The sequence below is a fragment of the Centropristis striata genome, chromosome 17, assembly GCF_030273125.1.
Source record: "Centropristis striata isolate RG_2023a ecotype Rhode Island chromosome 17, C.striata_1.0, whole genome shotgun sequence".
NCBI lineage: Eukaryota > Metazoa > Chordata > Actinopteri > Perciformes > Serranidae > Centropristis > Centropristis striata.
This window is the reverse complement of record NC_081533.1, coordinates 35794386-35865648: the sequence shown is the minus strand read 5'-3', so window position 1 is coordinate 35865648 and position 71263 is coordinate 35794386. Positions and strand designations below refer to the sequence as shown.

The window sequence follows — 71263 nt, the reverse complement described above, 5'->3', positions numbered from 1 at the left end:
CTGGAAAGATCATCAGACTCTGTGGTCATATTTTTGTGTATTAGTCTAGACGGATTTCAGAATAAAGGCCTCCTATAAGAAGTGAGGAGCATTTATGGGTACAAGTCAGGAACCGGCCTACCTTACATATCTCAAGGGTGCTGAGTCCAAAAAAAATGGTTCCCAAGCAAAATTTTGAGTTTTTGACCTTCTAATTTGTATCAAATGGCCAATTGCCCATCTTGCTCAGTCATTGGACCATTTCCCCTTAGTTTTTTTGTAAGTAGGCAATCAAAGATGAGGAAATTAAGTTTCTGGATCTATAGTCTAGAGTCAGAGCAAGAATATAGTGGAGGCTCAGTGTCTTTTTATATATATATATATATATATATATATATATATATATATATATATATATATATATATATGCAAAATACCAACTGGAACATTTAAAAGTGATATTGATCGGCCTTAAAAAATGACACAAATAATGCTTAATTTCACCTTAAAACGTTGATATTTTGCACATATATATATATATATATATATAAAAAGACACTGAGCCTCCACTATATCCTTGCTCTGACTCTAGACTATAGATCCAGGAACTTAATTTCTTCATCTTTGATTTCCTACTTACAAAACAACTAGGGGAAAATGGTCCAACGACTGAGCAAGATGGGCAATTTGGCCGCCATTTTGATATGCAAATGAGAAGGTCAAAAACTAAAAATTTCGCTTGGGAACCATTTTTTTTTGGATTCAGCACCCTTGAAATAATTAAAGTAGGCTAGTTCTTGATTTGTACCCAAAAATGCTTTTTGGACAATTCCGTCTCGACTATATGACTTATCTATTGGTTAAGTGACAGATTTAGTCAGTTGCAGTGAAGTTGAGAAACAGGAAAAGTTGTCAGTTTTTTTCTGGTCCTCACTTCCCTCTCCGGCCTCTCAATAGGAACACTCCAGATGGAAAAGCCACAGACCTTCTATCAGGCGGAGGAGAACCAGGAGATCCTGCTGGAGTGGATGATCGAACCCGACCTTCCCCCCGATGATTTGATAATTTACTGCGAGAAGTCAGCTGATCCCAATGCACAGGTCCTGTTTCATCTACACAAAGGTGTTGAGGACCCAAAGTCTCAGGATGAACAGTTTGCAGGACGAGTCCAGTTTGACAAAGACGTCCTCGGTGAAGGTCGAATCAGACTTCGTGTGTCCGGACTCAGGATCAGTGACTCGGGTCAATACACGTGTCAAGTGTTTATGGATAACGTCAGAACTCCTACAAACTCTGGCAAACTGTTGCTCAGCGTCAGCGGTAGGTGGATTCAGATTCAGACTAAATTATTCTTTTCACTAAAACACAAAATGACAAAAAAAGACACAAAATGACAAAAAAACACACCAAGAGACACTAAATGACTAAGAAAAGACACAAAATGACCAAAAAAAGACACAAAATGACAAAAAAAAGACACCTAAAGACACAAAATGACTAAAAAAAGACACAAAATGACCAAAAAAAGACACAAAATGACAAAAAAAGACACCAAAAGACACAAAATGACAAAAAAAGACACAAAATGACAAAAAAAGACACCAAAAGACACAAAATGACTAAAAAAAGACACAAAATGACAAAAAAAAGACACAAAATGACCAAAAAAGACACCTAAAGACACAAAATGACAAAAAAAGACACAAAATGACAAAAAAAAGACACAAAATGACTAAAAAAAGACACAAAATGACAAAAAAGACACAAAATGACAAAAAAAGACACAAAATGACTAAAAAAAGACACAAAATGACAAAAAAAGACACAAAATGACAAAAAAAGACACAAAATGACAAAAAAAAGACACAAAATGACAAAAAAAGACACCAAAAGACACAAAATGACTAAAAAAAGACACCAAAAGACACAAAATGACAAAAAAAGACACAAAATGACAAAAAAAGACACCAAAAGACACAAAATGACTAAAAAAAGACACAAAATGACAAAAAAAAAGACACAAAATGACCAAAAAAAGACACCTAAAGACACCAAAAGACACAAAATGACTAAAAAAAGACACAAAATGCAAAAAAAAGACACAAAATGACCAAAAAAAGACACAAAATGACAAAAAAAGACACAAAATGACCAAAAAAAGACACAAAATGACAAAAAAGACACCTAAAGACACATAATGACTAATAAAAGACACAAAATGACAAAAAAAAGACAAAATGACTTACAAAGACATGAAAAGAATTCAAAAATGGACAAAATAGCCCAAGACTCCATAGAGTTAAGTTGTTAACCCATTTCTTGTTCCCTGAAAAAGGCCTACTTGTATAATTCTGAAATGTACATTGTTTTCCAGTTTTGGTTAAGCTTACCTTTTTTTATTTACCTTTTATATATATTATATACCAGACTAAATGATTCTTTTCACTAAAACCAGATTTTTGCTGACGGCTCGTTGTTTATTTTCAGCTGCTGATGACCCCAAACCTCGGGGGTTGGCTCCGCAACCAGAGAATCTGGACCAGGGAGCCTTGTCTACCGAGGAGAAGGGCCTGAGTCAGGGGAAGGTCGGCCTCTTCCTCGGACTGGCGGTGGCAGCAGCAGCTTCTGTGTGTCTCATTGTCGATTACTGTATCCGCATGCACACATCCTTGTGTGATCCTAAATCAACTGAAAACCAACCAGATCTAGTTGTATAGAAGTGGAGTTTCTCAGAAACAACTGGTGAAGACTAACAGGACTCTGACTGAGCCATCAGAACATAAAGTAACAATGATATCAACAATTACAACGTGTACCCTGAGAGTTTCCTGATGGAACGTGAATCCATTATTCATCTCAACGTCATTCTCCAGCCTGACATCTGCAACATAACACACTGTGGACGTTGTGAAGGAAATTTGGTGTTTCCTGCATGGTGGGACATGAGGTAGGCGGCGACCTACTTGATATTCAAGACACAAGGCATTGTGGGAACTGACTCTGTGAACTTAACAATTCTAACACCATGAGAGAGGGGAACGTGTTGACCAGTGGGCTCTGTCCTGATGTGATGTTTAGGACAGGAAGATAGGGCCGCATTGAGTCTTGTTGAAGAATCAATGTTGGGAAATACAACAGTCATAAGTCGAGCGGTGTATGGGACTTTGTTGTACTGTGAAAGAGCCATCTGGGATTGTGCGGTGTATGGAACACGAATGTGCTAATAAAACCTGCTGAACAGAGTATTGAGTGCTTTGTTTTTGGCCAGCTCACCCATTAACTTAGTGCAGTTGTCAAAACTGCCACGACAACGTACTCTCATGTCAGAGATAATTGTTTGCCTTGGAGTTTTCTTCATAATATCGTCAATGCAGAGTTGATCAAAAAAGCTTTAGTTTGCAGAGTGAAAAGGAAAGTGATCATAGCACTGAAACAACTTAGGCCTCGTTCAGACTGCCAGCCAAAATCTGATTTTTAGCCCATCCAGATTGGAACTGGATGGCTCTTTTGAAGTGGGAGGTCGTTTTAAATCTCATTAGGACAGATGCGTCTCAGTCTGAACCTCCAAACACTCAGATCGGTTCTGACTGTCCGTGACGTCACTCTAGCGTAGCGCGGAGATGAGGTGTCCACCGGCCCGACGGGGGCGCCATCCGCCCGGTTTTTCCCCTGGTGATCTGAGATATTCTGCTCCTCTACTGGACAGTGATGAGGCCAATATACTGAGGTGACCTGCCTCCATCATGTTTGTTGTTGTTGTTGTTGTTCTTGTCGCTGTCGCAATTATATGACATCTGACGCCGTTACTATGGCAACCTGTCAGATCAGTCAGTAATGTGGCCCAGTCTGAACAGAGCCATATCCCATTTGGACACTTGCTAAAAACAGTGTGGACAGTCAGCCCTAAAAATCTGATATGAGAAGGAATCTGATTTGAATCAGATTCTCCTTCTGCTTGATTGAGATATGAACAGCTCTGATTTGGGAAATCCCAAGTGTGCTCTTATATTAAAAGTGTTTTTCATAACAGGAAATTACAGGACATTGAACCTTAGTTACACAGAAACAATGACACGCCAACCTGAAAAGTAAAAAGAGAGAAACTGGGTGTTGTCTCTCAGTGTTGTTCTGACTTTTGGATTCGTCTGACACCTTTGGCATCTGAATCTGTTTTTTGATACTTGCTAAATAAATCCCGCACAAGGCTGCTATTAGAATCGACCTGGTCGTCAGTTGTTTTTCTTTAAAGATTTTCTACAACACAGTCTGAACGCAGCCTTAATTACATTCCCTTTCCTGTAAAGAACACCTGTCCCAAACCAACCCATTGACCTCTATTAGTACCTAGTAAGAACAAAAAAGGGACACCAACATCTGCTTTAAGTGTCCGCTTGTGATGTTAAATGTATGTTTTAATGCTTTAAAAAAAGTCTAGACTCAACCACACAAAACATCATGTGACTGGCAGCATATCTTAAAACATATTTATCCTCTGTGGGAAATCTGCTGAATTGTACAGTTTAAAATGTGTAAATAAATGTGTTTTTCTAAGAAGAGAAAAGTTGTTATGGCTCTTGTGTGTACTTCATCCTGATGAAGCAGTTTATGCCTTTCGTATTCAGTATTAACAACAATCAATCTGCCTCTGATCTGAAACTCCCACTAAGAGTTTAAATTTGCTTCTTCTAACCCTAAACAACTCTTACTTCCATTTCATGCTCGTCATTTCCTGACAGGACACAAAGGGGAACAGCTGCCAGGTTCCTGTACATAATATTTCTCCTGTGCACCAGTGGAAAGTACATTTTAAGTAATTGGGAGGTTATTTCAGGTCAAGGTTGTTATTTCAGGGGCAATGAGGACATCTTGCAGAAACAACGTCTTCACAGATTTGTAGCCGGACTTCATCATAACGACAGGAAGCTGTGGCCTGTGGTGTGATGCTGAACCAACCAGCTGTTTCAGGGCGTTTTTTCATATTCTCTGAAATGTATAAAATCTATATGGTTAATGGTAAATGGACCTGCACTTGAGATAAATATAACTATTCAATTAAACAAATTAGAAATAAATAGGGCATAAATGTATATCATGAATTCATTTATACATTTTCCTTTACTTTATTCTTCCTTATATCTATTTTTACTGGAAAATAGTCAACTTTTCATGTGATAAAAACAGAAACCCTTTTTCAGCTTTGTGAGGGGCATTTTGTGGCGTCTATTCTTCTTTTTATTCTTTTTGTTTTTTCAACACAAACCACTGAGTCACACACTAGAGCAGCTGGAGCCAAAAGCTGCTTCTCCTCCAGTTAGTCAGTTTTTACTAAGAGCATGATGAGGAAAAATGCATGGTAGGAAAAACTGCTAAAAGAATCTAGTTGTGGTCTTGAAAATAGTGAATGACACACAGAATGACAGAAATCAGAAAACACTCTCTCATAAATTGTATTGTTTTTAACAGGATCTAGTTATTCCAACCACTTTTTGGACACATTTTGAATGAGGCATGCAGAATTAAGTGATTGTGACAGAAATATCACTATTTTAAACTTAGTTTTGGTAACCAACCAGTCCAAGGACTGTAGGAAAGTTCCATTTTATACTTTCTTCTTGGAGATCTTTTAAAGAAAACCTACTATTTTATCCCACCAGCAAAATAATGTGGTGGAAGATTAATGGAAATTAAAACTAATCTAAAATGATTTCACAGCTTCCACCACTGTTTCTGGCTTTAACATGAAGCTCAAACCAACCACATATTGTTCCACATCCGTGTATTATAACAGGAGATGTGAACAAGTTGCCGAGCATCGACACATCAGCTGGTTTTGCTTGCTTGTCTTTTTAATTTGCCTTCATCTTTGTCATTCTGTTCTTGCAGCCGCTCTGAGAGTTGTTCCGGACAGATCCCAGTTCTTAAACTGGCCTAACTGGGCCTAGTAACCCTATAGTAGCTCTATATAAATTATTCTGTTACATTTCAACAGCAACTACATAATCAGCTACTCTTTTTCTCATATATATCATATGTTTATGGGAACTGAAAACCAAAAATTCGATATAGAGACAAAAAGCTGAAAATGTAATTAATCAAATTGGAGATAAAGAAACTATTTAATGATGTAATTATACATTTGACCACAGCAGCAGCAGCAGCAGGTTCTGGTTTAGACTGGATTCAATGTGGGTTGTTCAGTGATTCATCCAGTTGCTGCCACCTAGTGGACACTTTTAGTAGTGTTAAGTTTCTTAAGTTTCACTTTGAAGCCATGTGTTTCCAGTTGGATAAGAAGCAGAGCTAGAGTGTGTATGCAACAGTATTCCCTCACGTTTAGGCCTTGGAGTTGATTTGTCCGTAAGTATACAAAATATTTGTTCTTTTTCTGATGCTGGTCATGTGTTAAACTTTTAGATATGTTGTTAGAAGTCTGGAGAGTTAAAAAGTGATTGTTTCGTTTGTCACAATAAGAAAGTAGCATTTGGTAGTTGTACATGTTTAAATTGTTGTTGTGTTTGTTTATGCTATGCAATGTACACAGAAAAGTGATGTATTTGTTTGTATTGTATGTACACAAAAATATTAAAAAAAGACACAAAATGACAGAAAAAAACCTAAATTACTTAAAGAAGAAACAAAATGAACAAAAAGAGACACACAATTATTAAAAAAAGACACAAAATGACCAAAAAAGACACAAAATTACAGAAAAAAACCTAAATTACTTAAAGACAAAACAAAATGAACAAAAAAAGACACACAATTACCAAAAAAGACACCAAATTACTAAAAAAAAAAAGACACAGAATTACCAAAAAAGACACAAAATTATTTAAAAAGACACAAAATTATTTAAAAAAGACACAAAATTACCAAAAAAAAGACATAAAATTAAGAAAAAAAGTAATTAAAGGGACCTTCCACATACAACACGGTAAAGTGCCATTCATATAAAACTCACATTAAACTTTCATATCAAGGTGGGGGCCACAAAATATCGTCACGAGGGCCACATTTGGCCCACGGGCCGCAAGTTTGACACCCATGCTCTAAATGATGTTCATGTCACTTAGGTTTGAGTTGAAATGAATTTATCACAGCAGAAATAACTGACGTCAGTGTGAATATAGATAATAAAGCTGAATGTGAAGCTTAGATCTGGTTTAAATAGCAGCTGTGGAAACTATATAAATCTGTATAAAGTCATAAAATAGGAAGAGAAAGTGTGAACATCTTCTTTTTTTGCTGCTGTGTGTCACAATAACAACATGCTGCTGTAGTTTCAGTTCCTGGATAAAAGATTTTGTGTTTTAGATACATTCAGAAATTCTTTCTGTCTCTTCATCTTGTTCTTTAACCAAACATTTTATCTATAAGACATATTTATAAACATTGTAAACATCTTATTCATTGTATTTTAATCACCTTTTCATTCATTTATGAACTTGAATGATTATGAATTTGTATGAAACAAAAACAAGCACAAATAAACTGTCACAGAGACAATTACAGTAACTAAGTAAATTTACTCAAGTACTGTACGTAAGTACAATCTTCATGTACTTGTACTTTACTTGAGCATTTAAACTTTATGTAACTTTATACTTCTACTCCTTTGCATTTGAAGGTAAATATTGTACTTTTTACTCCGCTACATGTAGCTGACAGCTTCAGTTACAGGTTGAGATTTAACATAAAACACATGAAACATTTAAAGTGATAAATGGTGAAAGAATGAATGAATGAATATTTATGAAGTGGTTAGAATGATCCCTACCTTAACAGGAAAACACTGCTTAAATAAATGCATCAATACAAATATTGTAATAAAATATTTACAACATATAAAACAATCCATTGTACTGTAGTACTTTTACTTTTGATCATTTAAGTACATTTTGATGCTGATACTTTAGTTTTCAGTTTGTTTGATGTCCACACAGCTGATTTAAATATCTGTTATTAATTCATATTGACTCACATTCACTTCAGCTCCACATTATTTTAGTAATGTGCCATTTAAACTGAAATGTTTTCTTACAGTTGTTAAACATGGCTGCTGTTTGTCATGTTATTATAAGAGTATGTAAAGAGTGATTATCTGTGTTATTAGTGGAGGAGCAGCAGAGGGAGCTCTTCACTGCTTTACAAAGTCTCTCCTGTCTGCAGGTTACAGCTCTCAGCATTTAGATCAGTAGTTCTCAACCTTTTTGAGTCGCGACCCCCAATTTAACATGCATGTTGTCCACGACCCCCACTCACTGAACACAATCTCACACACACAGTTCAGATCACCCAAAAAAGACACAAAATGACCAAAAATAGGAAACAAAATGACCAAAAAACACACAAATTGACCACAAAATGACCAAAAAAGAGACAAAATGACAAAAAAAGAGACAAAATGACAAAAAAAAGAGACAAAATGACAAAAAAAGAGACAAAATGACAAAAAAAAGAGACAAAATGATAAAAAAAAGACACAAAATCACCAAAAAAGACAAAATGAACAAAAAAAGAAACAAAATTACCCAAAAAAGAAATAAAATTACCAAAATGACTAAAAAAAGACACAAAATGACCAGAAAAGGAAAAAATACACAAAAAATACACAAAATGATCAAAAAAAGACACAAAATGATAAAAAAAGACACAAAAATTACAAAAAAAGACAAAATGACAAAAAAGACATAAAATGATAAAAAAAGACACAAAATGACCAAAAAAGACAAAATGATCAAAAAAAGACACAAAATTACCCAAAACAGAAATAAAATCCCCCCCCCCCCAAAAAACACAAAATGATCAAGACACAAAATTACCAAAAAAGACATTAAATGACCAAAAAGACTAAACCACATGAACATTTTGATCATTTTGTGTCTTTTTTGATCATTTTCTGGTCAATTTGTGTCTTTTATGGTAATTTTGTTTCCTTTTTTTGGTAATTTTGTGTCTTTTTTTTTTGTCATTTTGTGTCTTTTTTGGTCATTTTTTTTTCTTTTTTGTGTCATTTTGTGTCTTTTTTTGGTCATTTAGTGTCTTTTCTGGTCATTTTGTGTCTTTTTTGGTCATTTAGTGTCTTTTCTGGTCATTTTGTGTCTTTTTTTGGTCATTTTGTGTCTTTTTTGGTCATTTTGTGTCTTTTTTGATCATTTTCTGGTCAATTTGTGTCTTTTTTGGTCATTTTGTTTCCTTTTTTTGGTCATTTTGTGTCTTTTTTTTCGTCATTTTGTGTCTTTTTTGGTCATTTTTTTCTTTTTTGTGTCATTTTGTGTCTTCTCGGTCATTTAGTGTCTTTTTTGTTCATTTTGTTTCTTTTTTGGTCATTTTGTTGTCATTTTTTTGGTCATTTTGTGTCTTTTTTGATCATTTTCTGGTCAATTTGTGTCTTCTTGGTCATTTTCTGTCTTTTATGTGTCATTTTGTTTCTTTTTTGGGTGATCTGAACTGTGCGTGTGAGATTGTGTTCAGTGAGCGGGGGTCATGGACAACATGCATGTTAAATTGGGGGTTGGGACTCAAAAAGGTTGAGAACTAACTGATGTAAGGCTTGAGAGCAAAGGGGGAGCCTCAGAAGTTGGGGAGGACTGGTAGAAGATGAGGAAGATGATGTGAAGGCTCAGTGGTGTAACGCTAGAGGAGGGAAAGGATAGAAGAGAGCGTGAGAGAGTGCTACAAAGGAAACAGATTAAATGGAGACAAGAGAGAAAGAGAGAAAGAGAGAAAGAGAGAAAGAAAGAGAGAAAGAGAGAAAGAGAGAAAGCCACGGGGCGGAAGGAGGTGAGCAGCAAGACATAGATAAAAATAGCAAGGTAGCAAGATAACACTCATACTCATACACACAAACACACAAACACACAAACACACAAACACACACTCACACTGCAGTCAGCATCAGACAGTGACTCCTCATCAGTCAGTAGAAGAGGAAAGGTGTTCAAACCAGTCCACTTTATTTATTTGTTTCGCACATTTAAACAACACAAACGTCTCCAAAGTGCTGTACATAAAATCAACAATAAAACAAACATTTCCATATACCAATCAGCAATAAATAATAAGTGTATCAATCTAAAATGATGCTATAAATAAAACAATACAATCAAACAGATAAACATAGTTAAAAAAAAATAAAAGACGTAGTTAAAAGTAGTAAAAGAAATAAAAGACACAGAGGACCACAAAACTCAGAACATTCTTGCTGTAACAGAAATAGTCAATCTAACGGCCGTAACTCTGGTTCAGACTGCTCAAGTCTGAAACTTAGCCAATGTGGCTTTAAAGTCAGCAAATCAAAACTGCAGTGTTGCCGGGTAACTTTCTAGGTGGTGTTGTTTCCCATAATGCCTCTCTGCTACATCATCGGCCCGTCTCACCTCCATCCTCCACCACTAAAAACCTCAAACTGGGAAAGAAATGCTGTCATTTTTACGGTGGCCTGGAAGTGCAAAACACTTTTACAAAGCTTGAGACAAATTCACATTTGAGAAAACAGTTTTAGATATCATTAAAAAAAATACATTAACACAACACTTTTACAAACACTGAAAACAAATTTACAAGTGACAAAAACACTTTTACAAGTGGTGAAACACTTTTACATTTCAAAAAACAAATTTACAAGTCCCGAAACACTTTTACAAATCAATTTTCTACCGGAAAAGGAATGTACCGGCTCCAGGGCTGAACCTGGACCAATCACAACTCAAGGTTCTGTGGAATGGAGATATATTGATGGAGGAGAAAATTGATTTGTAAAAGTGTTTCGGGACTTGTAAATTTGTTTTTTGAAATGTAAATTTGTTTTGCCATTTGTAAAAGTGTTTTGCCACTTGTACATTTGTTTTCAGTGTTTGTAAAAGTGTTTTGCACTTCCAGGCCACCGTACATTTTTATTCTGCTCCGTGTCAAAACACAAGGACACAGAAATCTGACTGCTTCCCTCATTGGGACCCACAGGCTGAACTTCAGTTGATTCAGTTGGATCAGCTTCTGTCTCAGCATGTACAGTGGCTGATTACTACAGACCTTTCTATTTCAAGGTTTCTGAAGAAGGGGGTGTTGTGGAGACTTTTGAAAAAGGACTCAAAACATTCCTTTTTAGCAAAACCTTTGGTTCCTCCCATCTAGATGGTTTTTAGATTATGTATGTATGTTTTCTGTTTTTAGCTGTTTTTTTAAAATCCTTTTTATAATTAGACTGTTATGCTTTTAACCTGTAGCACTTTGAGATTTCCTGTAATGTAAAGTGCATTACAAATAAAATGTATTATTATTATTATTATTATGTACTGATGTTTTACAGTGCACATTTAGATACAATGGAAAAAGGTGAACCACCCGCACAAAGCATGCTGCAGCCGCTGCTAAAGCGTCAAAACAAGACATATAGTCTGTTTGTCTGTCTGAGCCACATTTGTTGTTGTCAAAGGCGTTCACTGTGACAAACCTCAGACAGAGAAAACTAGAGAAAATGCTGCTGCAACCACACATCACACACCCAGAGGGAGGTGTGAATATGGCTAACCACTTCCTCATCACTGTGAAGAAGAAGAAGCAGAAGTAGAACTGAGAACAGACTCAGACACATTGTTGACTGATGGCTGCTGCTACAGAGACCAACAACAGGACTAGAAGCAGCTTCACAGCAGTAGAACAAGAAAAGAATCCAATCCCCTTTATTTATGGAGCACAATTTTATCAAACACAAGGTTTCCAAAGTGCTGCACAAACAATAAATACATAACACAACACAAAGAGATGTAGTAAACAATAGAACAGTAAGATGCAATAAGATAAAATAAATTAAAAATGGCATAAAGATAAATAAAACAAAAATGTAAAATGTAATAATAATAATAATAAGTGTAAGGGACATGATAAGACAGTCTTATATATATATATAATCAATTTTGAAAACTGCGCTCCAGGCCGCAAATTCCACTCTACAGAAATAATTTATACATAGAAACGTAGGAAAATGAGTCTTCTCCCTCACAATCCTCTGGTAAAGCTGTCAGAGTTATAGTTTGGGCGTAGGACGCACAGATGATCCACCAACACCACCAACAGCCTCATTGGCTCCCATATTAAAAACGCAGGAAGATTTCTGAAAAAGGGAGATGGAACAGTTTTTTTAGATCGCTCTAACAAAGCTATTTTTTCATTTTTCTTAAAAAACAAACACATGTAGACGTTCAGGAAGAACTCAGGACGCTCAAAGTGAAGTCGGATCAATGATAGGTATTATGGTTTTGCCAAAAATGCTTTCTGTTCGAGGCCAGAAATTCCACTCTGCCCCGAGGCCCTAATAAGTGTAAGGGACATGATCAGACAGTCTTATTCACCTCTCAAGGAAATGAGGCTGCAGAAGCAGCTGCTAATGCTGCTGCAGGCTATGTCATGATATGTCCTGTTATAACAGCCAGCCCACATGTGTACAGTATTTACCCTCAAATAGCCTCACTAGACAGAATCTGGTGGAACTACAGCAGCAGGCAGGACCATGTGAGCACCAGGTCTGGAAGGACGATGGAGCAGGATGCTCAGACGCTCTCTGGCAGCTTGGTGTTACCTGCCAGCTCAGCATTTGTACTCATTAAAGAAGCCCATTTCCAAGTCACAGATAGGTGGCACCCTCATTAAGGCCCCGTTCACACGAGGACGCTCGCGGGTGAAAACGACAAAATATTTTATCTGAAGTCCCTCGTTTAGACGGGACGGTTTTTGGGGCTTAAAGACGCAAAAATCTGAAACCACCCTCCAGAGTGTAAACTTAGATCCTCTCCTCCGTAGCGTGTCGTCTACACTGACAAGACACAAAACTCTGATCTGATCTGCTCACGTCACGTATGTGTTTACGTCACATACATGCTCCAGGACAGGAAATAAAGAAACGTGGGATTATTTCCATGGTGGGACCTTCAAGCTGCTCTGGCAGCTCTAATAAACTTACAGGAGTCTTTCCACCAAATGTCCAGGATATGTACAGATAGTATTAGTGAACAGAGAAGGATCTGGAATTACCTCCATCACATTCTGGATGCAGCGATTGGTGGGAGGAGCCAGACGGCTGTGAACGAGACCTGGGAGATCTAGTGATGGTGGAGAACTTTGTGGAAGGAGTAGCTGATGAAAATACGTGGCGTGAAAACTTCTGCATGCCCAAAGATGCTCTTATGGCTTTAAGTGATGCCGCCTGGCTGCATACAATCACATTCACACACTTTAGCGTCACCGTATGCAGCAGATTAACTCCTGGAAACACTCGTCTAAACCAGAATAAAAAGTGAAGACGAGACGCCACTTTTGCGTCTTCTGTTCAGACTGTCCTCGTGTGAACGGGGCCTTAGAGTCTGGTTTCAGATTCTGTCAATAGTTGTAAGATCTGTCAAGAGTTCTACTATGAAACCAACCATGGGAAGCTATCCAGTTCCTACTGCACCAGGGAAAGAGATGGCCAAAAGACACAAAACTATTAAAAATGTCAAAATGACCCAAAAAAGACACAAAATGACAGAAAAAAAGGACAAAGAATTACCAAAAAAGACATACAATTATTTTAAAAAGACAAAAAAATATTTAAAAAAGACACAAAATTACCAAAAAAGAAACAAAATTACTAAAAAAAATACAAAAAATTACCAAAAAGACAAAAAATTACCAAAAAGACACAAAATTACCAAAAGACACACAATTATTAAAAATAAGACACACAATTATTAAGAAAGACACAAAATTACCATGAAAAGACACAAAATTACCAAACATTTTTGCATCTAATTTGGTCATTTTTGCATCTATTTTTTGGTTGTTTGATAATTTTTACATGTATTTTTGGTCAATTTGTGTCTATTTTGATAATTTTGTGTCATCTTTGGTCATTTTGTGTCTATTTTGATAATTTTGTGTCATCTTTGGTCAATTTGTGTCTATTTTGATAATTTGTGTCATCTTTGTTCATTTTTGGTTGTTTTTGATCTTATAATGAAGCGTAGAAAAAGTTATCTTCTTGTTCTTGTATCATTTTTCCAACCTGTGTTATGATGACGGGTTGTGTTCACTCCACGCTCATTTAAATTTGCTGCAATTTTTGTTCAACGCAGCTCAAAATATTATAACATTTTCCCAACTGATCTGCTTTCTGCCTCTGATCCTGAGCCTGTCATCATCCTCCACCTTTAATATGGCTATAAAAACTCTTATTGCATTTTGGTTTTTTTGGAAGGTGTGGGGAATTGGGGGGGGGGGGTCAACATAGAAGGGGGGAACGGCTAAAAAAGTTTGGGAACCGCTGGGTTATTTGGTCGAATGTTAATAAGTGTAATAATAATAATAATAATAATAATAATAATAATAATAATAAGTGCACTTAATAGAATAAGAATTGTTGCTTAAAACATTCTTTTTTCTTTTTTGTGTCATTTTGTGTCTTCTTTTGGTCATTTTGTGTCTTTTTTGGTCATTTTCTGGTCAATTTGTGTCTTTTTTGGTCATTTTGCTTCCTTTTTTTGGTAATTTTGTGTCTTTTTTTTAGTCATTTTGTGTCTTTTTTGGTCATTTTGTTTCCTTTTTTTGGTAATTTTGTGTCTTTTTTTAATCATTTTGTGTCTTTTTTGGTAATTTTTTTTCTTTTTTGTGTAATTTTGTGTCTTTTTTGTGTCAATTTGTGGCTTTTTTGGTCATTTTGTGTCTTTTTTGGTCATTTTGTTGTCATTTTTTTGGTCATTTTGTTGCCATTTTTTGTCATTTTGTGTCTTTTTTGATCATTTCCTGTTCAATTTGTGTCTTTTTTGGTCATTTTATTTCCTTTTTTTGGTAATTTTGTGTCTTTTTTTTTAGTCATTTTGTGTCTTTTTTGGTAATTTTGTTGTCATTTTTTTGGTCATTTTGTGTCTTTTTTGATCATTTTCTGGTCAATTTGTGTCTTTTTTGGTCATTTTGTTTCCTTTCTTTGGTAATGTTGTGTCTTGCAGTTCCTACTGCACCAGGGCAAGAGCTTGTAATATATTATACTGATATAAAACATGATCCATATGAGAAGCATTGCTTGGCCAGTACTTTTCCACTTCTTCTTTCTAACGGTGGTTTTGCTTTTCAGTGCACCTCGTCAACCATGTGAGTCACTTAAAGAAACAACAGACCACAAGATGGGCGGGAACTGCCTCTTATCTAGAATAGATTATCGGTGTTGCAGCAGAAGAACTACCTGCAGGGTGTTTGTGTGAGAAACAGGAAGTGTCCACGTGTTGAGAGCTGAGAGCTACATGCAGGATGTGAGATGTGTTCCTACAGGTGGAGAAGGACCAATCAGGAGGAGAATAGAGACACCATGTCAAAGACCAGCTGGATAAAAGGCTTCAGGGACAGGTAGAGGTCATTCTCTATGCCAGCTGTTCTCAACCTTGGGGTCGGGACCCCAATTGGGGTCGCGAGATGGTTTCTGGGGGTCGCCAAATCATTTTGGAAGTCAGCTCTGTCTCCACTGTGTTAAAGTGTTCATGTGTTAATGTGTCTTAGTCTTTTTGGTCATTTTGTGTCTTTTTTGGTAATTTTGTGTCTTTTTTTTGGTAATTGTGTGTCTTTTTTTGGTGATTTTGTGTCTTTTTCGGTGATTTTGTGTCTTTTTTGGTGATTTTGTGTCTTTTTTTGGTGATTTTGTGTCTTTTTTTGGTGATTTTGTGTCTTTTTTGATCATTTGGTGGTCAATTTGTGTCTTTTTTTGGTCATTTTGTTTCCTTTTTTTGGTCATTTTGTGTATTTTTTTGGTCATTTTGTGTCTTTTTTGATAATTTTGTTTCTTTTTTTGGTCATTTTGTGTCTTTTTTGGTCATTTTGTGTCTTTGTTTGGTCATTTTGTGTCTTTTTGGTCAGTATGTGTCTTTTTTGGTAATTTTGTGTCTTTTTTTGGTAATTGTGTGTCTTTTTTTGGTGATTTTGTGTCTTTTTTGGTGATTTTGTGTCTTTTTTTGGTGATTTTGTGTCTTTTTTGATCATTTGGTGGTCAATTTGTGTCTTTTTTTAGTCATTTTGTGTCTTTTTTTGGTGATTTTGTGTCTTTGTTTGGTGATTTTGTGTCTTTTTGGTGATTTTGTGTCTTTTTTGATCATTTGGTGGTCAATTTGTGTCTTTTTTTGGTCATTTTGTCTTTTTTTGGTCATTTTGTGTCTTTGTTTGGTCATTTTGTGTCTTTTTGGTCAATATGTGTCTTTTTTGGTGATTTTGTGTCTTTTTTGGCGATTTTGTGTCTTTTTTTTGGTGATTTTGTGTCTTTTTGGTGATTTTGTGTCTTTTTTGATCATTTGGTGGTCAATTTGTGTCTTTTTTTGGTCATTTTGTGTCTTTTTTGATCATTTTGTTTCTTTTTTTGGTCATTTTGTCTTTTTTTGGTCATTTTGTGTCTTTTTTTGGTCATTTTGTGTCTTTGTTTGGTCATTTTGTATCTTTTTGGTCAATATGTGTCTTTTTTGGTCATTTTGTGTCTTGTTTAGTCATTTTGTGTCTTTTTTTGGTCATTTTGTGTCTTTTTGGTCAATATGTGTCTTTTTTGGTCATTTTGTGTCTTTTTTGGTCATTTTGTTTCTTTTTTGGTCATTTTGTGTCTTTTTTGGTCATTTTGTGTCTTTTCTTGGTCATTTTGTTTCTTTTTTGGTCATTTTGTTTTCTTGTTTTGGTCATTTTGTGTCTTTTTTGGTCATTTTGTTTCTTTTTTGGTGATCTGAACTGTGCGTGTGAGATTGTGTTCAGTGAGCGGGGGTCGCGGACAACATGCATGTTAAATTGGGGGTCGCGACTCAAAAAGGTTGAGAACTACTGCTCTATGCAATAATAATAAATCTTTATTCAAGAGCGTAGATTTTCAGTTTGAGAGCATAATTTGTCTTTCTCGTGCTCAGATTTGTTCTCCTCATGCTCACATTTTGCGCTCGCACTCAGATTTCTGCTGCTTTCGAGATCTGAGCGTGTAGACTTTAGATCTGAGCGCGCACAGGACATATTGGAGTGCGAGCGAAATGTTTGTGTCCAAGTAGCCACTTTAAGAGTGTGCTCGCTCAAATCTAAAGTCTACGCACTCAGATCTCAACTCTGCGCTCTCAAAACGCAGCATATTTAGCCAGCTATTTGAATCGTCACCTATTCAAGACGCAGCATATTTAGGTAGAATTAATCTTAAGTAGTCCTAAAAAGTTTAATCTATTCTAGATAAGACGCAGTTCCCGCCCATCTTGTGGTCTGTTGTTTCTTTCAGTGACTCACGTGGTTGACGAGGTGCACTGAAAAGCAAAACCACTGTTAGAAAGAAGAAGTGGAAAAGTACTGGCCAAGCAATGCTTCTCATATGGATAATGTTTTATATCAGGATAATATATTACAAGCTCTTGCCCTGGTGCAGTAGGAACTGCAAGACACAAAATTACCAAAAAAATGACAACAAAATGACCAAAAAAGACACAAATTGACCAGAAAATGATCAAAAAAGACACAAATTGACCAGAAAATGATCAAAAAAAGACACAAAATGACAAAAAAAGACACAAAATTATCAAAAAAAGGAAACAAAATGACCAAAAAAGACACAAATTGACCAGAAAATGATCAAAAACAACAAAATGACCAAAAAAATGACAACAAAATGATCAAAAAAGACACAAAATGACCAAAAAACTGACAACAAAATGACCAGAAAAGACACTAAATGACCAAAAAGAGACACAAATTGACCAGAAAATGATCAAAAAATACACAAAATTACCAAAAAAAATGACAACAAAATGACCAGAAAAGACACTAAATGACACAAAAAAGAAAAAAAATTACCAAAAAGACACAAAATTACCAAAAAAATTACAACAAAATGACCAAAAAAGACACAAAATGACTAAAAAAAAGACACAAAATTACCAAAAAAAGGAAACAAAATTACCAAAAAAGACACAAATTGACACAAAAAAGACACAAAATGACACAAAAAAGAAAAAAAATGACCAAAAAAGACACAAAATTACCAAAAAAAGGAAACAAAATGACCAAAAAAGACACAAATTGACCAGAAAATGATCAAAAAAGACACAAAATGACCAAAAAAATGACACCAAAGTAGTCCTAAAAAGTTTTGAGATCTGAGCGCGTAGACTTTAGATTTGAGCGAGCACAGGACATATTAGAGTGCGAGCGAAATGTTTGTGTCCAAGAAGAAGAAATGTGAGCACAAGCATGTGATTTTTAAGTGCACACACACATTTTGAAAGAAAGCAGCAGAAATCTGAGTGCGAGAAAGACAAATTATGCTCTCAAACTGAAAATCTACGCTCTTGAATAAAGATAGGATCATTCTTCCATAATTCTCTCTTAAACTTCTAGTCATGCAACCTATAACTGTACCTATAACTGAGTTAAGTTCCTATTTTGGGAAGTTGTGGAAAACATAGTGGAGCGTTGGTTCCTGTAACTGTAGTCTTAAAGTCTTAAAGTCTGTTCTATTTTTTGGTTGTTTGGTAATTTTTACATGTATTTTTGGTCAATTTGTGTCTATTTTGATAATTTTGTGTCATCTTTGGTCATTTTTGCATCTATTTTTTGGTTGTTTGGTCATTTTTACATGTATTTTTGGTCGATTTGTGTCTATTTTGATAATTTTGTGTCATCTTTGGTCATTTTTGCATCTATTTTTTGGTTGTTTGGTAATTTTTACATGTATTTTTGGTCAATTTGTGTCTATTTTGATAATTTTGTGTCATCTTTGGTCATTTTTGCATCTATTTTTTGGTTGTTTGGTCATTTTTACATGTATTTCTGGTCAATTTGTGTCTATTTTGATAATTTTGTGTCATCTTTGGTCATTTTTGCATCTATTTTTTGGTTGTTTGGTAATTTTGGTAACCTATAACTGAGTTTAGTTCCTATTTTGGGAAGTTGTGGAAAACCTAGTGGAACGTTGGTACCTGTAACTGTAGTCTTAAAGTCTTAAAGTCTGTTCTCCCACACATAGACCACATGAGAACACGTTCTGGCCAATCACAGCACAGTCACAGAAGTGGGCGGGGCTTAAAGTGGGTGGAGCCTTTTCTCCTGAAGGTGCAGAGAACAGACACAGAGACAAAGAGAGAGAAGAAAAGGAGCAGAAGAGGAGAGTAAAGCTGCTGTTTCCTGTTTCTGAGCCAACATTTGGTGAGTTCTCACTTTATTATTATTATTTTGTGTGTGTGTGTGTGTGTGTGTGTGTTTGTCTTTATATAGTTGTGAGGACCAACCCATGGCAGAATACCAACATTGTGAGGACATTTGTAGTTGTGAGGACATTTTTCCCGGTCCTCACAAAGAAAATGCTAGGATAGCCTCTAAAGGCCTTAATTAATCATCTGTATGAATTTCAGGGACGGTCCTAACAGAGATGGTAAACCCTGAAATGTGTGTGTTGGGCTAGGGGAAGTGGTGGTCCTCACAACTACACAAAGACATGTGTGTGTGTGTGTGTGTGTGTGTGTGTGTGTGTGTGTGTGTGTGTGTGTGTGCTTCTGACTTCCTGCAGCTCTGGGAGACTGTTGTTCAGCTTAACAATCTAAGATAACAATCTATCTCACTTAAATGTGTCACTATCCAGATGTTAACTGATCTAACAGCTGTGTGTGTGTGTGTGTGTGTGTGTGTGTGTGTGTTTCATGAGGGGTATTTTATGCCAGCAAACTCTACTAAAACGCCTTAACCACGTCACCTGCGCCTGCATAAAGACTGATAGGTGTGTGTCCAGGCACACGTATTGCGAGTACACCAGATAATGAAGGTGACGGGTGAAAGGTCATTTTGTGTATTTTTTTGGTCATTTTGTGTATTTTTTTGGTCATTTTGTGTATTTTTTTGGTCATTTTGTGTATTTTTTTGGTAATTTTGTGTATTTTTTTTGGTCATTTTGTGTATTTTTTTGGTCATTTTGTGTATTTTTTTTGGTCATTTTGTGTATTTTTTTGGTCATTTTGTGTATTTTTTTTGGTCATTTTGTGTATTTTTTTGGTCATTTTGTGTATTTTTTTTGGTCATTTTGTGTCTTTTTTTGGTCATTTTGTGTATTTTTTTGGTCATTTTGTGTCTTTTTTTGGTCATTTTGTGTCTATTTTTGGTCATTTTGTGTATTTTTTTTTGTCACTTTGTGTCTTTTTTTAGTCATTTTGTCTTTTTTTGGTCATTTTGTGTCTTTCCTCTGTCATCTTGTGTCTATTTTGGTCATTTTGTCTATTTTTTTGGTCGTTTTGTGTCTTTTTTTGGTCATTTTGTTTCCTTTTTTGGTCATTTTGGGTCTTTTTTGGGTCATTTTGTTTCCTTTTATGGTCATTTTGTGTCTTTTTTGGTCATTTTGTGTATTTTTTTGGTCATTTTGTGTCTTTTTTTGTCATTTTGTGTATTTTTTTGGTCATTTTGTGTCTTTTTTGGTCATTTTGTTCCCTGTTTTTGGTCATTTTGTTTCTTTTCTGCATCATTTTGTGTCTTTCCTCTGTCATCTTGTGTCTTTTTTGGTCATCTTGTGTCTTTTTTGGTTATTTTGTGTCTTTTTTTGGTCGTTTTGTTTCCTTTTTTTGGTCATTTTGTGTCTTTTTAGTCATTTTGTGGTCATTTTGTTTCTTTTTTGGGTGATCTGAACTGTGCGTGTGAGATTGTGTTCAGTTAGCGGGGGTTGCAGACTGTCGTGCCACGCTCGTCTCAATGTACAAATAATGATTTACTTTATGATGACACATTTTGAGTTTAACAGCTGCTTCGCTTCACAATTCAAGAACTTGTTCCCAGAACAAAATAAAATTATGGAAATCATTTCCACCTAAATAAAATGCTTTAATTCAGCGAGAAACAGTTTTGTTGAGTGAACAAAAAGTAAATATGTTGGATCAACATGATGTATTTGTGTTACTGTTACTTAACATACCAACGTCATTTTCTTGTCGTGTATGACATTATTAAGATTTACTTTATTTAATAGGGTCGTTACAACTACTTTTTAATATAGTGCATAATAGTAATTATTCAGGAAATAAATATTTTTTAAAGAGTATTATAATCAGCAATTTAATTAGGTTGTTTTAACATAAAGTATTCTAGTAAATTTTAAAGTGTTGCATTTTATGCTAAAACTACATGTTTTAAACAACAAAACATCATTTTATTTAGGAGAAGCTACATGTTAGACTAAGGAGAAGGTAGCAGACACCCAGTTTGCTTTTTTTGAGTGTATCACCAAGAGAGACGATGAGACATTTTAGGCTGTTTCAAGTCTAAACACACACTGATGAAGTCAAAGTCACAGCTAACATTACAGCCTATCAGTGCAAATAAACTTAAAATGAAGTGTGACGCTCACAGAGTGGAAACCCCCAGTAAAAGCCCAGGATATGTGTTTATATATTTATTCATATTGTCATCTTGTGTCTCTGTTTGTTGACTTCACAGCTCACAAGAAGAAGAAGAAGAAGAAGAAGAAGAAGAAGAAGAAGAAGAAGAAGAATGAGTCCTCCAAAAAAGGTCTGAGCAATTTAATGAACTTGAGTTTGTATTTGTGTTTTTTTGTCATTTCTGTTCTCTTTACTTTAGAGCAGTAGTTCTCAACCTTTTTGAGTCGCGACCCCCAATTTAACATGCATGTTGTCTGCGACCCCCACTCACTGAACACAATCTCACACGCACAGTTCAGATCACCCAAAAAAGAAAGAAAATGACCAAAAAAGACACAAAATGACCAAAAAAAGAAACAAAATGACCAAAAAAAGAAACAAAATTACCAAAAAAGACACAAAATTACTAAAAAAGGAAAGAAAATGACCAAAAAGACACAAAATGACCAAAAAAAGACACAAAATGACCAAAAAGACACAAAATGACCAAAAAAAGACACAAAATTACTAAAAAAGGAAACAAAATGACCAAAAAAGACACAAAATTACTAAAAAAGGAAACAAAATGACCAAAAAGACACAAAATGACCAAAAAAAGACACAAAATGACCAAAAAAAGACACAAATTGACCACCAAATGATCAAAAAAGACACAAAATCACCAATAAAAGACACACAATTACCAAAAAAAGACACAAATTGACCAAAAACCCCAGAACCCCAAGACCCAAGACCCCAGAAATCATCTCGCGACCCCAATTGGGGTCCCGACCCCAAGGTTGAGAACCACTGCTTTAGACATCAGTGTTATGATTCCAACAGAACAATAAGATGACAGAATAAGAAGAATAGTTTCTGGCTAACTGGGTCAAACAAACCCAGTTTGTTTAAATGAAGAGGAAGATACGATGCAGCATTAAGGAGGTGATGGCGCCCCCTGCAGTACAGAGGATGGAACCAACCTGCTGTTTGTTATACAACTGACTACTGAAGTCTTCTTTAGACCCCGTTATTAAATTAGTCTTTTATTTTTAGTATTAATATCTCATGAAATCAGTTACATCAATTATTTAAAATATCATATAAATCAGTCAAGTCAATCAAACACAATCTCACACATACAGTTCAGATCAGACAAACTCAGTTGATACGACGAATTTTGGACAAATAATGAAGCAGACAACAACTAAAACACCTCTCTGTCTGTGCATTGATATATATTTTTTAAATTTTATGACACAAAATGATCAGAAAGACACAAATTGACCAAAAAAGACACAAAATGGCCCAAAAAAACAAACAAAATGACCAAAAAAAAAGACACAAAATGACCAAAAAAACAAACAAAATGACCAAAAAAAGACACAAAATGACCAAAAAAAGACACAAAATGACCAAAAAAAGACACAAAATGACCAAAAAAAGACACAAAATGACCAAAAAAGACACAAAATGACAAAACAAAACACAAAATGACCAAAAAAAAAGACATTAAGTGACCAAAAAGACTAAAACACATTAACACATGAACACTTTAACTCAGTGGAGACAGAGCTGACTTCCAAAATGATTTGGCGACCCCCAGAAATCATCTCGCGACCCCAATTGGGGTCCCGACCCCAAGGTTGAGAATAGCTGATATAAATAGTTTAAGATTTCTGATTTTTCAGCGTCTCAGAGTTTATAATGGGTGTGCATTGGACGGAATGTGGATGACATCACAGCTAGAGTGAAGAGAGGCTGGGACGTTTTCTGACATTTTTCTGAAAAACCTGTGTTGGTTCCCACAACTTTCACTCTTCATAAATGATTTCTAGGGCAGATTGTAAAGGAACTGGTGCTGGTCACACACATCCTACTCTGGAACTAATGGATGGACAGATTTGTCTCACTGAGCCTAAATGTGACAGAAACTCCAGCCAACTGTCCCATAGAGCAGTAGTTCTCAACCTTTTTGAGTCGCGACCCCCAATTTAACATGCATGTTGTCCGCGACCCCCGCTCACTGAACACAATCTCACACACACAGTTCAGATCACCCAAAAAAGAAACAAAAGGAAACAAAATGACCAAAAAAGACACAAAGTGACCACAAAATGACCAAAAATGACACAAAATGACCCAAAAAATAAACAAAATTACCAAAAAGACACAAAAAAGACACAAAATGACCAAAAATGACACAAAATTACCAAAAAAGACACAAAATGACCCAAAAAAGAACCAAAATTACCAAAAAGACACAAAATTACCAAAAAAAGACACAAAATTACCCCAAAAAAGAAACAAAATCACCAAAAAACGACACAAAATGACTAAAAACAGACGCAAAATGACTAAAAAAAGACACAAAATGACCAAAAAAGACACAAATTGACCACAAAATGATCAAAAAAAGACACAAAATGACCAAAAAAACACACAAATTGACCAAAAAACACACAAAATGACCAAAAAAAAAGACATTCAGTGACAAAAAAGACAAACACATGAACACTTTAACACAGTGGAAACAGAGCTGACTTCCAAAATGATTTGGCGACCCCCAGAAATCATCTCGCGACCCCAATTGGGGTCCCGACCCCAAGGTTGAGAACAGCTGCCATAGAGACTAATGAAAACGTGGAGCAGACATTTCTAGAAGAAAACAGAAAAACACAGTTTCTAACCTGCCATGTTGCTCACATTATTTTTTGCTACAGACATTAAACCTACATCAACGTGTTCAGGGGAGATTTATCTTTCTGATGAGACTAATATTTTGTTGTTAGGACTGTTAGGATGTTTTTGGAGAGGTGTGATTTCCATGAAATGACCTTTCTCAGCCGTTAGATATCAGCTGATAGTGCGCCCCTCCCCTCTCCACTCTCTAATGCTGCACTCATCACCATAGCAACCAGCTGGCATGAGTGAGCCAGGACAGGATGAGCCAGGCCTTCAAAATAAAAGCTCCCAGAAGTTACTATATCTAACAGTGTGGGTACCTTTGTTCTGTTACTTCTTACTTTAACTCTAAAAAACTTATTTCTATGTCAAATAATATGGGAATAAATAAATCAAACCTGCATTGATGGACAGGAAAAGTTTTATTCAGTAGGCGGAATAAAAACGACAGGATAACCTTAAAGGTACTGCACGCCCAAAAAAAATCCTGAAAGCAAAACTTTACTTTGTAAAATTGACTTAAACATTGAGGGTTATGTTGTACAGACGTGCTCTAAATATTGTTGATGGTTTTGGCATCTCACTGACCCTCTCTGTCTTTCTGTCTGTCTGTTGCTATAGAAACAGGGAGAAACTGAGGGACTCAAACATCACCAGGATCAGCTCTGTAACAAATCCTTCACAACAGCTCTAAGTTTAAAGGTTCATCAATGCATTCATGCTGGAGAGAAACCGTACAGCTGTGATCACTGTGGGAAGGCTTTCAGTAAGTCACAGAACCTGAGACGACATCGACGTATTCACACTGGAGAGAAACCGTACAGCTGTGACCAATGTGGGAAGTCTTTCGTTCAGGGAGGGCATCTGAGATCACATCAACGCATTCACACTGGAGAGAAACCGTACAGCTGTGATCAATGTGGGAACAGTTTCACTATGGCAGCCCACTTGAGTCGACATCAACGTGTTCACAATGGAGAGAAACCGTACGGCTGTGATCAATGTGGGAAGTTTTTCAGTCAGGTAGGGAGCCTGAGACAACATCAACGCATTCACACTGGAGAGAAACCGTACGGCTGTGACCAGTGCGGCAAAAGTTTTACACATAGTGGTCACCTAAATTCCCACCGGCGTGTTCACACTGGAGAGAAACCGTACAGCTGTGAAAAGTGTGGGAGTGCTTTCACTCAGTCACAGGACCTGAGAGCACATCAACGGGTTCACACTGGAGAGAAACCGTTCTGGTGCGACCAATGTGGGAAAGGATTTTCTTACAGGAGAACCTTTAAGGTTCATCAAGGCGTTCACACAACGTCTTCTTAAGCATTTTTAGGGCCAACTAGCTGTTTGTTCATGCCTCCTCTCCATGTGCTGTGTTGTTATATTCTGAGCTTCTCTATGAACTAAAGACTGACAATCTGAGAAATTAAAAAAACATTATTGTAAACATGATTTGATTTCATTCTGTTGTTGCTGTGATCATCTTGTTTTCTCTGTTCAGACCAAATGTTTGACCCAAAGAGGCTTTGACTTTGATTTCCAACTGTTAATTCTTGGATCATTGTTTGCTGATTTTTTGTTTCTGTCATTCTCAGCATCAACATTATTATTATTATTATTATTATTAATAATAATTATCTGACACCAAGTCCACACAGCCTGTTATCAGTGGTCGGATGTAACTTATTACATTTACTCAAAAAATGTACCTCACCACAATTTAAAGGTAGTTGTACTTAAATGTGTAGGATATTTTCTATTTTAGGTCACTTTATACTTATAATCCATTACATTTTAAAATTAAATATTGTACTTTATAATCCACTATATTTAAATGACAGCTTTAATAACTTTTCTGCTTGAGATTTAACATGAAAAAAATGTTTAACGGTATAATTCTTACAGATCTGGATTTCATTCTGTATTATGTATTTATTATTTAGAATTTTTATTTTATTTCAATGTGTTTTGTATTTGGTTTCCTGTATTTTAAATCTTGCCATATATATTGTTGGGGATGGATTAAAATTCCAGAAGCTAAATGTGTGAAAGCGTGACTTCATCCAGACTATAGATAGATAGATATACTTTATTTATCCCAAGCTGGGAAATTACAGTACAGTAGTACAGTAATTATAGTTGGATTAAAGGGTCATATTGTCAGCTGGCAGCATTGGAGGAGCAGCTGAAGCATCATGAATGGATGAAATGAATGCTCCTGGTGCTTTATACTCCCTTTCATTGCTTTCCCCTTTTCTTTCAGACTCTGTAATGTCATTTCTGCCTCATCAATCTGGTTCATGAATACAAGGGCTTGTAGAGGGTGCTGCAGGTGGAGCGGGCCCCTACTATATAAAATAAATGACCAGTTTATTATAAATTGTTTTTAGTATAATTGGATAATACAATTTGGTTGACATTTGAAACAGTGGCCTTAACTCTGTATTACTTTCCTGGAGACATATTAAAGAAATTACCAGCTATTTACCTGCTTATCATGAAATAGAACATAATTGATCAATGATGGTGGGGTCATTTTCCATGAGTTTTGAGGTAAATTCAAAGAAATTACTTGGTTATTATCACCTACATACCATGCAGTGTGGGATTGATTTCAAAGACATTTCCATTTTTTCAAATTGCATTTCCTCCTTTGATGTTCCACCAAGTCTTGGCGTCTTCATGTGGTATTTTAATCATTTTTATTAATTGTCATGCAGTCAAAAATGGTAAAAACCGCACCTAATCTGTGTAACAAAGGATCAACCCATTCTCAAAATGTTTCTGTCTTTCAAAAGACTGGTAACAAAGTCACACTGCTACCTTTCAAACATCTTCTTCGTTGCATGGAGACAAGTGAAAATGTTTTGACTTCAGATTGCCTCAAGAAATACTTAATGCATTGAAATTGCATGCATGTGTTTTTACTTAAAAGTCTGATTGTATTGAAGTCTATGAGAAAATGAGCCTACCTCTCACTTGATTTATAACCTCAGTAAACATTCTCAGAATGAGTTTATGGTCTCAGTTGTTAGTTTCAAGTCTGTTGTTAACTCTATAAACGTCTATAAAAAGACAACACTGACCAGCTTGTTTCAATGCTTGAGACTTTAATTTTGCAGGAGTAAAGAAAGAACAGTTCACAATATATGTAAGGTTGAGCTAAAAGCATTCTTTCCACAACACATTCAGTGTGCTCTGATTAAAGGCACGAGGCCTCAGACACCATCCAGCTTCTCTTTACTTTACATGTCGCTTCATTCCTTGAGTAGCGTTACAGCGATAGAAAAGAAAAATAAAGATATGAAATCAGATATAAGAGCCTTCAGGTTACATTTGAGACTGACGGCATGAAGAGAGACGAGTTTGCAAACACACACAAACACACATCCGCCATCGTTTGTGCTTTTTGCAGGGACTGCATGCTTCTGTGTCACACCAGGAGTCTTCAGATGTTCTTGGCACAGACAGACGGACGGTTGTAGTGACAACTCAGGTCATTCCAGCATTTACTGCCTATTTGTGTGAGAAATACAGGAAATGAGCATGATTGTTTATTACTGACACTAATATTCCTTGGCAGAAGTATGAGCTCTTGGCTTCCATTTTTATCATTCATGTACCCTTTATTATCTACACCACTAAAAACAAATGGGTTTTGCTACTTACCTCCAACATTCATCTCTACACAGTGCTCATTGCCCCGGTTATTCGGCTCTCCGCTGCACCAGTAGGAAAATCTGAAAGGGGTACCATCACTCCAGAGCCAAACACCCGTCTAAAAACAGAATGGATTAGAAAAAGACAGAAGAAACAACATAAAATATAAAAAAATATATCTTTAGAATGAATGAAATACCATTGCAGCATCAGATCCTCCGATCCATGTCCGTGGATGTCCATGAGTTACATCTCTGATCATCCTTTGAAGCTCATGGTCCTCCTCAGCTCGATATACAGAGGCAAGGTTTGCACCCATGGACTGGCAGTTTCTCTACAGCCAAGATAAACAGACAAAGCTCATATAACAAATAAAATGAGTTAGAAAGGGATGATGTGCAAGTCCACAAAACAAAATAAACTTAATAAACAAGCATTTTGCAGCAAATTGAAGTTATCTCATACCTCAGCTTGAGCCCAATTCAGGGCTCGTGGGACGTAGAGGAAACAGCGACCATTGATCTTTCTCCAACCACCAGGACAAGATGTTGACCTCTCAACGACTTGATGCTCTCCTGAGTAAGAGAATTAGAGATAAGTGGGTAATGTTGAGTTTCCAGACAAATTTAAAAGGACGTAAGAAGTATGTATTTACCTTCTCCAGGTTTTTCCAGAGCTTCCTGTACATCCTTCACCTCTGAAAGAGCTGAACAGTTAAACACAACAGTTAGAGTTACAGAACTTGAGTTGATCTGTTTCCTCCCACACATTACTACTCACTAGCAGCGGTGGTCAGCGCCATCACGGCACAGAGAAGTGCAGTCACAGTCAGAGTCTTCATGATGGAGATGATGCAGACGTCTCAGTTGATAATAACCTTCAACAAAGAGAGACAGACATGTTAGTAATACATGATGAAATGAGAGAAACAGAAGAAAAGAGGTAAAGAGAGAGAAAAGCAAAGCAAACCTGCTGGAGGATTATTTTCTCTTCTTCTTTCTCAGTGTCGGTCTGAGTGAGGATGCTGAAGACGACAGAGACCAGCTCTTATATACAGTGAATTATCTTTCCTCCAGTCATAAAATATGATTACAGTACATCACCTTATTCCACCTATGCTGTAATTAACATCTATAAATGGTCATCAGATTAACAGCTGGTCAGTGCATGGAGTGTTGTTTACTTTTAAGGCTGATCTTCCCTGGAACTGAGAGGGTGAAGCATGGCAATAAACAGTTGGATAGTAAAGGTGTAGTGTTTGATTCTGGAGAAAGACACGTGGTTGTTCACAGGTTGTCAGATACTGATGCTTTGTGTTGGTAACAGTGCTGGAGGACCAATCCAAGTGTCAGTATTTGTTGACCTGGATCTACTATATTGTAGTGGCAAAAATCGTGATATAAGATCACTGAGTCATTGGAGCATAAGCAAAAAAGGTTTATTCTGATTGCAACCAGGAGAGCACAAGTTACAGTCCAAAAGTCTGCACAGAGTGAATCTGCAGATAAAGGGAGCTAACAGTTTTTATAGAGTTACAATACATGTGTGTGTGTTGGGAAGGAGGCACAGTCTTACGACCTTGAGGACTTGAGATAGCAGGCACCCTGCACAAAAACGAGAAGAAGCAGCTGTGCCCTGTTATCTTACAGGATGAAAAGGGCGGATTGTGATATAAAGTTATGTGAAAATGATATTAAGTTATGTGAAAATGATATAAAGTTATGTGAAAATGATATAAAGTTATGTGAAAATGTTCATAAAGTTATGTGAAAATGATATAAAGTTATGTGAAAATGTTCATAAAGTTATGTGAAAATGATATAAAGTTATGTGAAAATGTTCATAAAGTTATGTGAAAATGATATAAAGTTATGTGAAAATGTTCAGAAAGTTATGTGAAAATGCATACGCATGGCACTTTGTCATAACGATATCTTCTCTAAAATCACACTTTATAAGTATTACAATTACACCTTACATGTTTTCTCTATTAGAGGCTGTGGCTGACCTAGTTGTTTAACTCTAAGTAATCTATTGATACCAACACTGTTGTAATATCTTGTAGAGAAGTGGGTGAAATAACACTCCAATGTTAGGCTAAATTTGGGCGAGGGAAAAACTGACATGCACATTGTCAAAGGGCTCCATGACCTCTGACCTCAAACTATCTGAATAAAACTGTGTTCTATAGGAACCTACAAGGCTCCTCTTCACAGACAGGCCCACTTTATGGTTGAGAAATGTTTCTCATGCATCATAAGTTTAATAATTTTACCATAATATTTGTCAATACTGGGGACCATGTGAGTTGCATAAATTGGGTATGACTGGAAAGCTGAGATTCTTGTGGATTCAATGAGCCCAATGTTCTTCATGTGATGATGTTAGTTAGTAAAACTTGAGCTCAGTGTATAAAATGAGCTGCTGTGACCTCTAGGATAATCACAGTCTAATGAAACTTTAAAACCACAAACTAGAGACCAAGAGCATTCTGAGGATGGATGGCTTTCCACACTATATTCACAATCAGGGGGTTCCTCAGCAGACAACACAACATAAGTGCTCACCGTACAATCCCCAAAAACCCAATTCCTCCTTTGATCAAAATAGCACATGAAGACACCGATACATGTAGGGACATCATTTTTCATTAATTCTCATCCAGCCAAAATGGTAAATTTAGGACCTGATCTGTGTAACAAATGGCATCAACCCCCATTTGCTTTACATAATTGGACAAGGGAATGAACCAGAGACTACATTTACATTTACATTTAGTCATTAAGCAGACGCTTTTATCCAAAGCGACTTACAGGAAAAGTAAAAGCAAACAATCAAGGTATAGTGCAATAAGAGCTATTAGTGCATCAATAAGTGCTAGTGACAATTCTTTGAGGAGTAGAATTATGGTGTGGTCTAGGAGAGAAGATGCTCTCTGAAGGTCTTCAGGAGTTTTTTAAAGGTAGAGAGGGACGCCCCTGCTCTGGTTGGAACTGGTAGTGGTTCCACCAGCGGGGAACAAGAAGTGCAAAGAGTCTGGATTGCCTTGGACCAACGGGGGGCAGAGCCAGAACCGTTCATTGGAAGAGCGCAGCGGTCGTGAGGTAGCATATGTCTGAATCAGGTTCAGGTAGGTAGGAGCAGTACCGGAGACAACTCTGTAGGCAGCATTAGAGATTTGAATTTGATGCTGCAACAAGTAGCCAGTGGAGCTCAATGAGCAGCGGTGTGACATGTGACCTTTTAGGCTGGTTGTAGACCAGACGCACCGCGTTCTGGATCATCTGAAGCGGTTTTACTGAGCAGGCTGGCAGCCTGTCAGGAGGTTTACAGTAGTCAAGTTTTGAGATGACAACAGCCTGTGTCAGGAGTTGAGTGGCATGTTGAGTTAGGTAAGGTCTGATTTTTCTGATGTTGTAAAGTGCAAAGCAGCATGACCGGGTAACTGAGGCGACATGACTGGAAAAGGTGAGTTGGTCATCAATCATCACCCCTAGGTTTCTCTCCACCTGGTGGGGGCAAGACACAGGGAGTCAATCTTGATGTTGATGTTGTGGTGTATTGTGGGTTTAGCAGGGAGGACCAGCAGTTCAGTTTTTGAGAGGTTCAGCTGGAGGTGATGTGGACTATAAAGGACTACTATAAAGGAGGAATGACATGTCTCCATTTGGCAACTGTTCAGTATCAATATTGAGGGCCAGTATGTGTGTTCAGGCCATGTTTGTTCAGTATTAAAGGAGCTCCGGTAGAAGTTCCAAAGAACAGATACATGAGAATCATATATATGACACTGACCTGAACAATCAACATTCTGCCCTACATGACAGTTTCACTACAGTGTTTAGATTCATTTCTTAAAACAAGGAGGGTGGTTTTCTGTTCTAAAATGTTTCTATCTCTCAAAAGACTGGCAACTATACTTTAAAAAATATTCAATGCATTGGAATTGCATAAATGTTTTTTCACAGGAGAGTCTGATTTTATTAAAGTCTCTGAGAAAATGAGCCTACTTCTCACTTGATTTATGACCTCAATAAACATTCATGCAGACTTTGGTTCATTTTTGGATTTGAACTGGCATGAATGAAAATTCAGCAGCATTTCATATTAGCCTCTCAAGATGGTGTCTTGGGTCCACTTTGGTTCTCCAGCAAGGAAACAGCCAGAATTTCTATTCTTCGTGATGCCTGCCGTTTATGACCCCCACAGATGTGTGATCACAACCTGGTCTCACAGAAATCCGTGAAATAGCCACCGATTTGCTTAACTCAAAATCCGTGGAATAGCCACAGAATCACTCAAATTTCCGTGAAACTGACACGGATTTTGCTACAATGCAAGTTAATGACAGTCATATCCCAACCTGGTATTTTTTCCTATTGGTTTGTCTTCAAGTCACGTGACTTTCAAGGTTCCGGCGGTCAGAACAAAAAACATGACGGACAGTTCTCTCATTTTGAGTGAAAAAAATCAATATTTTGACTTTATCTCTGCATAAAAATGGATTTTGATTACATTTCTAGCAATAAATATATGTTTTATTTTCTAAATATTCACTCAGTGAATGTACAAAATCACTTTGTGACGAAGATCTCGCCAGAAAAAGATGATCTGCTGTGTTTTATTTTGAAATCTCCCTGATCCTCTGTGTATTTAACGGATCAAACCTTCGCCCATAAATTTTAAAACACTGACACTCAACAGTGACCATGAAAGGCACCTGTAACCAACCTGTCATATGAGTGCCATCTGCTGTTTTTATGGTGTACTGAAAGCTGCCCTGGATGCTGTCAGAGTTTGTGCCAGTGTTAGATGCTCTGTTTTGTTTATTAATATTGGGGAATAATTACTGAATAAGTTAAACATAATGTCACTGTTTTAAAACAGTGTAAAAATGTAATTTTGTTCTGTGTTGTATCATTTCAGCTGATTTCTTCACGGTTCAGTCGTTTTCTTCCTGGTGTTGCATCATCGCCATTCTGCTTATACTTATTATTTTCGGTTTGGTGTTAGTGATTTTCCTGGCTTGGATATGACACCGTCCTGATCTTGTACACACACATGTATTTTAATCAAGAGAGACCAGTGAGTGAAGTACAGATAACAGATTATTATGACAGGTGAAATGAGATTATTGCTGTTTGGTGATTTGACTCTACAGGAATATTTGTAATTGAAGGCTGCCTGCTCTGAGCATCTACAAGATAAATCCAGTAAGGAGTCCAGACACTGGTGGTGGTAGTAATGACTGGTATAAATCACGTTCAGCACTAATGGTAGTAATGCACGTGATTGACAGCCCCAGATAATGATAATTAGGGTAAAACAACAGGGTTGAACTTAAAAACGACTTTTTTCACATTTCACTACTGGTCTCAGTAAAGCAGGTTGACTCCAAATAACAACGCTGACAAAAACAAAGTCCAGTGTTTGTTTGACACATCCATCTCACCTCCCTCCTGCCCTGACCACAGCTTCGTGCTCTTTATATTATATGATGTGGGTCATTTAACCGAAGCCTATGATGCTGCCACAGAAGGGTTTACCCTGGAGTTCAAGCAGACACAATTCTGAGGTCCCAAATCCTGAAACCCTTTTAACTCCTATATTTATCAATGGGGCGACTCAGCTGGTTACATATAAGGTAAATGGTTACAAATGACAAACTTCCATAATTTTTCTATATTTTCCATGTGAAGCTAATTATGCATATCAAGTAACTTAGCAGAACTTTATAAAATAAATGACCATCTTATTATCAACTGCTTTCAGAAATATTGAATAATATAATCTGGTTGTTATTTGAAACAGTGGCCTTAACTCTGTATTAGTTTCATGGAAATATATTAAAGAAATGACCAGCTATTAACCTGCTTATCAGGAAATATAATATAATTGATCAATGATGGTGGGGTCATTTTCCATGAGTTTTGAGTTAAATTCAAAGAAATTACTTGCTTATTATCACCTACTTAATTTGGGTTAAATTTCAGAGAAATTTCCAAAAAGTTATTGCTAATTATGACCTCATTTGCAGGGAAGTGTTACTGATTTCTTTTCCCATGCACCATAAAAGTGTTATTTTCACCAATTGAATGACTGGAAAGCTGAGACTCTTGTGGATTCAATGAGCCATCAAAGTAGCATTTAATTGTAGTGAGAAAACATTTCCTCGAGGATAATCACATCTAGGGGTGGGCGATATGGCCCTAAAAGATTATCACGATATTTCAGAGTATTTTCGCGATAACGAAATTCTTAATGATATTAAAAAATACTGAAAAAAATATATAGAAAAATATTTTTTAGTCTGTATAAATAAATAAAAATTGTAGAACAAAATAAAAATCAATCATAAATCTAAATGTAGTGTAAATTGCAAATCTCAACAGTTGCCAAATACAAAAAAATTACTTACTTGAGTATTAGCAAATAATGATAAAAAATAACCTTCTAGGGGGTCTGGGGGCCCCCCTGCGAGAAAATTTGGTACATTTTATAGTACAATGTGATCAATCTCGTCCACTTTGAGAGCTAAATGTGAGCAAACACCTCACAAACACATCATTGCCTATTTTAATTAATTATTGTAAAGGATAATAAAGGTTCTTCTATGTTTTATTTAAGGCATCTTATTTTGACAGTCTTCTTGTAATTTCGGTGGTGGATTCTGTGCCCTTATTTTGAAAGCTGCATTTGTATAGCGACAGGAAGTAATAGTAGCTTTTTGTGATTAAAACAACTTTAATGTTAGTTAATGTTAGCTCGCGGCTAACGAACGGCACAATGCAACAGTGTGTTTGGACCTTTTGCACCTCTGACAGGACATGTTGATAGTATTTAGATCGGCTGATAATCGTGAACGATACAATATGGCACACCCATAATCACAGCCTCATGAAACTTTAACAATCACAAACTAGAGACCTAGAGCATTCTGAGGATGGATGGCTTTACACACTGATTCACAATAAAGCATTGCAATTCCTCCTTTGATGTTCCTCCATGTCTTGTAATGCAGTCAAAAATGGTAAAATTTTGCACCTAATCTGTTCAACAAAGGCATCAATCAATTATGAAAATGTTTCTGTGTTTCAAAAGAATGACAACATGGCCACACTACCTTTCAAACATCTTCTTTGTCGCATGGAGACAAGTGAAAATGTTTTGACTTCAGATTGTCTCAACACTCTTGAAAATATTCAATGCATTGAAATTGCATGAATGTGTTTTACTTAAAAACTTAAAAAACATACATTCAACATTCATGTTGATAATCCTGAAGATGGGTGTGCTAAAGAACTTTTAAATATTCTGGATAACTTTGGGCTTTCTCAGCATGTCACAGATCCAACACATAACAGAGGACACATATTAGATCTAATTATTGCCAAAGGTCTTAATATCTCTGAGGTTGTGGTCAATGATGTTGCTCTTTCTGATCACTACTGTGTTTTGTTTAAAATGACCACCCTTGCCAATCCAACAAAAGGTGAAGCAGAGGTAATCAGGAAGCGCTATATAAATGAAAACACTTGTGCATTATTCACCCAGGATTTTACACCATCACCAACCCTGCCCTCAGCTCTAGTTGATGACCTTGTTAACAGTTTTAGTTCCAATGTTTTGACTGTTATCGACTCTATCGCCCCAATTAAGACCAAAGTTCTGTCGGGGAGGAAAAAGTCACCCTGGAGAAACGCCAAACTAGTTAAAGTGCAGAAAAAAGTATGTAGACAAGCTGAACGCAGGTGGCGAAAGAACAAACTCCAAGTATATTACGATATTTATAAAGAGGGTCTTCGCAACTATAATCAAGAACTGAAGAATGCAAGGCAGTCATATTTTTCAGAGATTATCAATAGAAACAGTAATAATGCCCGCACACTTTTTTCTGTAGTAGACAGACTGACAAATCCCACAGCATCAGTCCCTCCTGAGCTGCTGTCTAACAAGTCATGCAATGACTTTGCAGCCTTCTTCACAAACAAAATATTACAGATAAGACAAGCAGTGTGCAGCTCCAGCTCAGGAATGATAACACTGGTGCCTTCCCATCCTCTAGTCAAGCTAGGACATTTTAGCCTCCTAGATTACACAACACTCACGGAAACGGTTTCAAAATTAAAGCCCACAACCTGCTGCCTTGATATTCTGCCTTCAAACTTTTTTAAAACTGTTTTCAACTGCATAGCTCCGGATGTACTGCAGATAATAAATTCTTCTCTCCAAGCAGGACAGTTTCCACAGACTTTGAAAACTGCAGTAATAAAACCTCTCCTAAAAAAATCTAATCTGGATTCCACAACAATTAGTAACTATAGGCCAATATCAAATCTGCCATTTCTGGGGAAAATCATTGAAAAGGTTGTTTTTGAGCAAATTCATGCTTTTATGATGCAAAATAATCTTTTTAACACATTTCAGTCTGGATTTCGGTGACACCACAGCAGTGAGACTGTACTTATCAAAGTCTTAAATGATATAAATCTGAACACTGATGTAGGCAAATCCTCTGTCCTGGTTTTACTGGATCTCAGTGCTGCATTTGACACAGTTGATCATAACATACTAGTCAGCAGACTGGAACAGTGGGTGGGGCTCACTGGCACTGTGCTACAATGGTTCAAATCTTACTTACAAGATAGGGACTTTTTTGTGTCAATTGGAAACCATGAGTCTGAGCGAACTAAGATCACATGTGGGGTTCCTCAAGGCTCCATTCTCGGGCCGCTTCTTTTCAACATCTATATGCTACCGCTAGCTCAGATTATGGAACATCACAACATCTCCTACCATACTTATGCCGATGACACACAACTCTACATTTCAGTGTCCTCACACGACTACAGTCCCTTGCTCTCATTGAGTAACTGTATTCATCAAATCAATGAGTGGATGTGCCAGAACTTTCTCCAGCTAAATGCAGAGAAGACAGAGGTGATCATTTTCGGCCCTAAAAATGAAAGATCTAAGATCAGCGCTCACCTTGGCTCTATGTCATTGACAGCTACAAATCAAGCCAGAAATCTTGGTGTAATTATTGACTCAGACCTGAACTTCAACAGCCATCTAAAGCTTATCACTAAATCTGCCTATTACCACCTGAAAAACATAGCTAGAATTAAGGGTCTTCTGTCCAAACAAGACATGGAAAAACTTATCCATGCATTTATTTTTAGTAGGTTGGATTACTGCAATGGCATCTTTACAGGTCTTAACAAAAAATCAATCAGGCAGCTGCAGCTGATCCAGAACGTTGCCGCCAGAGTCCTCACAAACACCAGGAAACTGGACCATATTACACCGGTCCTTAAATCACTACACTGGCTTCCTGTGAGTCAGAGGATAGATTTTAAAATCTTACTGCTGGTCTACAAAGCTCTGAATGGTCTCGGACCGAATTACATGCTTGATCTGCTCCCTCTCTATGAAGCATCCAGACCCCTAAAGGTCATCTGGAACTGGCTTGTTGCGTGTCCCAAAAACAAGAACTAAGCGGGGTGAGGCAGCTTTCAGTTATTATGCTCCTCACCTGTGGAACAAACTACCTGTAGATCTGAGGTCTGCCCAAACGGTCAGCTCCTTTAAATCAGGACTAAAAACACTATTGTTTACTGAAGCGTACTCTTAACTTTAACACTTATCTGCTCTACTCTACTGCCCTTACTTGTTAACTACACAATGTTTGACTTGTGCTTTTTATTATTTTATCTCTTTTTTTTTTATCCTGCTGTATCTTCCCTGTTTTAATTGACTGTTTTTATTGTTTTCAATTGTGTCTTGCTGTTTTTAATGTGTATGTAAAGCACTTTGAATTACCTTGTGTTGAATTGTGCTATACAAATAAACTTGCCTTGCCTTGCCTTGCCTTAAAAGTGTGACTATATTGAGGTCTATGAGAAAATGAGCCTACCTCTCACTTGATTTATGACCTCAGTAAACATTCTCATAATGAGTTTATGGTCTCAGTTGTTAGTTTCAAGTCTGTTGTTAACTCTATACATGTCTATAAAAAGACAACACTGACCAGCTTTTTTCAATGCTTGAGACTTTAATTTTGCAGGAGTAAAGAAAGAACAGTTCACAATATATGTAAGGTTGAGCTAAAAGCATTCTTTCCACAACACATTCAGTGTGCTCTGATTAAAGGCACGAGGCCTCAGACACCATCCAGCTTCTCTTTACTTTACATGTCGCTTCATTCCTTGAGTAGCGTTACAGCGATAGAAAAGAAAAATAAAGATATGAAATCAGATATAAGAGCCTTCAGGTTACATTTGAGACTGACGGCATGAAGAGAGACGAGTTTGCAAACACACACAAACACACATCCGCCATCATTTGTGCTTTTTGCAGGGACTGCATGCTTCTGTGTTACACCAGGAGTCTTCAGATGTTCTTGGCACAGACAGACGCGATGTTGTGGTTACACCTCCTGTCATTCCAGCATTTTTTGCCTGTGTGTATCAGAAACACAGGAAATGAGCATGATTGTTTATTACTGACACTAATACTTCCTTGGCAGAAGTATGAGCTCTTGGGTTCCACTTTTATCATTCATGTACCCTTTATTATATACACCACTAAAAACAAATGGGTTTTGCTACTTACCTCGAAAATTCAACTCTGCACAGTGCTCCTTGCCCAGGTTATTCGGCTCTCCTCTGCACCAGTTGGTAAATGTGTAAGGGGTACCATCACTCCAGAGCCAAACACCCTCCTAAAAACAGAATGGATTAGAAAAAGACAGAAGAAACAATATAAAAAATAAAAAAAACATATATTTTAGAATAATAAATTAAATACCATTTCAGCATCAGATCCTCCGATCCACGTGTCTGGATGTCCATGAGTTACATCTCTGACCATCCTTTGAATCTCATCCTGCTCCAGAGCTCCATGTACAGAGGCAAGGTTTGCACCCATGGACAGGCAGTTTCTCTACAACAAAGAGAACTGCTTAGAAACAAATATATATATATTATATTATAACTAGAAAATTTCCTCTGGGGAAATTCTAAAAGGGCCACGGGGGCTACTGCCGGTGTGTGTACACTATGATGAGATTATTCAGAGATTTCAAACAATTAATACTAGTAATGTCATGATACTATATTATATACAAGGACCTACAACCTCAAAATGTGTGTTTGTGTGTGTGTGCGTGCGTGCGTGCGTGCGTGTGTGTGTGTGTGTGTGTGTGTTGGAAGCATGTGGATCTTGAGGAGTGTGCGCGCTTACGCGCATGTGTGTGTGTGTGTATCTGTAACTGTAATCACATCAAAGATCAAAGGCAATCAGATCAAAGCAATCAACTGAACTAGAAAATTTCTAAAGAAATTTTGATTGTGTGCTTGCCTCTGGCCCTTGATTCTCGTTGCTTAAATCAGCAGTTAAACAGGGACTCTGTCCTGAGTTCACAGACACCTTATACAAGTTTCTAGGACAAACGGTTCATTAGTTATGACAGGGGGCGTGGCTAATCAAAAGGGGCGGGGTCATCAATCAACAGTTAAACAGGGACTCTATCCTGAGTAATCTGACACCTTATACAAGTCTCTAGGACAAACGGTTCATTAGTTATGACAGGGGGCGTGGCTAATCAAAAAGGGCGGGACTTTATGAAATATTGTTATGAAGAACTGGTAAATGATGAACCATCATCATGCATGACAAGTTTGAGGCAGATTGGACAATGTATGGTCAAGTAATAAGGTCTCATGTTTTATGAAGAAATGCCATGTCTGTTCACTTAGAGCAGGGATTCCCAAAGTGTGGTGCGTGGACCCCTGGGGGTGCGTGAGCTGCTGCTAGGGGGTGCGCGAGATGAAAAATGTAATGGCGGTCTGATAATGACACAATAAAATTTTTTACACACAATAAAGACGTGTTATTAATTAATTAATAAATACAGGCTATTCAATTTTGTGTCATTTTTTGTTCATTTTTGCATCTATTTTTTGGTTGTTTGGTAGTTTTTACATGTATTTTTGGTCAATTTGTGTCTATTTTGAGAATTTTGTGTCATCTTTGGTCATTTTTGCATCTATTTTTGGTTGTTTTTGATCTTATAATGAAGCGTAGAAGAAGCTATCTTCTTGTTCTTGTATCATTTTTCCAACCTGTGTTATGATGACGGGGTATTGTTAGCTCCACGCTCATTTAAACTTGCTGCAATTTTTGTTCAACGCTGCTCAAAATATGATAACTTTTTCTCAACTTTCTGCCTCTGATCCTGAGCCTGTCATCATCCTCCACCTTTAAAATGGATATAAAAACTCTTATTGCATTTTGTTTTTTTTGAAGGTGTGGGGGATTGGGGGTGCGTCAACCCAGTTGGGACGTAGAAGGGGGTGCACGGCTAAAAAAGTTTGGGAACCGCTGACTTAGAGTAAACAGTTATCAGTTAGAATGTCTGTTTGGAGGAGGGGAGGGGGGGGCTTTGGTAGCTAAGCAACCATGTGGCCAGGTGGAGTCGACCAATCAGAGCAGAGCAATCAACTGAAATTAACTGCTGATGGAGACAGTTCCGTAGACAGAGGTGGAAAGAGTGGAATTTCTGTCCTCGAACAGAAAGCACTTTTGGCAAAACCATAATACCTATCATTGATCCGACTTCACTTTGAGCGTCCTGAGTTCTTCCTCAACGTTTACATATATTTTTTTTAAGAAAAATGAAAAAATAGCTTTGTTAGAGAGATCTAAAAAAAACTCTTACATCTCATTTATTCCGAAATCTTCCTGCGTTTATAATATGGGAGCCAATGAGGCAGTTGGTGCGTTTTGTTTGTACATCTCTGCGTCTTACACCCAAACTATAACTCTGACAGCTTTACCAGAGGATTGTGAGGGAGAAGACTAATTTTCCTACATTTCTATGTATAAATTATTTCTGTAGAGTGGAATTTGCGGCCTGGAGCGCAGTTTTCAAATGTATTATTTCACAGTTTTTTCTCTCCCTCTACACTCTGGTAATGATGTCACACACTGTGACACGAACATTCCGTGCAATACACACCCATTATAATCTCAGAATTTCTCCAAAAATGATCATGGTCATTGAACAGGGATTGATAAAAAACTATATGACCTATCGAAACGTGGATTAATACACCGATACACAAGACTTGTGTCTACTGTTTAAAGTTTAAATGGAGTCTCAAGGTGAAATTATGCCGGAGGAGTAAACGTTTAAATATCTCCATTTATTGTTCTTTTTCGCTCATTTTTTGTCGGCCGTCCCATTCATTTCAATGCAAAATTTTGGGCAGTTTCGTAATAAAGTTACTCCTGTCATACAGAGCCATATATTAACTCTTTCAAGTCAATAAAAACATGGTCCCTCTTCTCTTACTGCACTTCAAAGAGGTCACTGTAGAGAAAACAAAAACGATGGTTTGTAAGTTTCTGCCCCTGGCTGGAGTCCTGTCACAAACTGTCTGTAGCTTTTTTTTTTAAGTGCCCATGTTTTTATTGACTTGGAAGAGTTCATATATGGCTGTATATGCATTTGATACAATTGACCATCGTATCCTATTACAGAGACTGGAACATGTATTTGGCATTAGAGGAACGGCACTGGGCTGGTTTAAATCGTACTTATTAGACCGTTTCCAGTTTGTTCATGTGAAAAATGAATCCTCCGTGCACACTGATGTTAACCACGGTGTTCCACAGGGTTCTGTGCTTGGACCAATTTTATTCACCCTTTACATGCTCCCCCTAGGTAATATAATTAGAAAACATTCAATTAACTTTCATTGTTATGCTGATGACACTCAGTTATATATATATCAAGCCAGGTGAAACTGATCAGCTAGCCAAACTAAATGCATGCCTTAAAGACATAAAAACCTGGATGGTCCACAACTTCCTAATGTTAAACTCGGAAAAAACAGAAGTGATTGTACTGGGACCCGAACACCTCCGAAACTCATTATCTAAAGACTTAATTAGCATCGATGGCATTACCCTGGCCTCCAATACCACCATAAGGAATCTCGGAGTTATCTTTGATCAGGATCTGTCATTTAACTCCCATATAAAACAAACTTCAAGGACTGCATTTTTTCACCTACGTAATATTACAAAAATTAGACGCATCCTGTCTCAAAAGGATGCAGAAAAATTAGTTCATGCTTTTGTTACTTCAAGGTTAGATTACTGTAATTCCTTACTGTCAGGCTGCTCCAATAAATCCCTTAAAACTCTTCAGTTAGTCCAAAATGCTGCGGCTCGTGTACTGACAAGAACCAAGAAAAGAGATCATATTTCTCCTGTTCTAGCTTCGCTGCACTGACTCCCTGTAACATCCAGAATTGAGTTTAAAATCCTTCTTCTTACTTACAAAGCTCTAAATGGTCAGGCACCATCATATCTTAAAGACCTCATAATGCCATATTACCCTTCTAGAGCACTACGCTCCCAAAATTCTATGTTACTTGTGGTTCCTAAAGTCCTTAAAACTAGACTGGGAGCCAGAGCCTTCAGTTATCAAGCTCCTCTCTTGTGGAATCTCCCAGTCTCAGTACGGGAGACAGACACCCTCTCTTTATTCAAGAGTAAACTTAAAACTTTCCTCTTCGACAAAGCCTATAGTTAGGGCTGGCCGAGGCCTTGGACCAGCCCCTAGTGATGCCGCTATAGGCCCAATGTGTCGGGGGACACGATACACTGGGGCCCTCTTTCTCTCTGTCCCAATAATACTAAAATAATAATAATAATAAAAAATTTTAAAGGAGTTTTTCCCTGGCCGATGTGAGGGTCTAAGGACAGAGGGTGTTGTACCATATACAGTCTGTGAAGCCCTTTGAGGCAAATCTGTGATTTGTGATTTTGGGCTATATAAATAAAATTGATTTGATTTGATTTGATTTTTATATGACAGGAGTAACTTTTCAAGTTTTACAGTGAGGTCAAGACACACAAAACAGCAAACACACACACACACATCTAACAAAACGCAGCAAATCTACTTCATAAGAAATATTAGCATAATGTAGTCAAACTGGCATTTTAAGGGTTAAAATCCCGATGATTATGCAATATTTAATGGTTTTGATGAGGACTGAAGTTGATCAAAAGATTTAACAAAAAAATGAAAATGAAAAAAATATATATCAGTAATAGTTTTATAGTGTTTTTGGAAGTGGACATGTCTGCCATAAAAGGGTAGCACATTTTTAAATCTGACACTACACAAAAAAAACTATAAATGCATCAAAATCAATTTTGTTGCTAATCTTTGACATATCCAAGACTGTGATAAAAAATAAGTGCCCCAATAAATGCCCCAGCCAAAAATTATCTATTAAATGGAAAATAACTACATTTTTGTTTGTTTTTTCTTTGAAAAACAGTGACATCATGGAATCAAACTGACATTTAATGGGTTAAAATCCTGAAAATAATTGAATATTTGATAGTTTTGATCAGGACTGAAGTTGATTGAAAGATTTAATCCAAAAAAGTTGGAAAAAATTATATATCAGTAATATTTTTAAAGCGTTATTTAGAAGTGGACATGTCTGCCTTCAAGTGGCCAAAAAGGGTTTTTTCATTTTAAATCTGATACTACACAAAAACTAAAAATGCATCAAAATCAATTTTGTTCTTAATCTTTGACCTACCCAAGGCTGTGATAAAAATCAATGCCCCAGCCAAAAATTAGTTATTATATGGAAAATAACTAAATTTTTTTGTGTTTTTTCTTTGAAAAACAGTGACATTGTGCAATCAAACTGGCATTTAAAGGGTTAAAATCCTCAAAATCTTTGAATGTTTGGTAGTTTTGAGCAGCGCATAAGTTGTTTAAGAGGGTTATGCAGAAAAAAGTAGAAAAAATATTAATCTGTAATGTTTTTTTAGCATTTTTTTGGAAGTGGACATTTTCAGCCGAAAGGGCCTGAAAGGGTATTACATTTTAAATCTGATACAACACAAAAACTAAAAATGCATAAAAATCAATTTTGTTCTTAATCTTTGACATATCCAAGACTGTGATAAAAACCAATGCCCCAGCCAAAAAAAAATATACTATATGAAAAATAACTACATTTTTGTGTTTTTTTCATATAAAACATCAGTGACATCATGCAATCAAATTGGCATTTAAAGGGTTAAAATCCTCAAAATCTTTGAATGTTTGGTAGTTTTCAGCAGGGCAGAAGTTGTTTAAGAGGTTTATGCAGAAAAAAGTAGAAAAAAATATTAATCTGGAAAGTTTTTATAGCATTTTTTTGGAGGTGGACATTTTCAGCCCAAAGGGCTCGAAAGGGTAGTAAATTAAAGTGGGCCCTGAGGGTTAAGTAATTTAGTTTTTTTCTGTCATTTTGTGTCTTTTTTTGTAATTATGTGCCTTTTTTGGTCATTTTGTGTCTTTTTAAAGTAATTTAGTTTTTTCTGTCATTTTGTGTCTATTTTTTAGTAATTTTGTGTCTTTGTTTGGTCATTTTGATACTGCCTCCAGCGGCCCCCAGGTAATTTGAGTTTGAGACCCCTGCTGTTAAGCAAATGATGGATTTCCAAAGGACTAATACGTACTTTATATCTATCTGTAAGGAGATACCTTAAGTGTTCAAGTCCCAAAAACACGGAATAAACTTAATTTAGAAGCATTTTGCAGAAAATTGAAACATCTCATACCTCAGCGTGAGCCCAGCTCATGGCTCGTCGGACGAAGAGGAAACAGCGACCATTGATCATTCTCCAACCATCAGGACAACATGTTGAGCTCCCAATGACAAGAGGCACACCTGAATACGATAAATGGAGATAAGTGGGCAATGTTGAGTTTAAGTGGAAAACACTTAAGAAGTATGTATTTAACTTCTCCAGGTTTTTCCAGAGCTTCCTGTACATCCTTCACCTCTGAAAGAGCTGAACAGTTAAACTCAACAGTTAGAGTTACAGAACTTGAGTTGATCTGTTTCCTCCCACACATTACTACTCACTAACAGCGGTGGTCAGCGCCATCACGGCACAGAGAAGTGCAGTCACAGTCAGAGTCTTCATGATGGAGATGATGCAGACGTCTCAGTTGATAATAACCTTCAACAAAGAGAGGCAGACATGTTAGGAATACTTAAAAATAAATGAGAATACAATGAGAGGAACAGAATAAAAGATGTAAAGAGGCAAACCTGCTGGAGGATTATCTTCTCTTCTTCCTTCTCAGTGTCGGTCTGAGTGAGAATGCTGAAGACGACAGAGACCAGCTCTAATATACAGTGATGCAGGACGAACCCAAAATGTCAATATTTGTTACCTGGATCAAATGTCTCTCTCTAGAATCACATATTGCTCCTTTCCTGGCGTAATTGTTGTTTTAGTTCAGATGCTGTGGCTGAACAAGTTGTCTCAGCTCTCAGTAATCTTTTGACACCAACATTGTTATGATATCTTGTCAGTAAGTGGGAGGAATAACACTTGGCTAACACAAGGCTAACACTAGGCTAACACTAGGCTAACACTAGGCTAAAACAAGGCTAACACTGGGCTAACACTAGGCTAAAACAAGGCTAACACTAGGCTAACACAAGGCTAAAACAAGGCTAACACTAGGCTAACACTAGACTAACACTAGGCTAACACTAGGCTAAAACAAGGCTAACACTAGGCTAACACTAGGCTAACACAAGGCTAAAACAAGGCTAACACAAGGCTAACACTAGGCTAACACAAGGCTAAAACAAGGCTAACACTAGGCTAACTTTCGGCGAGGAAAATACTGACGACTGACCAATTTTAAAGGGGTCCCTTGACCTCTAACCTCAAAATATCTGAACAATAATTGATTCTATGGGTAGCCACGAGTCTCCTCTTTACAGGCATGCTTACATCATGGCACAGAAATTTAAATGAATGCATACTTTTCACCAATTTTATTCAAATATTTGTTAATATCGGGTCCCTAAACAGTCTGTGAGTTGTATAAATCAGGTCTGACTGGAAAGCTGAGACTCTTGTGGATTCAATGAGCCCAATTCATTCATGTGATGATGTTAGTGAGTGAAACTTGAGCTCAGTGTATAAAATGAGCTGATCTGACCTCTAGGATAATCACAGCCTCATGAAACCTTACAACCACAAACTCGACCTAGAGAATCCCCAAAGACGCAATTCCTCCTTCGATGTTTCTCTATGTTTCGGTGTCTTCATGTGCTATTTTGATAATTTTTCATTAAATCTCATGCAGTCAAAAATGGTAAAATGTAGCACCTAATCTGTGTCACAAATGGCATCAACCCATCACTTGCTGCAACAACGTCTGAGACATGATTGGACAAGGGAATGAACCACAGACTATAAAAAAGAATGACATGTCTCCACGTGGCAACTGTTCAGTATCAATATTCAGGTGAACTCAGGCCATGTTTGTTCAGTATTAAAGGAGCTCCGGCAGCAGTTCCAAGGAACAGATACATGAGAATCATGAAAATAACACTCAATAAACATCCTGCTCTACTAGACAGTTTCATTCCAGTGTTTGGATTGCAGTACAAATGTAGTGTTGCATTTGGTTAAACAAGGAACATGGTTTCTGTTCTAAACTGTTTGTCTTTCAAATGACTGGCAACAAAGTCACGCTGCTACCTTTCAAACATCTTCAATGTGGCATGAAAACAAGTGAAAATGTTCTGACTTCAAATTGTCTCTACAATTAAAAAAATACTCAATGCACTGGAATTGTATAAATGTTTTTTCACTGGAAAGTCTGATTGTATTGAAGTCTATGAGAAAATGAGCCTCCTTCTCAGACATCTTTCTGGTGAAGAATTAGTTCCTTGCCTGCCTGTCTGTCTGACTGCCTGTCTGTCTGTCTAACTTATTATAAGTTCTGTTCATTGATTGGCTAATCAAAGGATGTGCAAACGGACCAGGACTCTAATTTCATGTTGCAAGTGTTTGCTCAAGTGCTGAAGTAACTCAATATGAAACAGTGTCAGACTGGTGCATCCCGCCCTGAGAGTCCAGGTGCACTGGAGTGTGAACAATCAACATCCTGCTCCACATGAGTGTTGTTTCTGTTCTCAAAATGTTTCTGTTTTAAAAGACTGGTAACATGGCCACACTGCTACCTTTCAAACATCTTCTTCGTTGCATGGAGACAAGTGAAAATGTTTTGACTTCAGATTGCCTCAAGAAATACTTAATGCATTGAAATTGCATGCATGTGTTTTACTTAAAAGTCTGACTATATTGAGGTCTATGAGAAAATGTGCCTACCTCTCACTTGATTTATGACCTCAGTAAACATTCTCATAATGAGTTTATGGTCTCATTTGTAAGTTTCAAGTCTGTTGTTAACTCTATACATGTCTATAAAAAGACAACACTGACCAGCTTGTTTCAATGCTTGAGACTTTAATTTTGCAGGAGTAAAGAAAGAACAGTTCACAATATATGTAAGGTTGAGCTAAAAGCATTCTTTCCACAACACATTCAGTGTGCTCTGATTAAAGGCACGAGGCCTCAGACACCATCCAGCTTCTCTTTACTTTACATGTCGCTTCATTCCTTGAGTAGCGTTACAGCGATAGAAAAGAAAAATAAAGATATGAAATCAGATATAAGAGCCTTCAGGTTACATTTGAGACTGACGGCATGAAGAGAGATGAGTTTGTAAACACACACAAACACACATCCACCATCGTTTGTGCTTTTTGCAGGGACTGCATGCTTCTGTGTTACACCAGGAGTCTTCAGATGTTCTTGGCACAGACAGACGGACGGTTTGTGTCACACTTCAGGTCATTCCAGCATTTATTGTCTGTGTGCATCAGAAACACAGGAAATGAGCATGATTGTTTATTACTGACACTAATACTTCCTTGGCAGAAGTATGAGCTCTTGGCTTCCACTTTTATCATTCATGTACCCTTTAATATCTACACCACTAAAAACAAATGGGTTTTGCTACTTACCTCCAACATTCATCTCTACACAGTGCTCATTGCCCTGGTTATTCGGCTCTCCGCTGCACCAGTAGGAAAATCTGAAAGGGGTACCATCACTCCAGAGCCAAACACCCGTCTAAAAACAGAATGGATTAGAAAAAGACAGAAGAAACAACATAAAATATAAAAAAAATATATCTTTAGAATGAATGAAATACCATTTCAGCATCAGATCCTCCGATCCATGTCCGTGGATGTCCATGAGTTACATCTCTGATCATCCTTTGAAGCTCATGGTCCTCCTCAGCTCGATATACAGAGGCAAGGTTTGCACCCAGGGACTGGCAGTTTCTCTACAGCAAAGATAAACAGACAAAGCTCATATAACAAATAAAATGAGTTAGAAAGGGATGATGTGCAAGTCCATAAAAAAAATAAACTTAATAAACAAGCATTTTGCAGCAAATTGAAGTTATCTCATACCTCAGCTTGAGCCCAATTCAGGGCTCGTGGGACGTAGAGGAAACAGCGACCATTGATCTTTCTCCAACCACCAGGACAAGATGTTGACCTCTCAACGACTTGATGCTCACCTGAATAAGAGAATTAGAGATAAGTGGGTAATGTTGAGTTTCCAGACAAATTTAAAAGGACGTAAGAAGTATGTATTTACCTTCTCCAGGTTTTTCCAGAGCTTCCTGTACATCCTTCACCTCTGAAAGAGCTGAACAGTTAAACACAACAGTTAGAGTTACAGAACTTGAGTTGATCTGTTTCCTCCCACACATTACTACTCACTAGCAGCGGTGGTCAGCGCCATCACGGCACAGAGAAGTGCAGTCACAGTCAGAGTCTTCATGATGGAGATGATGCAGACGTCTCAGTTGATAATAACCTTCAACAAAGAGAGACAGACATGTTAGTAATACATGATGAAATGAGAGAAACAGAAGAAAAGACGTAAAGAGAGAGAAAAGAAAAGCAAACCTGCTGGAGGATTATCTTCTCTTCTTCTTTCTCAGTGTCGGTCTGAGTGAGGATGCTGAAGACGACAGAGACCAGCTCTTATATACAGTGAATTATCTTTCCTCCAGTCATAAAATATCATTACAGTACATCACCTTATTCCACCTATGCTGTGCTTAACATCTATAAATGGTCATCAGATTAACAGCTGGTCAGTGCATGGAGTGTTGTTTACTTTTAAGGCTGATCTTCCCTGGAACTGAGAGGGTGAAGCATGGCAATAAACAGTTGGATAGTAAAGGTGTAGTGTTTGATTCTGGAGAAAGACACGTGGTTGTTCACAGGTTGTCAGATACTGATGCTTTGTGTTGGTAACAGTGCTGGAGGACCAATCCAAGTGTCAGTATGTGTTGACCTGGATCAACGATATCTTCTCTAAAATACATTTTTATAAATATTACAATTACACCTTACATGTTTTCTGTATTAGAGGCTGTGGCTGACCTAGTTGTTTAACTCTAAGTAATCTATTGATACCAACATTGTTGTAATATCTTGTCGGTAAGTGAGTGAAATAACACTCCAATGTTAGGTAAAATTTGGGCGAGGGAAAAACTGACATGCACATTGTCAAAAGGCTCCATGACCTCTGACCTCAAACTATCTGAATAAAACTGTGTTCTATAGGAACCTACAAGGCTCCTCTTCACAGACAGGCCCACTTTATGGTTGAGAAATGTTTCTCTTGCATCATGAATGTATTATTTTCACCAATTGTATGTTAATACTTGTGAATACTGGGGACCCTGTGAGCTGCATAAATCAGGTATGACCAGAAAGCTGAGGCTCTTGTGGATTCAATGAGCCCAATTTTCTTCATGTGTGATGATGTTAGTGAGTGAAACTTGAGCTCAGTGTATAAATGATTGTCACCCAATCACATAAAAAAATGCAATTCTACTAGAAATTTCCGAAATGTCAAATGTTTTTTGAACTAAATCATAGCATGGATTTTCCGATCGTGTCCCTCAAGTTCTTGGTGTCATTATGTGTTTTGTTTTTGTGGACCATTTTTGATCAATTCTTGAGTAGTCACAAATTCTTAATTTTATTTCTCATATGTGTAACAAATGGTCTCAACCCCAAATTGCTCTGAGGCCATAATTGAGCATGGGACTATGGATGGATTTATACTGACAGTAAGTATATTAATATTAATTCTCATGCAGCCAAAAATGGTAAATTTAGGACCTAATCTGTGTCACAAATGGCATCAACCCATCACTTGCTGCAACAACTTCTGAGACATAATTGGACGAGGGAATGGACCACAGACTATAAAGAAGGAATGACATGTCTTCACTTGGCAACTGTTCAGTATCAATATCAGGCCATGTTTGTTCAGTATTAAAGGAGCTCCGGTAGCAGTTCCAAAGAACAGATACATGAGAATCATTAATATAACCCTTAATCAACATCCTGCTCTACATGACAGTTTCATTACAGTGATTGGATGCAATTCTTTAACCCTTTGTGCACCCCTTCAGAAAATGTTCATGTATTACCCCTGGTGAAAAAAATGTCCTTTTCCTAAAACGTGCTCTAAAAATATTATATATGAATATTTTTTTTCACTTTCACTGCATTAAATCTTTTGACCAACTTCAGTCCTGATCAGAACTATACAATTTACACGTATTTCTTTAAGAATTTTAACTCTTTAATGCCATTTTAGGAATATTAACCCTATTAATAATTTATCATTAATATTAATGATAAAAACACCAAATTCGAAACAATTAGCAGTGTGAGAGTTCAGTCAGGACAGCCGAGCTGCAGATCATTTTCATATGTACTTTCCATGAATACTTGCTGCATTTGGCCTCTTTTGCCAGTAACGGGCCCTTGAAGAGGCGCAAGCAATGCACATTTTGCACACGACAGCGAAAGGTCTAGACCCAGTGGTCTGGACCCAGTGGTCTGGACCCAGTGGTCTGGACCCAGTGTTGGGTCTTTTGCTCAGGTCCTTGGATCTGTGTCACCTGTGTGGCTGCTGCTGGTGTACGTGGTATGCGGTGTCTTTGGATGCGCCACCAACACGCACCAACAGCCTCATTGGCTCCCATATTAAAAGCGCAGGAAGATTTCAGAAAAAAAGGGACATTTAACAGTTTTTGTAGATTGCTCTAACAAAGCTATTTTTTCATTTTTCTTAAAAAAAAAAACATATGTATACATTCAGGAAGAACTCAGGACGCTCAAAGTGAAGTCGGATCAATGATAGGTATTTTTCTTTTGCCAAAAATGCTTTCTGTTCAAGGCCAAAAATTTCAGTCTGTCCACCTCTGCTGTCACTATGCTGGAACAGCAATCAGATCAAAACATCTGTTGATTGTTTTGATCTGATTGCCTTTGATCTTTGATGTGATCACAGATACAGATACACACACACACACACACACACATGCATACACATGCTTCAAACACACACGTGCACACACACACACACACACACACACATTTTGAGGTTAAAGGGCATAGTTTGAAATCTCTGATGAATACATCATAGTGTACTCACACCGACAGTAGCCCCCATGGCCCTTTCAGAATTTCCCCAGGGGAAATTTTCTAGTTAATAATTATAATAGCCATCTAACCACACTTTTGAACTGTTAGATCCACACAAGTGTCGCTCAGGTTCTTCCCTACATATTTGATGGGAGTGTAGCACTTCTGATAACACCCTTTTATTTACATATTTGACACCCTGTGCATGGTATCATTCATCCATAAAAGAGGCATCCTTAATTCCCAATTGTTTGTTTGACCGATCCACCTCCCCTCATATCTGACCTAAGAGGTACTTTTAGTGCTTTATACTCCCTTTCCCTGCTTTCTCCTTTTCTTTCAGACTCTGTAATGTCATTTCTGCCTCATCAATCTGATTCATGAATACAAGGGCTTGTAGGGGGTGCAGCTAAATAACACACATTAATATATTAGCCAATTGGCTGATGACGCCCCGCTGGCCTACCAGCAGGTGGAGCAGGCCCCTACTCACCCATACTTATGGACTGATAAGCACTGATGGTGCTAACTGATGGCCAGCAGGGGGCGACTCAGCTGGCTGCAAAAACAAGTCTGATTGTATTGAAGTCTGTGATAAAAGTATCCTACCTCTCACTTGATTTATAACCTCAGTAAACCAATTCATAATGAGTTTATGTTCTTAATAAAGGTTCAACAACTCACTTAAATTTAGCAGACTGCTGTGCAGAAATTAGTTGGAAATTAAGGTGCAACAACTCACTTTACTGCAAACAGAAGTTAGGCAGAAACTAGTTTGAAGTCAAAGCGTAATAATTTAGTGACTTGCCTATAATGCAGAAGTTACATATAAGGTAAGTGGTTACAATTCAACTGAAATTTTTCTCATGCATCATAAATGTGTTATTTTCACTATTTGTATAAAAGCTAAGACAGCTTTCCAGTCATACCCGTTTTTTCTCTTCTTATGGATTCAATGAGCCATCATAGTAGCATTTAATAGTAGTGAGAAAACATTATTTATTCCCATATTGAGCTGCTGTGACCTCTAGGATAATCACAGCCTCATGAAACTTTACAACCACAAACTAGAGACATGGAGCATTCAGAGGATGGATGGCTTTACACACTATATCCACAATAAAGAATTGCATTTCCTGCTTTGATGTTCCACCAAGTCTTGGCGTCTTCATATTAATTGTCATGCAGTCAAAAATGGTAACATTTTGCACCTAATCTGTGTAACAAAGGATCAACCCATTCTCAAAATGTTTCTGTCTTTCAAAAGACTGGTTACAAAGTCACACTGCCACCTTTCAAACATCTTCTTCGTTGCATGGAGACAAGTGAAAATGTTTTGACTTCAGGTTGTCTCAACACTCTAAGAAATACTTAATGCATTGGAATTGTATGAATACTTTTTTTTTTTTAACTTGAAAGTCTGATAGTATTGAAGTCTATGAGAAAATGAGTCTACTTCTCACTTGATTTATGACCTTAGTAAACATTCTCAGAATGAGTTTATGGTCTCAGTTGTTAGTTTCAAGTCTGTTGTTAACTCTATAAACGTCTATAAAAAGACAACACTGACCAGCTTGTTTCAATGCTTGAGACTTTAATTTTGCAGGAGTAAAGAAAGAACAGTTCACAATATATGTAAGGTTGAGCTAAAAGCATTCTTTCCACAACACATTCAGTGTGCTCTGATTAAAGGCACGAGGCCTCAGACACCATCCAGCTTCTCTTTACTTTACATGTCGCTTCATTCCTTGAGTAGCGTTACAGCGATAGAAAAGAAAAATAAAGATATGAAATCAGATATAAGAGCCTTCAGGTTACATTTGAGACTGACGGCATGAAGAGAGACGAGTTTGCAAACACACACAAACACACATCCACCATCGTTTGTGCTTTTTGCAGGGACTGCATGCTTCTGTGTTACACCAGGAGTCTTCAGATGTTCTTGGCACAGACAGACGAAAGTTCTGAGTCACACCTCAGGTCATTCCAGCATTTATTGTCTGTGTGCATCAGAAACACAGGAAATGAGCATGATTGTTTATTACTGACGCTAATACTTCCTTGGAGAGAGCTGAACAGCCTTGAAGTATGAGCTCTTGGGTTCCACTTTTATCATTCATGTACCCTTTATTATTTACACCATTAGAAATAAATGGGTTTTGCTATTTACCTCCCTTATAGATCTGTAAACAGTTCTCATTTCCCTGCCAGTTATCTGGCTGTTCGGTGCACCAGTCGGTTAATCTGAAAGGGGTACCATCAGTCCAGAGCCAAGTCCCCTCCTAAAAACAGAATGGATTAGAAAAGGACAGAATAAAGAATATAACTTATAAAAAAATATATCTTTTAGAATAATGAATTAAATACCATTTCAGCATCAGATCCTCCGATCCATGTCAGTGGATGTCCATGAGTTACATCTTCGATCATCCTTTGAATCTCATCCTGCTCCAGAGCTTCATGTACAGAGGCAAGGTTTGCACCCATGGACTGGCAGTTTCTCTACAACAAAGAGAACTGCTTAGAAACAAATAAGTAATGAGAGTCAGTCTGTTGGAGGATCACTTTGTGACTTATCGTAGACCCAGTTTTCCTCAAATATGTATATGCGTTAATGCGTTCAGACAACAACAAACCACAGTGAACATGAAGGAAGAAGCTGATGAGACCTTTGGTTGGCCCCGTGGATGATGGGACATTTAGTTACTAAAAACCAACGGATGGAAGCGTCCATAAGAGCATGGTTGTGTTGCTAGGCAACAAGGAATTCACATATCACCATAGCAGCACATCCAGCCTCAAGTATCACCTCAATGCTAAACATATAGCAGCTAGCGGCTAGTGTGCTAGCTAGCGTGGATTGTGTTTTACTTCAAAAACCAAAGTATTCTAGTTTACAGAAGGTCTACCTGCCTATAGGCTACCTGCATTTATGAAATGTACTATATTTATAAATATGCTATTGCTACACTTAATGGCAAAAATGTCACTGGTCTGTTGGACTTGAACAAAAATAAACAATATTTTGTTGCTTAAGCTTATGTATTTAGTCATTATTCAACGGTATACTAAAAATCCATGTGGAAAAAATTACTTCTCACTGTTCTCAGGTCAAATATTTATATGCGATTAATTTCGATGAATTAATTACAAAGACTCTAATTAATTTGATTTTTTTTTTTAATCGAGTCCGGGCCCTAATATATATACCAGTAGCATATAACACCAGCAGCAGATCATTGTTGTAGTTAGCTAAATGTTGGAGACGTCCAGACTCCTACACTGGCTGTTATCTAGACTTCTGACCTCCGACAACATTTGGTGCTTTACTTGTCTGTTAATTTATCTGACAATTGCTGTAAGGCATTTATATCTATCTAGAAGGAGATACCAAAGTGTGCAAGTCCCAGAAAACGGAATCAACTTAATTTAGAAGCATTTTGCAGAAAACTGAAACATCTCATACCTCAGCTTGAGCCCAATTCATGAGTTGTTTGACGTAGAGGAAACAGCGACTATTGATCATTCTCCAACCATCAGGACAACATGTTGACCTCTTAGCGACTTGATGCTCTCCTGAATAAGAGAATTAGAGATAAGTGGGTAATGTTGAGTTTCCAGACAAATTTAAAAGGACGTAAGAAGTATGTATTTACCTTCTCCAGGTTTTTCCAGAGCTTCCTGTACATCCTTCACCTCTGAAAGAGCTGAACAGTTAAACACAACAGTTAGAGTTACAGAACTTGAGTTGATCTGTTTCCTCCCACACATTACTACTCACTAACAGCGGTGGTCAGCGCCATCACGGCACAGAGAAGTGCAGTCACAGTCAGAGTCTTCATGATGGAGATGATGCAGACGTCTCAGTTGATAATAACCTTCAACAAAGAGAGACAGACATGTTAGTAATACATGATGAAATGAGAGAAACAGAAGAAAAGAGGTAAAGAGAGAGAAAAGCAAAGCAAACCTGCTGGAGGATTATCTTCTCTTCTTCTTTCTCAGTGTCGGTCTGAGTGAGGATGCTGAAGACGACAGAGACCAGCTCTTATATACAGTGAATTATCTTTCCTCCAGTCATGAAATATGATAACAGTACATCACCTTATTCCACCTAATTTTCATCGACAAATGGTCATTGATTAACAGCTGGTCAGTGCATGGAGTGTTGTTTACTTTTAAGGCAGATCTTCCCTGGAACTGAGAGGGTGAAGCATGGCAATAAACAGTTGGATAGTAAAGGTGTAGTGTTTGATTCTGGAGAAAGACACGTGGTTGTTCACAGGTTGTCAGATACTGATGCTTTGTGTTGGTAACAGTGCTGGAGGACCAATCCAAGTGTCAGTATTTGTTGATCAACTATATCTTCTCTAAATTACATTTTATAAATATTACAATTACATCTCCCATGTTTTCTGTATTAGAGGCTGTGGCTGACCTAGTTGTTTAACTCTAAGTAATCTATTGATACCAACATTGTTGTAATATCTTGTAGAGAAGTGGGTGGACACTCCAATGTTAGGCTAAATTTGGGCGAGGGAAAAACTGACATGCACATTGTCAAAGGGCTCCATGACCTCTGACCTCAAACTATCTGAATAAAAATGTGTTCTATAGGAACCTACAAGGCTCCTCTTCACAGACAGGCCCACTTTATGGTTGAGAAATCTTTCTCATGCATCATAAGTTTATTAATTATCCCATAATATTTGTGAATACTGGGGACCCTGTGAGCTGCATAAATCAGGTATGACCGGAAAGCTGAGACTCTTGTGGATTCAATGAGCCCAATTTTCTTCATGTGATGATGTTTGTGAGTGAAACTTGAGCTCAGTGTATAAACTGAGTTGCTGTGACCTCTAGGATAATCACAGCCTCATGAAACATTAAAACGAGAGTTACGTATGTAACTATGGTTCTATGAATTCTGGATGACCGCCAGAGGCGGTGCTTTCAGCACTGAATATTCCATCTCGTGCAAGCGCAGGTCGAGTAGTTATACCAACAAAGTCACCTGGGACCCCTGGATGACCCGGGAACATCTATAAGTTCCGGTGTCACCAGAGGATCTGTTCCAACTGGATCTTCTCGCGAAACTGAGAGATCCGAGTGACAGAGAACTCTGGCGGTCATCCAGAATTCATAGAACCGTAGTTACATACGTAACTCTCGTTCTATTTCATTCTTACTGACCGCCAGAGGCGGTGCTTTCAGCACTGGATGACTAATACCAAAAAGGTCACGAGGATACTGACCAACTAGGGGCCTGAGGCCATCGACAGGACAGCCGTCGCCACCGGATGAGGAGCAACATTCACTCTGTAGAATCGAGCAAAAGTGCACGATGAAGACCAGCTAGCAGCAGCACAGATGTCTTGAAGAGGAACCCCCTTCAAGACTGCCCATAATGTGGACACACTCCGAGTAGAGTGGCCCCGCACATTACTAGGCGCAGGTAGGCCCTGCGACCTATAAGCATGTAGAATCACCTCGACAATCCACCTAGAAAGCCTCTGTTTCGACAGAGGCTGACCTTTCCTACAACCCCCATAACAAACGAACACTTTGTCAGATTTACAAAGAGGGGCTGTCGCAGCCACATATGCCTTGAGAGCCCGAACAGGGCAAAGTTGCTCTGACAGCGCTGTTCCTTGCTGTGACGAGCTTGGTGGACTGAACGCTGCCAACTCAATTGCCTGGTTCACGTGTGAGGAAGGCACCCTCTTTGGCAGGAAGGAGGGATTGGGTAGGAGTGCAACCCCCAAACCATCCGGATACCCACAAAAACACATCTGGCTCACTGATAGGGCATGGAGCTCCCCCACTCGCTTCGCTGAAGTGATTGCCAGCAGAAATGCAGTCTTTGCAGACAGCCACCTGAGTTCTGCCCCTCCTATGGGCTCGAACGGGGGCCGACACACTGACCTCAAGACCAAGGTCAAGTCCCATGATGGCACTACAGTGACCCTTGATGGCACGTGCCTCTGTGCACCCTTCAAAAACTGACTTACCAGATAGTGTGACCCCACTGTCTGGCCGTCCACTCTGGCATGTCCTGCTGAAATGGCCGCTGCATATACCCTCAGGGTCAATGCACATCTGCCTGCGTCCAATACCAACTGCAGGAACCGCAGAATAATGGCCACTGAGCAGGACTCCGGCACTTCACCCTGTGTGTGGCACCACTGGGAAAATAGCTTCCACCTGTTAGCATAGAGCGACCTAGTGGAGGGGGCCCAGGCATTTAACACCACATCAATCACAGACTGATCACAGGATGCCAGGAGTGGGTCTCGGACCCCAATGGCCAGACCCAAAGCTGAAGGCGATCCGGATTCAGATGCCACATGCGTCCCCCCAGCTGAGAGAGAAGGTCTCGTCTCCTCGGGAGGCACCATGGCTCCCCCTGGAGTAGTTTCAACAGCACTGGAAACCATAGCTGCCCTGGCCAGTTGGGGGCCACCAGTAACAGTCTGTGGCCATCCCGTTGTACTCTTTCCAGCGTCGCACGAATAAGCGGAATTGGGGGAAAGGCATATAGAAGGCGGGCTGGCCAAGCATGAGCCAGGGCATCCTGTCCCAGAGGGCTGGTCCTCTCCATCAGTGAGTACCAAAGGGGACAATGTGTGGACGTTTCTGAGGCAAAAACGTCCACCTCTGCTCTGCCATACCGGCTCCAAATGATTTCCACCACCTCTGGGTGGAGTCTCCAGTTGCCCTGTTGCAGCCCTTGGCATGAGAGAACATCCGCTACCCTGTTGTGAACTCCTGGGAGGTGTACGGCCCTGAGGCTCAGAAAGTGGGGAAATGCCCACGTAAGGAGCTGCTCTGACACCTGCAAACCCAGCTTGGACTTGGTGCCACCCTGATGGTTTATGTGATACACTGCTGAGGTGCTGTCCGTGCGGACGAGAACATGCCGCCCCTCCAATACCGGGAGAAAATGTTGCAATGCAAGGAAAATTGCTCTGAGCTCGAGCACATTTATATGTACCAACCTGTGCTGTGCGCTCCATCTGCCCTTGATGGTCCTGTGCTGCCAGACTGCACCCCAACCTAGTAGAGAGGCATCTGTCTCCACGACTTCCCGGTGGGCAGGGATCACTCCTGGGGGAACCCCCCCGACCGGATACTCCCTCCTCCTCCAAGGCGTCAGGGCTCGACAGCAAGGGCTGGATACCCTGACGTTCCTGCCCCTGTGCCACTTGGGATCCAAGTGAAGACTGTTGACCCAGACTTGAAGGGGCCGTAGGGAAAGGAGACCCAGGGGGATCACCATTGACGACACCGTCAGCATACCCAGCAGTTACCCAGAGGCCGTATCTCAATACCCAGCCGTTCTGGAAGTAAAACATTGCCCACCCTTCTGCGAGAAAGGGAGGCTCTCATCAACAGTGAGTCGAGGGTCATGCCAAGGTTATCTACCTGCTGACTGGGTGTAAGACTGCTCTTCGAGCAATTGACTGTGAGGCCCAGCTGGTCCACATGTCTGAGGAGCACAGCAGTGTCCCTGACTGCCTGCTCCGCAGTTGGGGAGACAATTAGCCAGTCATCCAGATATGGTAAGACTGTCAAACCCCTGGCCTGTATGGGACAGAGTGCCGCTGCTATGCACCTTGTAAATATGCGAGGGGCCAGTGAGAGACCGAACGGCAACACCTTGAATTGATAAGCCCTGCCTTGAATTGCGAACCTCAGGAACTGCCTGTGGCATGGAGCAATAGGCACATGAAAATAGGCATCTTTGAGGTCTATCGACACAAACCATGCACCTTGTGTCACTGACTGGAGAACATCTGCCATCCGCAACATGCGGAATGGCAGGACTTTTAAAAACCTGTTCAGCCCCCGCAGATCCAGGATCGGGCGAAACCCGCCATCCTTCTTCGGGATTAGAAAATACACTGAATGAAACCCACTGAGCCATGTATGCCATTCGACATGCTCGATGGTGCCCTTGTCTAAGAGGGAGGCCAGCTCCCTGCTGAGGGCGAGGGATTTCCTGGGATCTCTGACCACAGACATTTTGACCCCACGGAAAATTGGTGGCCGGCGTCGGAACTGCAGTGTGTATCCCTTGGACAGCGTGGATACCACCCAAGGGTCTGTGGTCTCCCTCTCCCAGTAGCTGATGTGCAGCTGAGAGAAGCGTCCGACGCCGGCCCTTTGAGCATCAGGTCCGACCCCCTCGCCCCCTAGAGCCTCTGGGGGGGCGACCACTGGGGGTTGGTCCCCTTGGCACCTGAAAAAATGGCCGGGAGGAAGCCCGCTGGCGCTGGTCATAATGCCCCAACTGGTGGGAGGACCTTGTCTGCGCACCTGGGCGAGCAGGTGGACGAGAGCGGTTGGGACCCGATGGCAAGAGGTCCATCCAACTTGGTGCCTGAACAGGGCCCCGACGCAGGCTGGCAAACTGTTGCCTGGCCTGGTCGACTTGAGCACTGCGCTCTAGCGCCTGCCGAGCAGCCGGTCCAAACATACGACCCGGAACCACCGGGAGAGTACGGAGAGAACGGCGGCACCCTTCTGATAGAGGGGCCTGTGCCAGCCAGACTTGGCGGCGTGCTAGTGTCACTGTAGACATCAACCTCCCGAGCTCCCTAGACATAAATGCAAAGGTCTGAAGGGATGCGACACTGAGGGTCTGGGCAGAGGAGTCCCCACCAGAGTCCTGCAGGATCTGAGACAGGCCCAGGATAAAGTGGGAAAAGGAGTTACCAATCCAGCCCATGCGTGCCGCTATAGCATAGGCCTTAACCAGGAGATCATCAGTCAGCCGGCACTGAGGACGGAGACAGCGGGCATCAGGTCTGAGAGCCACATCAGGTGAAACTATCAATGAGGCAATGGCAGGATCGACTGGAGCCATACGATCCAACCCATAGTTGCCTGCCCCCTGCATGGCTGCCGAAGCCCTGCCATCACTGGTGTGGCAAGACAGCAGCTTTGGATCTGCCCAGCTGGAGCTCTTTGATATAAGGCTGAGACGGTGGGACTGAAAGGTCTGCAGGCTGTGGCGTCTGCCTAAAAAACGCACTCGAAGGAGTTGACGTGACGGGAGTGTCATCAAGTCCAAGGCGTGCCAAGGCCATCTGGATTGCAGGTTTCAGTGTGGGAAGGTCAGCTTCCGATCCCCGCAATGACTCATCTGACCTTCGGGACAAAGCGTCAGAGGCTGGGAAGACTGAGTCTTTTCCGTCGCCCTGTCCTTCCCCCTTATCCTCAAACAAACTGCAGGAAGCTGCAGTAGACAGTACGTCAATGTCCCGATAAGGCGAGCCCCTTGTGGTGGAGTCACCACTGGGAGCCAATCCCCTATCGCCAGGCTGCAGATTCAGCAGAAGCTGCTTATTCTGGGCAAACTCCGATGAAAGAGTGTCCACTTTGTGAGCCAAAGCGTCCACCTTTCTGACCTTCGGCGGAGGTCCCTGTGAGGCAGTACTGCGTCTGCGCCCACGTCCCCTAGGGACCCTCGGGTCTGCGCTCCCGCTGGCGGGTAGCAACGCAGCATCCCCTTCAACCTCTGCCAGTCGAGCTCTCCTGACCGCCAGTGGCATATACCTACAGTTCATACACGGGTCGTCAGATATACCTTCCCTGAGGTGTTCCCCTAGACAGGCCGGACACTGATCGTGGCCATCCTCCGTTTGGAGGGGGGCCATACAAGAGACACAGACAGGTGAACTCAACATGTCACAAGCTGGACCGCTGCCAAAACCGCACAATTACCCAGACAGTCACAGAGAAAAACTGTGCTGCACTTCTAAACACAATAAGGTACAAATGTGTCCATATCGGAGCGCGTCCCGAGCTTTGACAAAACTATATATATATATTTATTTTAACGGGCCAGCGCACTCAGCGCTGCCCGCAATGTTTATTATTTTTCCGCACAAACCACCTAATGGCGTGCCTACCTACTGCCGCTACAACCCCCCGAAAACAGAGAGTCAAACGATGTAACGCACAACATAACAAGCGGCAAAAACACCGCTGTTCCAAACAAAAGACAAGCACAGAGAGCCGCCGGCTTTTAGCATCGGCTAACAATTAAAGCAACTTACGGCGTGCTGTCCCACTGCCGCTACAACCCCCCGAAAACAGAGAGTCAACACTGTAGCGTGTAACAAAACCTGCGGCGAAAACACCGCTGTTCCAACAAAAGACAATACAAGCTTACTTACCTGTACGGAGTAATTCAGTACGAACCATAATGGCGAGATCACTGCCGGTGGTTCAGAGAACAATTTAAAGAATTAGCGGCTTGCCGCAGTCTCTGGTGGACGAATAGCCGAAGCACCAACCCTCAGGTTTGGAGACTACCAGCGGCGAGCCAATTGACCTGCTATCAATTATACCTCAATCGCGAGAAGATAGAAGGAACAGATCCTCTGGTGACACGGGAACTTATAGATGTTCCCGGGTCATCCAGGGGTCACATAACTACTACATAACTACTTGACCTGCGCATGCACGAGATGGAATATCCAGTGCTGAAAGCACCGCCTCTGGCGGTCAGTAAGAATGAAATAGAACGAGAGTTACGTATGTAACTACGGTTCTATGAATTCTGGATGACCGCCAGAGTTCTCTGTCACTCGGATCTCTCAGTTTCGCGAGAAGATCCAGTTGGAACAGATCCTCTGGTGACACCGGAACTTATAGATGTTCCCGGGTCATCCAGGGGTCCCAGGTGACTTTGTTGGTATAACTACTCGACCTGCGCGTTTCATGAGGCTGTGATTATCCTAGAGGCCACAGCAGCTCAGTTTATACACTGAGCTCAAGTTTCACTCACAAACATCATCACATGAAGAAAATTTGGCTCATTGAATCCACAAGAATCTCAGCTTTCCAGTCAGACCTGATTTATGCAGCTCACAAGTATTAACCTACAATTGGTGAAAATAACACATTCATGATGCATGAGAAAGATTTCTCAACGATAAAGTGGGCCTGTCTGTGAAGAGGAGCCTTGTAAGTTCCTATAGAACACATTTTTATTCAGGTAGTTTGAGGTCAGAGGTCATGGAGCCCTTTGACAATGTGCATGTCAGTTTTTCCCTCGCCCAAATTTAGCCTAACATTGGAGTGTTATTTCATTCACTTCTCTACAAGATATTACAACAATGTTGGTATCAATAGATTACTTAGAGTTAAACAACTAGGTCAGCCACAGCCTCTAATACAGAAAACATGTAAGGTGTAATTGTAATAATTATAAAGTGTGATTTTAGAAAAGATATCGTTGATCCAGGTCAACACATACTGACACTTGGATTGGTCCTCCAGCACTGTTACCAACACAAAGCATCAGTATCTGACAACCTGTGAACAACCACGTGTCTTTCTCCAGAATCAAACACTACACCTTTACTATCCAACTGTTTATTGCCATGCTTCACCCTCTCAGTTCCAGGGAAGATCTGCCTTAAAAGTAAACAACACTCCATGCACTGACCAGCTGTTAATCTGATGACCATTTATAGATGTTAAGCACAGCATAGGTGGAATAAGGTGATGTACTGTAATCATATTTTATGAGTGAAGGAAAGATAATTCACTGTATATAAGAGCTGGTCTCTGTCGTCTTCAGCATCCTCACTCAGACCGACACTGAGAAAGAAGAAGAGAAGATAATCCTCCAGCAGGTTTGCTTTGCTTTTCTCTCTCTTTACGTCTTTTCTTCTGTTTCTCTCATTTCATCATGTATTACTAACATGTCTGTCTCTCTTTGTTGAAGGTTATTATCAACTGAGACGTCTGCATCATCTCCATCATGAAGACTCTGACTGTGACTGCACTTCTCTGTGCCGTGATGGCGCTGACCACCGCTGCTAGTGAGTAGTAATGTGTGGGAGGAAACAGATCAACTCAAGTTCTGTAACTCTAACTGTTGTGTTTAACTGTTCAGCTCTTTCAGAGGTGAAGGATGTACAGGAAGCTCTGGAAAAACCTGGAGAAGTTAAATACATACTTCTTCAGTGTTTTCCACTTAAACTCAACATTGCCCACTTATCTCTAATTCTCTTATCCAGGAGAGCATCAAGTCGTTGAGAGGTCAACATGTTGTCCTGATGGTTGGAGAATGATCAATGGTCGCTGTTTCCTCTACGTCAAACAACTCATGAATTGGGCTCAAGCTGAGGTATGAGATGTTTCAATTTGCTGCAAAATGCTTCTAAATTAAGTTTATTCAGTTTTTGGGGGGGTATCTCCTTCTAGATAGATATAAAGTATCTATTAGTGCTTTTGCAAATCCATCATTTGCCTTACAGCAATTGTCAGATAAATATACCAACGTTGTCGGAGGTCAGAAGTCTAGATAACAGCCAGTGTAGGAGTCTGGACTTCTCCAACATTTAGCTAACTACAACAATGATCTGCTACTGGTGTTTAAAAAACCCAAAAACTTTACTGGAAACGGACAGGTTGAAGGGAAAAAAGTTTATTCTCAAACAAGAATTTGTTGATACCATCCTGATCATAGACAGTTTTATCTGGAGCTTCAACAAGAACACATCGTGCCCTGTTGGTTGTGTTTGTGTGTGTGAATATATATATATATATATATATATATATATATATATAGGGTCTATGCCAAATAACAAAATGATCCTTCCTTCAGACTGACTCTTCAGTTCAGTTCTCTTTGTCTGTTTATCTTTGCTGTAGAGAAACTGCCAGTCCATGGGTGCAAACCTTGCCTCTGTACATCAAGCTCTGGAGCAGGATGAGATTCAAAGGATGGTCACAGATATAACTAATGGACATCCAGACACGTGGATCGGAGGATCTGATGCTGAAATGGTATTTAATTTATTATTCTAAAATATATGTTTTTTATATTTTATATTGTTTCTTCTGTCTTTTTCTAATCCATTGTGTTTTTAGGAGGGTGTTTGGCTCTGGAGTGATGGTACCCCTTTCAGATTTTCCTACTGGTGCAGCGGAGAGCCGAATAACCAGGGCAATGAGCACTGTTTAGAGATGAATTTTGGAGGTAAGTAGCAAAACCCATTTGTTTTTATTGGTGTATATAATAAAGGGTACATGAATTATAAAAGTGGAAGCCAAGAGCTCATACTTCTGCCAAGGAAGTATTAGTGTCAGTAATAAACAATCATGCTCATTTCCTGTGTTTCTCACACACATAGACAATAAATGCTGGAATGACAAAGAGTGTGACACAAACCGTCCGTCTGTCTGTGCCAAGAACATCTGAAGACTCCTGGTGTGACACAGAAGCATGCAGTCCCTGCAAAAAGCACAAACGATGGTGGATGTGTTAGTGTGTGTTTGCAAACTCGTCTCTCTTCATGCCGTCAGTCTCAAATGTAACCTGAAGGCTCTTATATCTGATTTCATATCTTTATTTTTCTTTTCTGTCGCTGTAACGCTACTCAAGGAATGAAGCGACATGTAAAGTAAAGAGAAGCTGGATGGTGTCTGAGGCCTCGTGCCTTTAATCAGAGCACACTGAATGTGTTGTGGAAAGAATGCTTTTAGCTCAACCTTACATATATTGTGAACTGTTCTTTCTTTACTCCTGCAAAATTAAAGTCTCAAGCATTGAAACAAGCTGGTCAGTGTTGTCTTTTTATAGACGTTTATAGAGTTAACAACAGACTTGAAACTAACAACTGAGACCATAAACTCATTCTGAGAATGTTTACTGAGGTCATAAATCAGGTGAGAGGTAGGCACATTTTCTCATAGACTTCAATACTAACAGACTTTTAAGTAGAAACACATTCATGCAATTCCAATGCATTGAATATTTTTAAGAGTGTTGAGACAATCTGAAGTCAAAACATTTTCACTTGTCTTCATGCAAAAAAGAACATGTTTGAAAGGTATCAGTGTGACTTTGTTGCCAGTCTTTTAAAAGACAGAAACATTTTGAGAACAGAAACAACACTCATGTGGAGCAGGATGTTGATTGTTCACACTCCAGTGCACCTGGACTCTCAGGGCGGGATGCACCAGTCTGACACTGTTTCATATTGAGTTACTTCATTACTTGAGCAAACACTTGCAACATGAAATTAGAGTCCTGGTTTGTTTGCACATCCCTTGATTAGCCAATCAATGAACAGAACTTATAATAATATTTTTTCTTATAGGCATACACGTAACACCCAGGTGTCTTTGAATGTTTCACATGAAGTTGCTTTGATCGTCCCATCAGCTGTATTGTTATACAGGTTTGGTCGTCCTGTCAGATTTGACAGGTTTATTTTTCACCTCTTTAAACCCTCAAACCCTCCTACAACAGTGCAATTTTTGTCTTTTTTAAGTGGTGTTTTTAGGGCTGGATGGCAGGTCAGTAAATGGCACATAGAAATGCTGTACATCATTCAAAAGTATGGGAGCTGCAGTATAGGTTAAAAACCCCGCCCCTCCATGTTAGTGGCACTTTGACATCATGATTTACAGCTGTAACTGACTCCTGATTGGTTAGAGGTGAGTTTTAGGCGAGAACTCCAAACCACAGCTCCACTCTGTGTCACTACTGCACAGACTCTTAAACTGAAGAAAATCTGTAAAACAATGGAGGACAACAACACTTCTTGAAACACAGACTTGTGCATGATTTTAATAAAAAGATTACTGATATACAGTCAGAATGACAGAATACAGATGTCATATTTATTCTATATTGTAACATTTGTGCATATTTAAATCTCAATTTTGGTAATTTAGGGAATAACCTGATTCATTTTCATGCATCATCAATCCTCATCAACCAATTATCTCAGAAACATATTCTGTAAATGTGAGAATGTTCATAAATCTGGCCACAACACCCTTCCTCTGGAAACTTGAGCTGTAAAGACAGAGAACAGATCCAAGACAATCAAAGAAGAGAGCCAAAAGAGATGAATAGCATCATGCCACACAGTGTAGCTGCAGGGCCACAGACAGGCAGTCAGACAGACAGACAGTCAGACAGACAGACAGACAGACAGACAGTCAGACAGACAGGCAGGCAGTCAGACAGACAGGCAGTCAGACAGACAGGCAGACAGTCAGACAGACAGTCAGACAGACAGTCAGACAGACAGACAGGCAAGGAACTAATTCTTCACCAGAAAGATTTCTGCTTCCCCTTCCCATCTCTAGAATCAGTGCTAATGTACTGGGCTCGATCAGTTAGTACAAGCAAGAACAAGTTGTAACACTTTAAGTGATGCTTTTGAACTAACGTGTGTTATTAGAACTGCTGTTATGTTTATTGAGCCATACCATTTGAAATTGAATGACAGTCGTGTTTACAAAGAAACCAGGGCTGGCTTAACAAATTCATACTGGGTCACCTAGGGACACTGAGAGCACAAAATTATTTTCTCCTCCAGGAAGTTCAAACAGCTCCCAAGAAATCCATGTGTTGTCAGATTTGCACACAAATAAAATGCGTAGGCTCATTTTCTCATAGACTTTAATACAATCAGACTTTCCAGTAAAAAAAAATTATGCAATTCCAATGATGCATTAAGTAATTCTTAAAGTGTCGAAACAATCTGAAGTCAGAACATTTTCACTTGTCTTCATGCAACGAAGAAGATGTTTGAAAGGTAGCAGTGTGACTTTGTTGCCAGTCTTTTAAAAGACAGAAACATTTTGAGAACAGAAACAACACTCATGTGGAGCAGGATGTTGACTGTTCACACTCCAGTGCACCTGGACTCTCAGGGCGGGATGCACCAGTCTGACACTGTTTCATATTAAGTTACTTCATTACTTGAGCAAACACTTGCAACATGAAATTAGAGTCCTGGTCCGTTTGCACATCATTTGGTTAGCCAATCAATGAACAGAACTTATAATAAGTTAGACAGACAGACAGGCAGTCAGACAGACAGGCAGGCAAGGAACTAATTCTTCACCAGAAAGATGTCTGAGAAGGAGGCTCATTTTCTCATAGACTTCAATACAATCAGACTTTCCAGTGAAAAAACATTTATACAATCCCAGTGCATTGAGTACTTTTTTAACTGTAGAGACAATTTGAAGTCAGAACATTTTCACTTGTTTTCATGCCACATTGAAGATGTTTGAAAGGTAGCAGCGTGACTTTGTTGCCAGTCATTTGAAAGACAAACAGTTTAGAATAGAAACCATGCTCCTTGTTTAACCAAATGCTACACTACATTTGTACTGCACTCCAAACACTGGAATGAAGCTGTCATGTAGAGCAGGATGTTTATTGAGTGTTATTTTCATGATTGTCATGTATCTGTTCTTTGGAACTGCTGCCGGAGCTCCTGTCATACTGAACAAACATGGCCTGAGTTCACCTGAATATTGATACTGAACAGTTGCCAAATGGAGACATGTCATTCTTTTTTTATAGTCTGTGGTTCATTCCCTTGTCCGTTGTTGCAGCAAGTGATGGGTTGATGCCATTTGTGACACAGATTAGGTGCTACATTTTACCATTTTTGACTGCATGAGATTTAATGAAAAATTATCAAAATAGCACATGAAGACACCGAAACATAGAGAAACATCGAAGGAGTAATTGCGTCTTTGGGGATTCTCTAGGTCGAGTTTGTGGTTGTAAGGTTTCATGAGGCTGTGATTATCCTAGAGGTCAGATCAGCTCATTTTATACACTGATCTCAAGTTTCACTCTCTAACATCATCACATGAATGAATTGGGCTCATTGAATCCACAAGAGTCTCAGCTTTCCAGTCAGACCTGATTTATACAACTCACAGACTGTTCAGGGACCCGATATTCACAAATATTTGAATAAAATTGGTGAAAAGTATGCATTCATTTAAATTTCTGTGTCATGATGTACGCATGCCTGTAAAGAGGAGACTCGTGGCTACCCATAGAATCAATTATTGTTCAGATATTTTGAGGTTAGAGGTCAAGGGACCCCTTTAAAATTGGTCAGTCGTCAGTATTTTCCTCGCCGAAAGTTAGCCTAGTGTTAGCCTAGTGTTAGCCTTGTGTTAGCCTGGTGTTAGCCTAGTGTTAGACTAGTGTTAGCCTTGTGTTAGCCTAGTGTTAGCCAAGTGTTATTCCTCCCACTTACTGACAAGATATCATAACAATGTTGGTGTCAAAAGATTACTGAGAGCTTAGACAACTTGTTCAGCCACAGCATCTGAACTTAAACAACAATTACGCCAGGAAAGGAGCATTATTTGATTCTAGAGAGAGACATTTGATCCAGGTAACAAATATTGACATTTTGGGTTCGTCCTGCATCACTGTATGTAAGAGCTGGTCTTCGTCGTCTTCAGCATCCTCACTCAGACCGACACTGAGAAAGAAGAAGAGAAGATAATCCTCCAGCAGGTTTGCCTCTTTACATCTTTTATTCTGTTCCTCTCATTTTATTCTCATTTATTTTTAAGTATTACTAACATGTCTGCCTCTCTTTGTTGAAGGTTGTTATCAACTGAGACGTCTGCATCATCTCCATCATGAAGACTCTGACTGTGACTGCACTTCTCTGTGCCGTGATGGCGCTGACCACCGCTGCTGGTGAGTAGTAATGTGTGGGAGGAAACAGATCAACTCAAGTTCTGTAACTCTAACTGTTGTGTTTAACTGTTCAGCTCTTTCAGAGGTGAAGGATGTACAGGAAGCTCTGGAAAAACCTGGGGAAGTTAAATACATACTTCTTAAGTGTTTTCCACTTAAACTCAACATTGCCCACTTATCTCCATTTATCGTATTCAGGTGTGCCTCTTGTCATTGGGAGCTCAACATGTTGTCCTGGTGGTTGGAGAATGATCAATGGTCGCTGTTTCCTCTTCGTCCGACGAGCCCTGAGCTGGGCTCACGCTGAGGTATGAGATGTTTACATTTTCTGCAAAATGCTTCTAAATTAAGTTTATTCCGTTTTTTTGGGACTTGAACACTTAAGGTATCTCCTTATAGATAGATATAAAGTACGTATTAGTCCTTTGGAAATCCATCATTTGCTTTACAGCAGGGGTCTCAAACTCAAATTACTTGGGGGCCGCTGGAGGCAGTATCAAAATGACCAAACAAAGACACAAAATTACTAAAAAATAGACACAAAATGACAGAAAAAAACTAAATTACTTTAAAAAGACACAAAATGACCAAAAAAGGCACATAATTACAAAAAAAGACAAAATGACAGAAAAAAACTAAATTAATCAGGGCCCACTTTAATTGACTACCCTTTCGAGCCCTTTGGGCTGAAAATGTCCACCTCCATAAAAATGCTATAAAAACTTTACAGATTAATATTTTTTTCTACTTTTTTCTGCATAAACCTCTTAAACAACTTCTGCGCTGCTCAAAACTATTAAACATTAAAATATTTTGAGGATTTTAACCCTTTAAATGCCAGTTTGATTGCATGATGTCACTGATGTTTTATCTGAAAAAAACATGTAGTTATTTTTCATATAATACATTTTTTTTGGCTGGGGCATTGGTTTTTATCACAGTCTTGGATATGTCAAAGATTAAGAACAAAATTGATTTTTATGCATTTTTAGTTTTTGTGTAGTATCAGATTTAAAATGTAATACCCTTTCAGGCCCTTTCGGCTGAAAATGTCCACTTCCAAAAAAATGCTAAAAAAACATTACAGATTAATATTTTTTTCCACTTTTTTCTGCATAAACCTCTTAAACAACTTATGCGCTGCTCAAAACTACCAAACATTCAAAGATTTTGAGGATTTTAACCCTTTAAATGCCAGTTTGATTGCACAACGTCACTGTTTTTCAAAGAAAAAACACAAAAAAATTGAGTTATTTTCCATATAATAAATAATTTTTGGCTGGGGCATTGGTTTTTATCACAGCCTTGGGTAGGTCAAAGATTAAGAACAAAATTGATTTTGATGCATTTTTAGTTTTTGTGTAGTGTCAGATTTAAAATGAAAAAACCCTTTTTGGCCACTTGATGGCAGACATGTCCACTTCTAAATAACGCTTTAAAAATATTACTGATATATAATTTTTTCCAACTTTCCAACTCTGAGAAAAAGAAAAATCAGGGGTCTCTGATCTGTTTTACATCACATTACATGTCATTTGACTGATGCTTTTGTCCAAAAATCTTACAATAAGTTTTACCAGTGGACCACCTGTTGTGTCCAAGGTCCCTTGACCAATGAGGTGGCCTGTAGGTGTCGTAAACGCAAGGCACCAACAATGAAATGCCATTTTGTGAGTTGAATCAGAATGGTGTTGCATTTTAGTCCACAAATGTTAAAGTCCACAAATGAACTCAAGATTGACCTGTGGTTCGATCGCAACAAAACCCAGGAGGCCAAAAGGTAACAATGAGACTTAAGTGTGTCATGTTTTACTGCATTGACATTAAAATAATAATAATAATAATACATTAAATACAGCTTAAAAAACAATAGTGACATCTCAAAGTGGTTTACATTATGTCATTTAAAAACAAAACACAATAGAGATACAAAGACAAGATAAAAACATTGATAAATATAGGAGTTAAAAGGGTTTCAGGATTTGGGACCTCAGAATTTTGTCTGCTTGAACTCCAGGGTAAACCCTTCTGTGGCAGCATCATAGGCTTCGGTTAAATGACCCACATCATATTATATAAAGAGCACGAAGCTGTGGTCAGGGCAGGAGGGAGGTGAGATGGATGTGTCAAACAAACACTGGACTTTGTTTTTCTCAGTGTTGTTATTTGGAGTCAACCTGCTTTACTGAGACCAGTAGTGAAATGTGAAAAAAGTCATTTTTAAGTTCAACCCTGTTGTTTTACCCTAATTATCATTATCTGGGGCTGTCAATCACGTGCATTACTACCATTAGTGCTGAACGTGATTTATACCAGTCATTACTACCACCACCAGTGTCTGGACTCCTTACTGGATTTATCTTGTAGATGCTCAGAGCAGGCAGCCTTCAATTACAAATATTCCTGTAGAGTCAAATCACCAAACAGCAATAATCTAATTTCACCTGTTATAATAATCTGTTATCTGTACTTCACTCACTGGTCTCTCTTGATTAAAATACATGTGTGTGTACAAGATCAGGACGGTGTCATATCCAAGCCAGGAAAACCACTAACACCAAGCCGAAAATAATAAGTATTAGCAGAATGGCGATGATGCAACACCAGGAAGAAAACGACTGAACCGTGAAGAAATCAGC

General features: G+C 38.8%; 7 protein-coding genes and 1 long non-coding RNA gene across 8 annotated transcripts in view; 3 read left to right on the top strand and 5 right to left on the bottom strand.

Annotated features, from left to right (window-relative positions):
* Positions 1-4647, top strand: part of LOC131989357 (uncharacterized) — a 7618-nt gene extending 2971 nt beyond the window's left edge. Inside the window, exons 3-4 of the mRNA XM_059354547.1 lie at positions 937-1299; positions 2467-4647. Of these exons, the coding sequence (XP_059210530.1) occupies positions 937-1299; positions 2467-2696 (593 nt within the window). The 3' untranslated portion in view covers positions 2697-4647. The remainder of the gene's footprint in view (positions 1-936; positions 1300-2466) is intronic.
* Positions 4648-21428: 16781 nt separating this feature from the next.
* On the top strand, positions 21429-26049 carry LOC131989429 (zinc finger protein 239-like). Its single transcript, XM_059354644.1, has 2 exons — positions 21429-21489; positions 24645-26049. The coding sequence occupies exons 1-2, from the start codon at positions 21472-21474 to the stop codon at positions 25344-25346; spliced, it is 720 nt and encodes a 239-aa protein (XP_059210627.1). The 5' UTR covers positions 21429-21471; the 3' UTR covers positions 25347-26049.
* Positions 26050-27124: 1075 nt separating this feature from the next.
* On the bottom strand, positions 27125-28852 carry LOC131989829 (ladderlectin-like). Its single transcript, XM_059355172.1, has 7 exons — positions 28653-28852; positions 28464-28560; positions 28339-28389; positions 28149-28258; positions 27883-28017; positions 27693-27801; positions 27125-27539 (listed from the first exon to the last, which is right to left on the bottom strand). The coding sequence occupies exons 2-7, from the start codon at positions 28522-28524 to the stop codon at positions 27472-27474; spliced, it is 534 nt and encodes a 177-aa protein (XP_059211155.1). The 5' UTR covers positions 28525-28560; positions 28653-28852; the 3' UTR covers positions 27125-27471.
* Positions 28853-37723: 8871 nt separating this feature from the next.
* On the bottom strand, positions 37724-44699 carry LOC131989355 (ladderlectin-like). The gene is made up of 5 exons (XM_059354546.1): positions 44639-44699; positions 44331-44440; positions 38493-38627; positions 38298-38406; positions 37724-38143 (listed from the first exon to the last, which is right to left on the bottom strand). Exons 1-5 carry the CDS (start codon positions 44697-44699, stop codon positions 38076-38078), a joined length of 483 nt encoding a protein of 160 aa, XP_059210529.1. The 3' UTR covers positions 37724-38075.
* A 2338-nt stretch (positions 44700-47037) lies between these two features.
* LOC131989354 (ladderlectin-like) lies at positions 47038-48163 on the bottom strand (the record flags this gene model as incomplete). The annotated part of the gene is made up of 4 exons (XM_059354545.1): positions 47038-47457; positions 47612-47720; positions 47803-47937; positions 48068-48163. Coding segments are annotated over 4 exons (408 nt in total), but the record flags the coding sequence as incomplete, so codon positions are not given.
* A 66-nt stretch (positions 48164-48229) lies between these two features.
* LOC131989780 (uncharacterized) lies at positions 48230-48641 on the bottom strand. The gene is made up of 3 exons (XR_009395986.1): positions 48572-48641; positions 48383-48479; positions 48230-48308 (listed from the first exon to the last, which is right to left on the bottom strand). It is a non-coding gene; the product is annotated as an uncharacterized LOC131989780 (long non-coding RNA).
* Positions 48642-53050: 4409 nt separating this feature from the next.
* Positions 53051-54644, bottom strand: LOC131989353 (ladderlectin-like). Its single transcript, XM_059354544.1, has 4 exons — positions 54585-54644; positions 53486-53620; positions 53289-53400; positions 53051-53118 (listed from the first exon to the last, which is right to left on the bottom strand). The coding sequence occupies exons 1-4, from the start codon at positions 54642-54644 to the stop codon at positions 53051-53053; spliced, it is 375 nt and encodes a 124-aa protein (XP_059210527.1).
* Positions 54645-62699: 8055 nt separating this feature from the next.
* On the top strand, positions 62700-64343 carry LOC131989954 (ladderlectin-like). The gene is made up of 7 exons (XM_059355337.1): positions 62700-62769; positions 62862-62958; positions 63033-63082; positions 63162-63266; positions 63794-63928; positions 64013-64121; positions 64276-64343. Exons 2-7 carry the CDS (start codon positions 62898-62900, stop codon positions 64341-64343), a joined length of 528 nt encoding a protein of 175 aa, XP_059211320.1. The 5' UTR covers positions 62700-62769; positions 62862-62897.
* The last annotated feature ends 6920 nt before the right edge of the window (positions 64344-71263 follow it).

Coding starts and splice junctions, on each gene's coding strand:
- LOC131989355 (XM_059354546.1), bottom strand. CDS start 44,699: ATGAAGACTCTGACTGTGACTGCACTTCTCTGTGCCGTGATGGCGCTG. Junction 38,628..44,330: donor TGAGCTGGGCTCACGCTGAG/GTATGAGATGTT, acceptor TCTTTGTTGTAG/AGAAACTGCCTGTCCATGGG. Junction 38,144..38,297: donor TGCAGAGTTGAATTTTCGAG/GTAAGTAGCAAA, acceptor TGATACACACAG/GCAAAAAATGCTGGAATGAC.
- LOC131989353 (XM_059354544.1), bottom strand. CDS start 54,644: ATGATCAATAGTCGCTGTTTCCTCTACGTCAAACAACTCATGAATTGG. Junction 53,621..54,584: donor TGAATTGGGCTCAAGCTGAG/GTATGAGATGTT, acceptor TCTTTGTTGTAG/AGAAACTGCCAGTCCATGGG. Junction 53,401..53,485: donor GAGGATCTGATGCTGAAATG/GTATTTAATTCA, acceptor TTCTGTTTTTAG/GAGGGGACTTGGCTCTGGAC.
- LOC131989829 (XM_059355172.1), bottom strand. CDS start 28,524: ATGAAGACTCTGACTGTGACTGCACTTCTCTGTGCCGTGATGGCGCTG. Junction 28,259..28,338: donor TCTGGAAAAACCTGGAGAAG/GTAAATACATAC, acceptor TCTCTTACTCAG/GAGAGCATCAAGTCGTTGAG. Junction 27,540..27,692: donor TGTAGAGATGAATGTTGGAG/GTAAGTAGCAAA, acceptor TCACACAAATAG/GCAGTAAATGCTGGAATGAC.
- LOC131989954 (XM_059355337.1), top strand. CDS start 62,898: ATGAAGACTCTGACTGTGACTGCACTTCTCTGTGCCGTGATGGCGCTG. Junction 63,083..63,161: donor CTCTGGAAAAACCTGGAGAA/GTTAAATACATA, acceptor TATCCAGGAGAG/CATCAAGTCGTTGAGAGGTC. Junction 63,267..63,793: donor TGAATTGGGCTCAAGCTGAG/GTATGAGATGTT, acceptor TCTTTGCTGTAG/AGAAACTGCCAGTCCATGGG.